The sequence below is a fragment of the Nycticebus coucang genome, chromosome 12, assembly GCF_027406575.1.
Source record: "Nycticebus coucang isolate mNycCou1 chromosome 12, mNycCou1.pri, whole genome shotgun sequence".
In the NCBI taxonomy this organism is placed as follows: Eukaryota; Metazoa; Chordata; class Mammalia; order Primates; family Lorisidae; genus Nycticebus; species Nycticebus coucang.
The window spans coordinates 49,332,440-49,404,528 of NC_069791.1; the positions used below are offsets into that span (position 1 = coordinate 49,332,440).

Here is a 72,089-nt window from a genome sequence, read left to right on the forward strand (position 1 = left end):
GTGAGTCAGAATTATTTATTACATGATGATTATTTATTCATTCACTTCTTTTGAGTTCTATGTTGAAATAGTATTCTTAGGTACATGCATATTTTAAAAGAAATTAACTACTGGTTTGAAAAATAAATCAATTATCATTAAAGTGTATTCCCAATAATTATTTTTGCCTTACATAGTGACACTACATTAACTCCAGAAGTTTTCTACTTTATTTTGTTGCACAGTGTATATCTTCCTTTCTTTATTTTAATTTTTTAAATCAATAAAAATTTAAATTATTAAGGAGAGACAAATGTTTTTGTTACCTGAATACTTCGAATCATGCTTGAGTCAGGCCTGTAACCAGAATAATATTCATTGCACTCCAGAGGCATGTGTTTTTTCTTCAGTTTCCCACTCTTCCCCATTCTTGGTTTTGAATGATTAATGAGAACACACAGTGTTTGGTTTCTATTTCTGAGATAACTTCACTTAGAATAATAATCTGCAGTCCATCTAAGTAAGTGGAAAAGACATTATTTCATTCATTTTTATGACTGAATAGTAATCCATGATATACATAACATATTTTCTTTATGCATGAATGAATTGATGGGCACTTAGGTTGATTTTACATCTGTGCAATTGTGAATTGTGCTGCAATAAACATTTGAGTGCATATGGTTTTTATAAAATGACTTCTCTTTATATTTGTTTTCTTTACATTTATTTATTTGGGGGAATCTCCATAACTTTTCTATAGAGTTTACACTTATTTGCAGTCCCACTAACCATGATTAACATCTTGTTCTCTGCATGCATGCCAGCATCTATCACTTTTTTCACTTTTGAATAAGGGCCATTGTGACATGTGGGAGTTAGGTTTCTAGTGTAGTTCAGGCTAGGCATTTCTGGAGAGCTTATTGATCAGAATCCAGGTTCCTAAAACCCCATAAGTGCTGACACATCCCACTAACGGCTAAGAATAGGCTGGTGGTTTACACAGGATGTCTGGCACCGGGCAACAAGAGAAGAAAGCTGAAGAGGCAGATATTTCAGGTCCTGTGGGCCACAGGGAGGACTTTGATTTTGCTTTGAGTGAGATGGGAGCCACGGAGGGCTCTAATAAGAGGAGCAACTTGCTTTAATGTAGGTGTTCACAGGTGCCCTGTCTGAGGACAAGGGTGGAAGCCAGAAGCAGGTAAAGGGGACTGCAACTGCAGCAACGATGACGATGCTGATGGCTCAAACTAGATGTGTGCCCTGAATAGGCTCTAGAGGCAGCAGACAGAATTGCCAAGGAAATGGGTGTGACAGTGATAGAAAGTTACCAAGGAAAACACTAGTGGGAAGGCACCCCCAAATTTAACTCTTGGAGACTCAGCCAAATCTTATCTGACAATTAAATTTTTTTGAGTACTGTGTCAGAGCCTTCATCAAAATTTAAAATATAATAAAATAACAAGAGCAATAATTAGAAAAAATTCTGTGCCTGCTGAAATGTCCTAGAAAATTAAGTACAGGTGGTCATAAAAGTGTTGGCTTTGAATGCATGCTGGAGTGAGGAAAGAAATTATCAATGGTTGCTGGTAATGAAAATGCATTTCATAGCCTGAGAGAGCTTAGTCAAAATTTTATCAAAACTGTTAAAAGGCTCAACATAAATTTGAAGTGAATGCCTTTGTCTAATATTTCTAGTATTCAGAGGAATATTGGAAGTGGGAAGAAGAGGCTACATGAACTTTACCAATGTGAACTTATTTTTCATAGAGTACGGTGTGCTATTATTCTTATCCAAAAATAGAGTAGAATCTTTACTCTTTAAATTATCCATTCTCAGAGTAATGAGTAAATGACTAATTCACAAGTAGAATCACACTGTTAATGTGATTAAAACAAGCAAGAACTGATATCCAAAGCAAACAAGTATAATATAAAAGTCCAAATAAATAAAATGTACAGAGCATATTTTGTTGCTTTATTTAAAAAAAAATAGGCAGAAGACATTATTATTATTTTTATTATTATTTTGTCACTCTGGGTCGAGTGGTGTGGCCTCATAGCTCCTAGCAACCTCCAACTCTTTGTCTTGAGCAGTCCTCTTGCCTCAGCCTCCTGAGTAGCTGGAACTACAGGTGTGTTCTACTATACCTGGCTAGTTTTTCTACTTGAGTAGAGATGGGATCTTGCTCTTGCTCAGGGAACTTTCTTACTCCTGAGCTCATGCAATCCACCTGCCTTGGGCTCCCAGGGTTACCAGCATGAGCCATCATGACTGGCCATAGAAAAGTTAGGTAATTAGGATTAGAAGGGATGGAATTATACTAAAGTTGAAGTAAGTATTGATACTTTCTGAGATTTACAAGCTTAGTATTAACCAGTTCTTGAAGTCACTCTGTTGTATTTTTATTTTAATATAAACTTTATCAATTACATCTTGATGCTTTGATAAAGATGAATCATACAGAGAACTGTGTATTCTTTAATTCTTCTACTGGCTTAGAAAGAAAATGAATTTTTATTGACATGAAGAGAAGAATGATTATCACCCCAGTAACATCACCTCAGTGATTTCACTGATAATGTCTTTTTTTAATTTCAAATTAATGTGGGGGTCAAAGAACTAGGTTACAATGTTTGCATTTGTTAGGTAAAGTTCCTCTTGTAGTTGTGTTCTGAAACTGAGAGGTGTCCCATATAACCTTACATAGTGCTCATTAAATAGGAGCACACCAATCCTCTTCCATCCTCCCCTTTCTCGCCTCTATCATTCCTCCTCCCCTTGACTTGAATTGTATAGAGTTTTTCTCTTATGTGGACGTGTATCAGATCATCAACTGGTTTCATATTAGTATCACATACCTTGGATAATTGCTTTTCCATTCTTCTAATACTTTGCTAAGAAGAAAATGTTTTAACTCCATCCAGGTTAATACAAAAGATGTAAAGTCTCTATCTTTTTAATGGCTTAATAGTATGACATGGTATACATGTACCACAGTTTTTAACACATTCCTGAGTTTATGGGCATATACGTTTTTTCCACATTTTGGCAGCTGAAAATTGAGCTGTGATAAATAATCTACTCTAAATGTCCTTATCATAAAATTATTATTTTTTTCCTTTCTGGATAGATGCCCAGTAATGGTGCTATTGGAATTTCTTTCTTCAGTAGGTCCTTGGTCTCAGGAATTCAAAGAATGAGCTGATAGACCACAGATCATTGGTAAGATAGGATTTATTACACAGAAAAGAATACTGAAAAAGCACCAGAGCTTTTGGCAGAGGAAAAGACTCTAGTCAGAAAATCTCTGTGTGGCTCCTTTGTCTAGGGGTATATATAGCCAGGAGAGTTACATTTGCCCAGGACTTGGTAGATGGAAAAACACTTTTTCAAAGTGACTGAGCACATTAATGAATGAATGAATATAGTTTCTTCATGAAATTGCTCAGGCCTATCAAATCAGGGAACCCTGTTCAGCCATCAATGGGGGAACCCTGTTCACTGTCATTTTCAGCATTAGAAGTTGTGTGTGCTGCATAGGGCAGCTTCACACTGGTAGGTACTGTACTCTGACAGCAGAGTGAGCTGTCCGAGGCCTCCCTCAACTTCCTTTGGACTTAGGCCATGGTGGCCCAACTCCACAGCACTTGGCTTTTTAGCCCTGGCCTGCCAGGGCCACCTCACCAACACCCCTCTGGGCACAGACACAGAAGGTGTGGCAGGTCCTCCTGGAAGGTCTGGTGCAGCCTGAGCTGGGGCACCACCCACCCTGTATCAATGGGATTGCAGGATCAAATGGAGATTTCTTCCTCCAAATTTATAGTGGTTCTTTATTTCTGAAAAAAACATTGAGGCGAAATGTTTTTTAGTAAGTTAAATGAGCAGTAGTACAGTCATTTGCATTGCTTGTGAACAAAATTATCTCTGGTTAACCACTAATTTTATTCAATTAAGTTATTATCATTGGATAGTCTCTGTTTATCTATATATTAATTGTCATTAATCATTAAAACAATGAATATTATTTCAATTTTGCTACTCCCACCAGAGATAGGCATAGATAGCAGAGAATTTTGCTGAAACTAGGTATTCATTGAAATAAAATCAATACAAAGATAGGTAATGGCAGTTGCCTAAATCTTAATCTCCTAAAATAGTATTAAAACATACACCAATAACACGCAAAAACTAAAAAACACCCAAATTCATATCTTTAGTATGTTTAGGGGTCAGAGGATAGAAAGATAGTAATCCGTTTCTTGGGAGTTAACCCTAAATCTCATTACAAATCTTTCACAGAGCTCTAGGGATTTCACATAAACAGGCAACCCAGAAATAGGAAGGCCATACTAATTGTGGAGAATCCAAAAAGGAGTCCCAGTAGATCCATTTTCTGAGTAGAGGGAAAAGACTTGAAAGTTTGTTCTGGACTCTATGAGTCAGTCTTGGAAACAACATTTCTGGGGAGAAGAGGGTAAAAAGCAAAGATGCTGAAACATTTCAATCCAGAAGAGGATGGTCATCAACCTTCCATCTCTTAAAACAAAACAACTTTCAGCCCAGCATCCTGTATCCAGCTAAATTGAGCTTCATTTATGATGGAGAAGTTAAATATTTTAATGACATACGCACATTGAAGAAATTAGCCATAACCAAACCAACTCTTCAGAATATCCTCAGATCCATCCTCCATAATGACAAGCACAATGTTCTACCACCAAACTAAACTCACTCTGAAATTCTTAACCAAAATCCAATTTCCACAGTGTGAAAAGATTCAAAATTTCCACTGGACTTTTAAAAAACTTGACACCCAAAATGCTACCAGGCTTATCAATACCCTCAATTAATGTGAACAGCTTAAACTGTCCTCTTAAGAGGCACAGTTTGGTTGACTGGATTCAAAAAATTAGGCCAGATATCTTCTGCATACAAGAATCTCATCTTACCTTAAAGGATAAATCACCCTGATGTCCTTCTGGGTGAAGGGATGGACATCTGTAATCCAGGCTAATGGAAATCAGAAAAAAGCGAGGGTGGCAATTTTATTTGCAGATACATCAGGTTTTAAACCAACAAAAGTAAGGAAAGACAAGGATGGTCACTTCATATTTGTGAAGGGCAACACTCAACTTGACGAGATTTCAATTATTAACATGTATGCGCCCAACCAGAATGCTCCTCAATTTATAAGGGAGACCCTAACAGACATAAGCAATTTAATATCTTTCAGCACCATAATTTTTGGAGATTTTAACACCCCTTTGACAGTGTTGGATAGATCCTCCATAAAGAAAATAAGCAAAGAAATTTTGGACTTAACTTCACCATACGACAATTGGATTTAACAGACATCTACAGAACATTTCATCCTAACAAAACTGAATACACATTCTTCTCATCGGCCCATGGAACATCCTCCAAAATTGATCACATCTTAGGTAAGAAGTCTAACCTCAGCAAATTTAAAAGAATAGAAATTATTCCTTCTATTTTCTCAGATCATCACGCAATAAAAGTTGAACTCACCAATAATGGGTATCTGCATAATCATACAAAGACATGAAAATGAAATAACCTTATGCTGAATGACAGCTGGGTAACAGATGAGATTAAGAAGGAAATTGCCAAGTGTTGGGAACAAAACAATAACGAAGACACAAATTATCAGAACCTATGGATATTGCAAGGGCAGTCCTAAAAGGGAAATTTATAGCATTGCAAGCCTTCTTCAAGAGAACAGAAAGAGAGGAAGTCAGTAACTTAATGGGACATCTTAAGCACCTGGAACAGGAAGAACATTCCAACCCCAAACCCAGCAGAAGAAAAGAAATAACTAAAATTTGAGCAGAATTAAATGGAATTGAAAATAAAAGAATTATTCAAAAGATCAATGAATCAAAAAGTTCAACAAAATTGATAAACCTTTGGCCAACCTAACCAAAAATAGAAAATTAAAGTCCATAATATCATCAATCAGAAATGACAAAGGTGAAATACCAACAGACACCTCAGAAATTCAAAAAATCCTTAATGAATGCTGCAAAAAACTGTATTCTAAGAAATATGAAAATCTGAAAAAATTGACCCATACTTGGAAGCATGCCAACTTCCTAGACTTAATCAGAAAGAATTGGAAATGCTGAACAGACCTATATCAAGTACTGAAATAGAATCAACTATACAAAATCTCCCCAAAAGAAGAGTCCAGGACCAGATGGCTTCACATCAGAATTCTGCCAAACCTTTAAAGAGGATATACTACCTATATTACTTAATCTTTTCCAAAATATCGAAAAAGAAGGAATACTTCCCAACACATTCTATGAAGCAAACATCACCCTGATGCCCAAACCAGGAAAATATCCAACAAGAAAAGAAAATTATAGATCAATATCTTAAATGAACATAGATGCAAGAATAGTCAATAAGATCCTAGCAAACAGAATCCAGAAACACATCAAACGAATTATATACCATGACCAAGTGGGTTTTATACCAGGGTCTCAAAGTTGGTTCAATATATGTAAATCTATAAATATAATGCATCACATAAACAGACTATAAAACAAAGCCATATGATTCTCTCAATTGATGCAGAAAAAGCTTTGACAATATTCAGCATCCTTTCATGATCCTAACACTTAAGAAGATAGGTATAAGAGGGACTTTTTAAAAACTGATAGAGGCCATCTATAGCAAACCCACAGCCAATATCATTTGAACGGAGTAAAACTGAAAACATTTCCACTCAGATCAGGAATGAGGCAATTGCCTATTGTCTCCACTGCTTTTTATCATGGTACTGAAAGTTTAGTCATCATAATCAGGCAAGAGAAGATGATCAAGGGTATACAAATAGGGTCAGAGGAGATCGAACTTTCACTCTTTGCAAATGATATGATTTTATACCTGGAAAACCCCAGGAACTCAACTACAAAACTCTTAGACGTGATCAAGGAATATAGTAGCATCTCAGAATACAAAATCAATACTCACAAATCAGTAGCTCTTACATATACCAATAATAGTCAAGCTGAAAAAACAGTCAAGGACTCTATTCCCTTTACAGTAGTGCCAAAGAAGATGAAATATTTTGGAATTTACCTAACAAAGGACATGAAAGATCTCTATAAAGACAATTATGAATCTCTGAGAAAAGAAGTAGCTGAAGATGTTAACAAATGGAAAAACATACCATGCTCATAGCTAGGAAGAATCAACATTGTTAAAATGTTCATATTATCCAAAGCAATAATACAAATTCAATGTAATCCCTATGAAAGCCCCACTGTCATACTTTAAAGATCTGGAAAATATAGTACTGCATTTTATATGGAACCAGAAAAAACCTCAAATCACTAAGACATTACTCAGAAATAAAAACAAATCAGGAGGACTCATACTACCAGACTTCAAACTTTACTATAAATCTATAGTGATCAAAACAGCATGGTATTGGCACAAAAATAGAGAGGTAGATGTATGGAATGAATTGAGAACCAAGAGATGAACCCAGACACTTATTGTCATTTGAACCTTGATAATCCCATCAAAAATATAAATTGGGGGAAAGATTCCCTATTTAACCAATGGTGCTGGGAGAATTGGCTGGTGACATGTAGAAGACTGAAACTGGACCCACACCTTTCACCATTAACAAAAATTGACTCTCACTGGATAAAAGATTGAAACTTAAGACAGGAAACTATAAAGATTCTTGGAGAGAGTGAAGGAGAAACACTTGAAGAAATTGGCCTAGGAGAATACTCTATGAGGATGACCACCCCACCCCACCCCCGGGCAATTGAAGCAACACCAAAAATATATTACTGGGATCTGCACAGCCAAGAGCACAGTAAGTAAAGCAAGCAGACAGCCCTCAGAACGGGAGAGCACATTTACAGGTTATGCTCCTGACAAAGGTTTGATAACCAGAATCCACAGAGAACTCAAACATATTAATAAGAAAAGAACAAGTAATCCCATTTCATTGTGGGCAAGGGACTTGAACAGAAGCTTCTCTGAAGAAGATAGGCTCATTGCCTACAGACACATGAAAAAATGGTCATCTTCTTTAATCATCAGATAAATGCAAATCAAAACCACTTGGAGATATTATCTAATGCCAGTAAGAGTGGCTCACATAACAACATCCCAAAACTACAGATGTTGGCATGGATGTGGAGAAAAGGGAACAACTTCTGCACTGCTGGTGGGAATGCAAGCTAATACGTCCCTTTTGGAAAGAAGTATGGAGAATACTCAGGGGTCTGAAAGTAGACCTGCCACTCAATCATGCAATTCCTCTACTAGGTGTATATCCAAAAGACCAAAAATCACTTTATAACAAAGATATTTGCACCAGATTGTTCATTGCAGCTCAATTCATAATAGCCAAGCCATGGACGAAGCCCACATGCCCACTGACCTATGACTAGATTAACAAACTGTGGTAGATGTATACTGTGGAATGTTACGCAGCCTAAAAAAAGGTGGTGACTTTACCTCTTTTATGTTTACATGGATGGAGCTGGAATATATCCTACTTAGTAAAGTATCTCAAGAATGGAAGAAAAAATACCCCATGTACTCAATTGTGTTATGAAACCAATTTACGATCGCTCACACTTACATATGAAGAATAGATCACAACTATGGACCAAAATGAAGTAGGGAGGAGGGGAAATGGGGGCAATTCAGATCGAGGGAGGGTGAATGGTGGATACCACACCTGTGGCACATAATGCAAGGGTACATGTCAGATCTAGTAGTATAGAATATAAATGTCTTAACACAATAATTAAGTAAATAAAATGAGATATATATTAACTGGTGTGATGTAAGCATTCCTAATTCTATATGAAATCAGCACAATGTACCCAAGAAATGCATTAAGGTATACATAATCTACGTGTTTATGATTTAAGAAAAAAATAAAAAAAAATTTAGGTTGATAAAAATTCCTTTACAAAAACAGTCATAAAACACAAGAAAACTATAATACAACATGTAAAACCTATTTAAATATCCGAAAACAAAATAAAAAATGAACAAAAAATTCACAAGTTAGGGACCAAACTGTAGGAGGTAGAAATAAATGTAATAATTATTTGATTTTTCCTTTTTACTCTATAATTTTTTACCCAAACAATAGATTTTATAGCTAAAAGCTTTTTCTAGAAACATCCTACATTTTAGTTACTTTCAATATACATTTTACTCCTATATATATATATATATATATATATATGTACACACACACATCAGTCTTTGTTAAAGTTCATTTTTCATCATCAAGTCAAGGGTTATGTTCTTATATATTACTTAGAGCATAATGTTATGTATTCCGTTGGAGTAATTATCTAATACAATATATTCAACATGTTAAATAAAACTACATTTCAGGCCTATGACAATGGGAACTGTTTGGAAGAACTTTCTCTTCAGAGTATAAATGGAGTAACTTACAACTCATGCACACTCTTGTATGTGAATCATTAAGTTTTGAGCTACATAAAAGTCAAGAACCTTAAAATTTGCATGGATGGAAACAAATGAAGCCCTCTTAGCACATTGATAAGCCGAGCAAGTTGAAAGTTTCACAAGTAAATCAGGCCAAGAATAAGGAAAGTCAAAGCAGGAATAGTTATTCCCACATAATTTTAGAAACAATTAAATAGCAGAGTTCTGGGGATACCTAGAAACTCATTGAAATAAAATTGATACCAAGAGTGATATAGGCAGTTGCCTCAACTGTGATCTTCTAAAATAGCATTAAAATTGACACCAATAACATGCAAAAAACAACTTCATGCCTTTTTCATAAATGGAAGTCAAAGAATACTAAAACTTCAAAATACTGTGCTTGTAAACAGAAAGATAGTAACCAAGTTGTAGTGGACTAAGTCCTAGATCCCATCACTAACCATTCAAGGAGCTCTACTGTTTCAGAAAAGGAAGACAACGTTAATAGTGAAAATTCCACCAAAAGTTCCAATAGTTCATATTTCTGAGTAGAGACGAAAGACTTAAAAACCTGTTCTGGACTCCCCGAGTCAGTCTTGTAAAACAACACTTCTAGCGAAAAGAGGGTAAAGGACAAGGAAGAAGCACATTTGAAACAGTAAAGGAGAAAAAAGTAGTGTGTGTTTGTGTAAGAGACAGGGTGTTAGATATTCTTAAGCAAAGTGATATTTAAAACACATCCACATACACATAAAAAAAAACAAAACCCTCCTCTTCAAATCCACCCGTTTAGAGGCTGCATTATATTGTCTTGACAGAAGAGGACCCTCTTGACCCAGGAATCCAAAAAAGTGCTTCAGCTGTCACAGTCTGCGGAACCATTTTTTATCTATATGTTGCACAGAAAAGAACACAGAAAATGGGAATCAAAATGTTTTAGCTCATAAAAATCTCCCTTAAAAACAGCCATGAAACACAAGAAAAATCTAATTGAACATATAATATCATAAAACAACAAAAATTGGACCAAGAATACATAAGAACTGAACTGTAAAGTACAAATAAATTCAATAATTCTTTTATTTTCCATTATTACCCACCTATTATTATAAAAAAGTTCTCCTAAAGAATAAATTTTATAGCTACAAGCTTCTCTTCTTACAAAACATCCCCTATTTTAATTACTTTCAGTATCAATTTTACTTTATTAATCTTTAATAATTTCACTTTTATAATCAAGATAAGTGTTAGAATGTCTGTAATATAATTTTTAGAACATAATTTATGTTATCTCTTCTGTTGAAGTAATTAATATATTCAAATTTGTGACAATATTGTTTGGAAGCACTTTCTCTTCAAAGAATAAATGGAGTAATTTACAGCTTAAGCACACTCTTGTAATAAAAACTACACAAATCAATTAAAATACTAAATAAAAACTCATATTAGAAATACTAGTCACACTAAACCTGGAAGATTTTTTATTTTCAGATTGTCTGACAGTTTGCCTTAATACTTAAGAGTTTCAGTGGTAGAAATCTATAAGTTTACTAACTAAGGAGTTAGTGTATCTGAGCTTGAAAGAAAAATATAGAAATTTAGGGAGGCAATTTGGAACAGAAAAATATCATGGAAGGGGTCATCCACCCAAATCCACTCAACCCCTTTGCTAAACACATGACTACACGTGTGCAGAGGAGCCTCAGTGGAAAAGTTTGGGGGGAACCTGTAAGTTCAAAGAACTGAGTGGAATTTCAATGGCTGCCCAGCTGAGTGGAGAATCTGGAGTTTGTGTCCAGCCATGTGAACTGAGTTTAGAAGAAAAATAATTATTTAGATAGGAAAATCACTTAATTCAGAACTTTTAAAACATGTCATACATAATATTATAATACAAATTATTATTATTATTGTTGTTGTTGTTGTTGAGACAGAGTCCAACTCTGTTGCTCTGGGTAGAGTGACATGGCATCATTGTAAAACAGAGCAGCCTCAAATTCTTGGGTCAAGGGATTCTCCTGCCTTAGCTTCCCAAGTACTTGAGAGTACAGGGACCTGCCATGCCTGGATAGTTTTTCTCTTTTTAGTACAGATGGGGTCTTGCTCTTGCTCAGGCTGATTTCAAACTCCTAAGCTCAAGCAGTACCCTGGTCTCAGGCTCCCAGAGTGCTAGGTTTATAGGTATGAGCCATCATACCAGGCCACAGTCAAGGAATTTAAAGCAGCTATTATAAATATAAGAAAAAAGTATTAAGAATAACTATAATGTCAAAAATTAGATAAGAGATGCCAAACCCCCCCCAAAACAAAAACGAAAACAAACAAACAAAGTAATTTCTAAATCAATACAATAAAGTTGGAGAGGGTACTAAAATGGAGAGATTTGTATGAAATGCATGTCTAGATGTTATCAGGTCAATATATACTGTTATTATAATAAGTTTTATTTAGCCTTATTAAAAAGGAAAGGGAAAACCTACAGTAAACACATACAAAAAAAACTAAATATAATCAAAGCATTATCAGTGCCAATCATCAAATCACAAAGAAGACACTTGGACAGAAAGAGAGGAACAAAGAAATACACAAAGAGGAACAAACCCCCCCAACCATTAACAGAATAGCTATAGTAAGTCCTTAACTATCAATAATTACTTTAAATGTAAATGGATTATACTCACTCTTCAAAAGACATTGGATGACTGAAATAATAAAGTAAAACAGAAAGATTCAACTGTATGACATCTATAAGACAGGCACTTTAGATTTAATGACACACATATGTTGAAAGTGAAAGGGTTGAAAAAGATATCCCATGCAAATATCAAACAAAAGACAGCAAGGATGACTACATTTATATCAGACAAAATAGACGTTAAGTCACTAACAGTCACAAAAAAAGGTCATTACATAGTAATAAAATGTCCAATTAAACAGGATGATATAATAACTATAAATACATATGCACCCAACAGTAGAACACTTAAATATATAAAACAAATATTAACAAATATGAAGGAAGAAATAGATCAAATTACAATCATAGCAGGAGTCTTCAAAACCCCACTTTCAAGAGTAGATAGATAATCTAGACAAAAAGTGAATAGGGAAACAACACTATAAACCAAAAGGACCAAGGAGAAATATATAGAACCCTTCTCCCAACAGTAGCAAAATACTCATGCTTCTGAAGTGCACATGTGACATTCTCCAAGACAAATCATATGCTAAGTCACAAAAGAAGTCTTAATAAATTTAAGAAGATTGAAATCATTTCAATATCTTTTGAAAACAATAGGATGAAACTAGAATTCAATAATAAAAGGAAAATGGAAAAATTCACAAACAAATGGAAATTAGACAGCATACTGTAGAATAAACATGGGAAAGAGGAAGCCAAAGGGAAATCAGAAAATATTTCCAAATAATAAAACACAATATACAAAGACTTATGGGATACAGGCAGCTCAGTACTAGGAGGGAATTGTGTAGCCATAAATGCTTCTGATAAGAAAAAGAAAAAAATTCACGTAAACAGGTAAACATTATATAAAAGTAAGTAGAAAAAGCAGAAAAAACCTTAAGCTTAAAGTTAGGTAAAGGAAATAAATAATAAAGATCAAGATAGAAATAAATGAAATAGAGGATGGAAAACAACAGGGGAAAAACACTAACAAAACTGAGCTGGTTCTACAAGTTCAATCTCTCTCAAAATCTCAATGCCGTTTTTACAGAAATAGAAAATATATTTCTAAAATTCATATGAATCTACAAAGTTACTGAATAGCCAAACCAATTTGGAGCAAGAATTACAAAGCTGGAGGCATCATATTTTCTGATATGAAAACATATTACAAAGCTAGAATAATGAAAATATTTTGATACAGCATTAAACAGACATATAGACTAATTGACAGAATAGAAAGTCCAGAAAAAGGTACACATTGCTGGTCAACTGATCTTCAATAAGAGTGCCAAGAATATATAATAAGGAAGAAAAATAAAGCCTCTTTAATAAATGGTGTTGGGAAAACTGGATCGCATGCAAAAGAACAGAATAGCATTGGATAATCATCTGACACTATACAGAAAAATCAGCTCCAAAAGGCAAAATTCTTAAATGTAAGACCTGAACTCCTCAGACTCCAAGAAGAAAACAGCAAAAAAATCTCTGAACATTAGCCTTGGGAATTTCTTGGATGTGACACCAAAAGCACAGAAAACAACAGTAAAAATAGACAGTGAGATTATATAAAATATAAGCTTCTGCACAGCAAGGAAAGAAAAAACAAAACCAACCTACAATATAGGAGAAATGTTTATAAACCATATATTGATAAAGGATTAATATCCAAAATATGTAAGTAACAGTTATAGGTTAATAGCAAACTGATAACACAATTAAAAAAAACTTATTAGATTATTTTTCAGGGAATACATGCAAATGGTAAAAAATATGTGAAAAAGTTGTCACCATCATTAATCATAGGGGAAATGAAAACCAAAACTACTGTGAGCCATCATCTTACGGTTGTTAGATTAAGGTGTGCTCCCAAAGATGCGCTAGGTCTTATTTTCAGGGGACGTCTTATCTTTCCTGTGAGTAAGTCTTATTTTCGGAGGATTCTTATTTATGGGAAACAGGGTATTAAAATATCCCCCCCATTCCAAACAACCTCAACAAACAAAAGACAACAAGTGTGCAAGGAAGTGGTAAAAAGAAAACAATGGTAAACTTTTGGAGCAAATGTAAATTTATGAAGCTTCTATGGAAAACAGTGTGGAGATTCTTGAAAAAAACTAAATATAGAACTAATCACTTCATTGGACTAAAGTCCTCCTTTATTTCTGAAGGAACTAAATCAAGATCTCATAGAGACCTGCACTCCCATGCTCGCTGCAGCATTATTCACAGTAGCTAAGATCTGGAAACAATTGATGGAACAATGGATAAAGAAAACATGGTCTTCACCTGCAATCTAGTATTATTTATTCAGCTATAACAAACACAAATCCTGTCCTTTACAAACAAGTAGGTGAACCTAGAGGACATTACGCTATGTGTAATAAGCTAGAGGCAGAAGGACAAACACTGCAGGATACCATTTCCATGACAAATTTACAACAGTCAAACCTACAGAAGCAGCAAGTGGGAGGGTGGTTGATAGGGACGAGGTGGAGTGAAAACAGGGAGTTTTAGTCAAGTGTACAAAGTTTCTTTTATATAAGATTAACAGATCCTAGAAATCTACTATAAAGCAAGTGCTTATAGTTTACAATACTGTATCAGGTGTTAAAAATTTACTAAGAGGGTAAGCCTTATGTTAAGTGTTTTTAATCAGAAAAAGTAATAATAATAAATAAGAACAAGGCCATTAAGCCACTTTGAGAAGTGGATAGTTTTGTGACAAGTTGTAGTGATCAAGTTGTATGCATTTATTACTTACAGCTTTTGTTTACAAAAATAATAATGATAATCCCTAAAAACCCATTTTTACTATTTAAAAATAAAGTATCTTAGTTGCAAAGGATGATATTCTGACATAGAGCTGTAAACAGGGATGGGGAATGTATCATATTAGATATTTTAGAAAATAGAATTTATTAAACTTATATAAGATGCTACAAGGTTCAGAAATTTCGTATCTGAAATCTCTATTCATAATTTGTTTTTGAAAGCATGTTTGAATCCTTTGCCATTATATTTTGACAACACAGACATAAGTGATTGCACTAGTTAAGGTTCTTCAGAGATACAGAAGCAACAGGATATATACAGAGGTTGTCAAAAAATGTATACATACTTTAAGCAAGGAAAAAACTTCATTACAATCGTAATATATATATATATTATATAATATATACTATATTGATAAAATTTATTATCTTGTATATTGTATCTTGTATCTCTTATAATTGCAGAAGTCAAACACCACTTGAGTATAACAATTTAATACAGATTTTTCCTTGCTTAAAATGTGTATAAACATTTTTGGCACACTCTGTATACTGCATGTAGAATTACTGTATATGAAGGAGGGCTTGTTAGGGGTATTTTTTTTGGCAATCATAAATACTGAAAAGTCCCAAGCCAGGCCCTCTGCAAGATGGAGACCCTGCTCTCATTAGGTTAAAAAAAGATGGTAGGCTGGCAGATTTACAGATACCTGGTTATTTTTCAGGACCTATCAGCAAAACAGTTCAAGATTTTTTTTATCATCCTAACTTGTCCTAGGCAAGTGAGCCAGTATTGCCTCTGAGAGTTACCCCATGGTCCATGACATACCGAGGGCATAACAGGTTATTGTTTCATGATTCTGATGGTTGGAAGTACAAAATAAATATCACTAGACTGAAATGAAGGTGTCGTCATGACCATACTCCTTTCAGAAGGTTTAGGGGAGGATCTTCTCCTTGTTTCTTCCGATGCCTGGTGGCTGTAGCATTCTTTGGCTTGTGGGTGAGTCACTTTAATTTTCAAGTCCAATATCTTTGAATTTCTTTCTTCTCCATTTTCACATTCTTTACTCTGTATATCATGAAAGAGTTATGATTTTTTTGAATGATTTTTTTCTACATTACTTGAGATAATCTTTTAGTTTTATCTTTTATTTTATTAAGGGTATATTGCATTAACTGACTTTCATGTATCTTAATGTCCTAGTATTTCAGAAATAAATCCCACTAGGTATGATGTATTATTGTTTAAATATGCTATTGAATTCTATCCTCTAGCATTTTTTTTTAGGATGTTTACACCAATATTCATGGTAGATATTGGTCAGTTGTTTCCTTGCACGTAGTATCCTTGTCTTGTTTTTGAGATTAGGGTGAAGTTAGTCTATATATGTTAAATGTCCTATTCTTTACATAGGGGAAATGCAAGCCTTCCTGGAAAGTATCCAGCCATTGTTAATACTATCTTTCATAGTATGTGGCTAGATACTGTTGGAACAGCCTTCATATTTAGAAATTACTTCCCTTCCCCCCATTTAGTTTGACATAGGCTTTGATTAACAAATAGTCCTATTAAAATAGAGATAATTAGTCATGCTACAGAATGAATCAATGAACACTATAATGAATATTTATTAATAATTTTAATCCCTGGCCTGTTGGTGTATTTAAAAAATGAGTAAGGTTTTATCTTTTTCTGAAACATTTATTTTTGTTGTATTTTAAAAATAAAATTAAATGAAAAATGGAAGAATTAAGACAGAGAAATGAAGATGATAATGTTGGCAATGATGGATTTTGTGTCATCTACAATAAATTGAAACTATAGTAATTTCTCAGAATAATTAATGGCAAATATCAGTAATTATCTGTTGATAATGTTACGACGAGTTTTAGAGTTTTTTCCATGTTAATGAAAGTGACAGGACAAGAACATGAAAAGAGATATAATGTTCAGATTTAGCAAACTAGTCTAAAAGGGAGTCTTAGCCATCTGAGGCACACTTAAAACTTAAGTTAGGATATTTGTGACTGAGATGAAAAAAAAGTGACCCAGATGGGTGGTGAAGTCGTTTCCCCCATATCTTGTAGAATATGAACACAGCTTCTCAGAGTCACTTACAATGGACAAACTAAAGGACACACTGTAGAATTCTACTTTGTCTTTGTAGTAAGAGCCCAGTGTCTCCTGTTTGGGGAGGTGTCTGATAGATAAACTGATTTCACATTAGCCCGTATGTGAGAATTTCCTGTGCAGACCTTCAGTGACGCAATGATGAGAAATCTACTTTTTCCACTCTTGACACACTCTGAGCCTCTGCAGGGCACTCTGTGAAGATCACATGCATTGTTTGTTCTTGTCCAGAACTGATGCCTTTACATTTCACCTTTTATTTCTCAGCTGCCTCGGGCCTTTCCTGAGAGCAACCTGGGCTCTGCACTAACGGATTCATGACCTTATGGACGCAGAAGGTATGTGCTGCTACCCTCTGTCTCTCAGCTAGCCTTCCTCATTTAGTGGAAGATTCCAAGTACCAGGTGTGATACATCTGAGGCAATTAATATGCAATAAAATCAGAGTAGAAATTATTCCTTATTTGAATAATTCAGGTGAAAAATCTAAAATATGAAACATGTTGGAGGATTTCCCAAGTTTGCAGGTTGCTGCCTTTGGAGACATCGTCAAGATATTTATGTGGATTAGTTAGCAAACATAGTTTATGGGAAGCCCCTAAACATCATCACAGCAAACAGTTAACTTTGGATCAGCCATCATTACATTGTTTGACACTGAATGATAGCATAATTTATATTTATCTTGGCCACTATAAAATATTATTAAAAGGAAATACTTTAATGATGAAAGCCAAACGTAATTCCTCAGATAATTGTATTATAAGAAAGCACTTTTTATTTTTAATTAAAATAGGAATAAGGTAAATTGTATAAAATGATGATCTTAGTTATATACAATCAAAAGACTTTTAAAAATTAATCAAATATTGCAGAAAAATGTACCACACTGATAGAAGTGATTTGTGTAATGATTTATTTTCCATGCACTTACTGACATGAATCAGAAACAATAAAATAGCAATTGTGAATAAAATAACTACATAGCTAATTTTTACAGAGAACTCTAGGTACCAGCTTGAGGGGTAGATGTTTTACATACATTGTATTTTGTATGATCTTTTCCCCATTTTAGATAAGAGACCAGGTTATTAGATACTAAGCAACTTTTTAAAGATCACACCAGTTGAATTGCAAAGCCAAAATTAATTCTAGATCTCAGGGACTCCAGAGCCCATTGACTAAAGTATTACATTTCATTATATGAATTAATGAAAATTCTCAAACTACTAACGTGTCCTTTATTGACACTGACTAACATAATAACTTTCTGGAAGATTGAAATAAAAATGTTCTCCCATAGATTGTATACATTTTTTATTTATAATTTTAAGGTTTTATATTTTAACAATAAAATCAATTGCAAACTCTTCTGTAAATAAGAATTAAAGATTTTTTGTAGTGTTTCTAATACTATTTAAGTTATGCATAAGGTTGTGTATGTATATTTTAAAACATATAAAATATCCTGTATATTTTAATGATTTCTCAGAACCCTTTTGTTATTCAAAGGAAAAAACACTTAATAACTCTGAGTTCATTTTAATAAACAAGTGTAAAGTACAAAATAAAAGTAATTTAATGGCTGAAAGACATGTCAACTTTCCTATTCTTCATTTTAAGATCACTCAGTCTTTAACCATTATTGGCTTTCAAAATTTAATTTTTAATCAGTGCATATATATTTTAATACAATGTTTTAATTTTTGATACAGGTATGGTATTAATGTAAAAATATATCATTCAATCAGAATTTTAAAAATATATACACATTTATGGAGTTCTTTATTACTTGTTACTTTTGCTTTTTACTACTCCAGTGATGTTTTGAAAAACGTAGAAAATCTTATAAAAATATTTTATCTTAGGACTATTGGGTAAGCTTTAAGCAATTAGAGTGAGAACTTTAGATTCTTCAAAGCCAAATGAGAACTAATATCCACTCTCCACCTCATCCTTAGTGGAGACTGACTGCACTAGGGATCTTGTCTTTATATAAACCATTTACTACTTTCTTAAGACCAGGTATCATAGAGCACAGTCCCTGACATTTCACAGCTGCAGAAATGGATAACCAAAGAGATTCAGTTCAGTATTCTGTTCAGTATTCTGAACTGAATCTTCCCCCAAAGCCAAGGAAGCAGCAAAGGAAACCGAAGGGCACTAAAAGCTCCATTTCAGAATGTGAACAAGAAATAACCTATGCGGAACTGAACCTTCAAAGAGAAGCTCAGGATTCTCAAGGGGATGGCAAAGCTTACCACTGCAAAGGTAAACCTCTAAATAGCTCCTCTAAACTGTTCCAGGATGGGCAGTTGTGGTGCAGGGGTGTGGGGAAAGAGCAGGGCATGCTCACATGGTTTCATTCATAAACATCAGAGTTCTATGTTGACATATACTATTTTAATATGAAATATGCAGACAAATTTTACTCACATGTTGTTGAAATCTGTAGTCTTTGTCCAACAACTCATGGGGCCATACATTTACTGAAAATGCAGTGCTATATTTTGAGAGGAAGATTCCTATGGTAGATGTGAGTTTGGTGATTCTCTCTAGATCTGGGGTTTCGTGTGTCTCTTGTACATATTCTAACAAACTGCCTCCATCTCTCCTTTCTCAGTGTTTCCGTTTCTCTCCCCGCAGGTTTACCCTTCCCTCCAGAGAAGCTCATTGCTGGGATCCTGGGAATCATCTCTCTTGTCTTACTGTTCACTGTGGTAACCGGACTTGTCATTCCCTGTAAGTATGTTTAGTTTTGGAAGAATTATTGAAAGTACCTCTAAACATTGCATAAGATCAAGTCATAGAATTCTCATTTTTAAGTATGTTTTGGACTAAATGAGGAATATTATTCAGAATTTTTCAAAGTATAAGTAAAAGAATAATTGTAGAAAGTCTTTGCTTTGTATTATATGTATATATTCAAATTTCATAACAGACATATTATGAGTCTAAAAACCTTACTGAGAAGTATAAATTATTTTTTAAAGTGGTTGAATCAAATAATTGCAGCATTACAATATATGAAGTACATAGAACTGGTAAGTTTGGTTTTGTAGGCTCTGAAAAGATTTTTTTCCTCAAACTTTCTTTATCTTTATTTATTGTTTCTGGCTAAAATCAGTTTTACCACAGATAATACTAAGTAATATACCAAATTTCAAAACTAAAATTATTGTGACTTATTTAGATGCTAATTTTTAATAAGGACTACTTAAATTTTTCTAGATACTAAACCACAGAAGCAGAGCAATTCTTCACAGACTATCGGAACTCAGAAAGGTACTGACATTAGTCATTTTATATTTTGTTTTGATCTTTGGCTGTGCAAAAATGATAATAGACATTTTTCAGGGTAACAAAGTATTGAACAATAAATATCCAGATAAAAGTAATAGGGTGGTATTCTCTTATCTTCAATAATAAGTATAAATACTAATTTGAAATCACTACACCCTCTTTTTGCTATTTGACTCAAATTGCTGCTGCCGTAATTTGGTAACAGTTCAATAATTTTGATTTTCCAAGAAAAGTAGTTTTGTTGGTGATTTTTCGACTTTTGAAAGGTGCATTTTTGTTTGATGTATTTCTTTTTGTGACAATATAATTAGGGAATAAGAGGCTAATGCTTTTATGTGCATATGTATGAGTGCTTTTCTTTAAAATATTTATGCCTATGAGGTTCAAAGACATGTGCACACATTTTTATACCTTTGAAAATGTGTAAACTAATAACCATTTTAAAAATTCATATTGTGGAGATAGTAATTCATAATTTTTCCTCAGAATATCAATGTGGTCATTGTCCAGAGGAGTGGTTCACATATTCCAGCAATTGTTATTACATTGGTAAGGAATTAAAAACTTGGAATGAGAGTTTGATGGCCTGTGCTTCTAAGAACTCCACTCTCGTTCATGTGGATGATGAAGAAGAAATGGTAAGATGTTAAATATTTCAAACATTTTAGTAGAAGCTTATTTCACTCAATAGTGCATTTATAGAATTCATCATATTCTTGTAAATATATTGGATTAATTAATTACAGGTCCGTACATTATTCTATTGTGTGACTTACCAGGCACTGTTTATTTCTATTCATAAGCTAACATACATTTAAGTGTTACCAGTTCTTTTTGCTCATGGAAAACGATGCTTCTATGAATGCTTTTATTCTAAATTAAATTTTGTAATTTAATTCTACTGTATATAAACACACCATGAATGGGCAAATTTATCCTACAGTGAATGGACTCCTACCATACACGTTAGATAACAAAACAGAGGCGTTTCCAGCCCCAGTGGCTCTGCTTATGAGAAAGACCTTATCACTTCTCCTCCCACCTCCTAAAACCATGGTCCTGAACTTTAGTATTACAAACTTTACCAGTTTTTGAATTTTCATAAGTGACCAATGTGCACTTTCATGTCTGTCTCCTTTTATCCTGTGTGACATTGGTGCACTTCACCCATATTAATGCAGTGAGCTGTAGTTTGTTAACTTTCACTACAGTATTATGCACATATAGCATTTGAAAACACATTCTGTCAGGTCTCTCTCATTGGGGGATGTGAGTCTCCTGCTCTCAGGGACACAGAGGCTTCCTGGATGGAGTATTTGTAGTCATGGGATTCATTTGTTGGTCCCCTCAGCCACACCTACCCTGGTGTCTCTTGGTGGCAGAACAGAAGCTCTTCCTCTGACTTCTTATTGTTAGCAGGGCTCCTGTTAGATCTCCCTTGCTGGTGCTGCTGGTAGGACTCCCTCTCAATACAGAGAAGACATGAGCTCACTGAGGCACCTTTCATTGCCGGGTTGAGTGCTGGGAAACAGCAGGTCAAGGTCACGTTCTTCCATTGGATAGGAGACTTAAGATACCTGGACACTAGGTTGATCCTTTATCCTGCAGTCACAAACTATTTCACCTTCTCCTTACTCCTTTCAGAGTCTACTTTGCTTGAGTCTTTCATAAATTTCAGTTTATTATTATTTATATTTGTATTTAGTAGAGGGTAACAACTGTTTGGGGGCCACTGGTGTTCCACCTATACTAAGACAGACAACAGTGGGGGTTAGCTAGTTAAAGAATGGTGTGGTGTGAACAAACCAGAATTTTTGGCTTCCACGTCTCTTATTTCCTTAATGGAAACCTTTTCAATTCCCTTCAAAACACCAAACTCTGAGAAATATAGTAGAAATGTGCATTGAATTAGTATTAGCATCAGGAGAAATGTACGCACAGCGTCTGGAAATTTATTTAAATTCATGCTATATTTGCTTTGCCAACATGGGTTCCTATTAAATTGCGTGAGTCATAATTTTCAAAATTAACATAAAAAGAAGAATGAAATTACTGAGTATAAATGTTTAAGAGTTCATTTTAAGCCAGAATTATACACGTTTGTTAGAGTTTTTAGTTTATTTTAAACAACTTTAGTATTGCGTAAAATGTTAATTTTGTTTTAAGAATGGTAGATCTAATGAAAGAATGCAGTACCTGCACTTTTAAAAATTTGGAAAATCTTCAATAATTATTTAAATATAAAATATTTATGTTTTTATAGAAATTTCTGGGAAGCCTCTCAAAGCATTTCTGGACTGGAGTTTTTCGTCAGAGCAGTGGTCATCCATGGGTGTCGATAAATAGCTCACCTTTCAAACTTAAGTAAGTACTTTTCATGGTTCTATACAGTAGGAAAACTATAGAAAGGCAAATAACAGCAGACTAGTATAAATAAGTTTAGGTTGAATTATAGGCATGAAAAACATGTTGAAAGTTAGTGAAATGTTGACATAAATCTTAATGAATGGACCGCATGGGCTCCCCTTATTGATGGCTTCACTTTCTGTAGTTTGAGGTCAACCATGGTCGGAATAGTTCGAAATGAAAATCCGAGAAAAAAGCACTTTATTGAGTTCGGTGTTCTGACTAAGTAGTGGGATGAAATTTTACATCGTTCCACTCTGTCCTGCCTGGACCTGAACCATCTGTTTGACCAGCAGATCTATACTCTAGAGGTGACCCACCTATCAGTGATCAGTAGCCCTCCAGTGGGCAGATCAATTGTCGTAGCATTGCAGTGCTTGTATTCAGGCACCTCCTATTTTACTTTAATAATGACCCAAAGGCAAAGAGTGGTGATGCTGGAATGTTGTTATACTTACGCTTTTGTACTAATAGTTACTGTTTTTAATCCCTTTTTATACCTAATTTCTAAATAAAACATTATCACAGATGTGGACATGTGTATACTAAACATAGTAGATAGTAGAGTTCAGTAAAATATGTGGTTTCAGGCATTTACTGGTGGCCTGAAGCACATCCCCTATAGATATGGGGGACTACTGTGTTCAGTTTCCATAATAGCAACTCTTACTAACATTGCAATGAAATGTCATTAATTGTATTCATAAAATTATTTTCTTTAATTACATGGGAAATGCTCTTGTTTCATGGATTGTCCCCATAAAAAATGACAGAATATATATTTTTCTCCATTGCAGAATAGTAGAAATAAAAGGTGGTAAACGTAACTGTGCTGTGCTAACCTCACTTAGACTTCAGTCAGATCAATGTGGATCTCCAAAATGTTTTATCTGTAAGCACAAGCTCTGGAAGTAAAGCGCCTGAGTTTGGATTTGACTGTGCAGTTTTATATTTTGTGAAATGGAAGTATTTTTATTAAAGAAGTCACAATGAATTGCTATTTCTTTATAAATAAAAAGATTAAAAAATATTTGCAGTATAATACACACACCACAAAGAACAGGATATCGTTTCGTGTCTGCCTTTTTTTGCTGAACATTGCATTTATGGCATGTCACCTTTTTAAAGTTGCATGTTATGTGCATCTGTTTACATGAAATATCAAGACTGGAAAACCCATAGAGAAAGTGGAATGTTGGTTGCCAAAAGCTAAGGGAAGATTGGAATAAGATGTGACCACAAATGACTACATTTCTTCATTTTGAGGTGCCGAAAATTTTGTAACCGTTGGAGGTGATTTTTGTTGTCAATTTGCAAATATACTAAAAGTTTACTTATTTGTATACTTAAATGGATGAAATGTATACCAGCTGTTTAATATCTCAATAAAAAATTTTTGAAAATAACTCTCCTGGGATGATGTTTGGGACTGTCACATTTACACATTCTGCCTCTTTATAAAGTTGACGTTTCCAAGCAGTGTCGTGCTATGTCTGGAAATCTATTAGGTTTTCTTTAATTTCTCTCTGTCATATTATGTATTTTTGGTATTGAAGTCATCTAGAAATATAGCTATTTCCCATTTATGCTTTTGTAAATAGCATGCTTATTTTAAAATTTTCTGTAATTATTTTGTTGCTGTAAATAGCAATATAATTGAGGATGGCATGTTGATCTTATGTACAGTTAATTCACCAATTTTGTGTATTAAATCCTACAATTCAAGTATAGAGTTTTCTGGATTTTTGATATAAACTACTACTTTATCTATAATAATGATGCTCTTTTCACCAGGTGCCATAATTTTTTTAAAGCCACAGCCCTCTCCCCAGGGTGACAAAGTGAGATTCTGTCTCAAGAAAAAATAAAGAAATAAATAAAAATTATTTTCAATGATGGAGGGAAAGTAAAATGATGGTTCCATGTATATTATACATGTATTATTTCCTGTTTTTGATGAGAAGATCTCAGCATTTCTATCATATTTTAAAAAATGTTTATCATAGCTTTCTCATATTTCAGTAATTTTCTAATATTCCCATTTCTTAATATATTTTGCATTGAATCACTGTTGTACTTTTACTATTTTTGCAGCATTTTAAATTATATTTGTTTTCTCTGTATAATGTGTATAAACTGTCTTACTATTATTTCTTTTAAATGTTAAACCAGTCTTGTGTTTCTGAGATAAATCATCCTAGTCATTCTGTATTATCCCTTAAAAAAGAACAGTGCATATATTATACTGGAAGTAAGACTTATTTCTTCATGCATGTTCACAGGGAGATTGTATTATGCTTTTATTCATTGCTATGCACTTGAAAGTTCTTGCTATTGAGACTATGCTGGGAGGCATTTCTTTTATGATATCCTGGAAGCCTTTGTGTACAAGTTTTATTTTGAAATGTTATTATTCATTAGTGATGTGATCTGAGTTTGCAGAATATATTTATAGGAATGTTTTTAAAACAAGTTCAATTTGTTTAGTACATGTAGTGCTTACTCGGGTATCTTTTATTTCTAATTTTGGTCATTTGTATACTTTGGGAATTTTTATTTCAAATGGATATGAAATTATATTTATAAGGTGAATCATTCCTTGTTTTTTTATCTGTAATATCCAAATGATATTCCCATAATTATTCTAGAAATAAAACATTTGTGTCTTATCAGATACTCTCTTAATAATTAATCTTTTATAAATGAAAATATCACTGGCTTTGTTGACCTCTCTACTGATTGTGTCTTATGATTTTATACTATTTGTTATTTCCTTTCTTCTATTTTACTTCTACTTAATTTAAAAGTAATTTCAAGCTTAAAAGAAAGTTTTCCATGCATGTTCAGATAATTCCATTTCTAAATTTAGATTTTATAGTATATGTATTTAAGGCAATCCATTTTTCACATGAAAGAACTTTGCTCTACTTTACTCATAATTCATATACTGGAAACAGTGACTGCCCATTTTCTTAATTTTTACCTCTTTCTTTAGTAATTTATGACAATTAAAAGTCATGTACATTTTTAAATTTTTGGTTATAGACTTCCACTTAAATAAAATGTAATTAGAGGATTTACTGTAAAGCTTAAAATGTTCTACATGTTTCTTGTAATGTGGTGGTGGGATAGAGGAGCTGGTTTTAAGTGTTAATTATTTTTCATTAATTATTATTGAAAGTGAAAGGCTGTATTACACATGTCCACTGGCCAACCAGCTAATAATACTATATTGGGAGGCTGGGGCGGAGCAAGATGGCAGCCGAGTAACAGCTTCCTTGCATCTGGGCACCGAGAGTCTGGGGAGATAGGACTCCAGGCATCTCTGGCTGGTGGGAACTGCCTATCATCACTCCTATGAGGATACAGGGAGTCAGCGAGAGACTTCTGGACCCCAAGAGGAGGACTAAAACAGTGGAAAACCGGCAAGTGGTCGCGTGTGTTCAACCCGTCTAAACTCGCCCACAGCTGTAAGTTCAGTAGCAGCGAGACTGCAAACCAGAAAGGCCTTACCTGTGAACTCTTTTGATGTCCTTGGACTTGGCACTGAGTTGAACTGCCTTGGGGAAGGCCTGAGTGGGAGTGCGGAGAACTTTGGCCATTGTCTAGGGCCCCAGTCTGAGCCGCTGAGCCAGAAGGAGCTAATAGTGTTTGGCGGTGGGTCACACGGATCCATTGTCAGTGATCTGCCCCGGCAAGCTCCGCCCTCAGGGTAGCAGAGCTAGAAACGGGTGGGAGCTGGTAACCCAGCAACCAAGTAGCCTAAGGGTGGCGTCTGAGCCGCCTTGCAGCCCTAACCCTCAGGGGCAGAGTGAGACCGGTTTTGGCACACTGAGTAAGTGGATAGCCACTTCAGCAGTGATTCCAGCGAGAAAGCTGGGAAAGCTTCTGCTCAGCAAGTTTACAAGTTCAAAGTGCCTTTTAAGTGGGCTGAAGAGAGATTTAGGGTGTCTACCTGCTGGGGTTTGAGAAATCAGCAGCCTCCAGTCGTATCAGAGCTGTGACTAACATCTCATACCCCAAAAGACCACGTGTTGCCCAGACAATATTCAACAACATATACAAACTGCTTTGTTTTTGGTTGTGTATTTTTTTTTTCTTTTTTTTTTTTTTGTTTGGTTGGGTTTTTTTGTTTGTTTATTTTGACGTTGTTGATGTTCTTTTGTTTCTTAATTTCAATCTTTTCCATACAGATCCCTTTTTCTTTCTCAATTTTACTGGTTTAATTATAATTTCCCATTGCTGCCTTTTTTAATAACTACAACTTCATTTTTGCTAGTGTTTCTACCGCTATCACTTGGTTTTTCACCCAATTTTATCGCCATAAAGTTTTCTGTTTGCTTGTTTTGGTTTGATTTATAGCATTTTTGTCTTTCCTCTCTACTTGGTGGAGGTGGGGTACTGTGTCTGACCAGGTTAGCAAAGAGCTGCTGACCTCAAGGGAACCACCCAACTGGGCACCCAACCCCCAGAAGGTGGGGTTTTTTAAGGTTGTGTCAAAGTACCCTACTGTACACCTATATTGCCCTGTCTCCCTCTTTCTGTGCCTCTCTTCTTTTTGTCAATATTCCTTATCCCTACCCCCTCTCCTTTCTCTATCTTTCTTTTTTTTCTTATCACTCGGTCATCCTTTCTTTCATCCCTTTTTTGCTCTTCAACCTTCTCACCTTTCTGGTCCTGTAACCCTTAGTCCACAGGCACAAGAACTTAAAAAGCAAGAGGAAGTGAAACGAAAATTAGGGCAAGGAAACAGATAAAAGAAATCACTCATGAGGAAGAATCAGCAGAAAACTCCAGGCAACATGAAGAACCAGTCCAGAACAACCCCGCCAAGGGACCATGAGGTAGCTACTGCAGAGGATTCCACCTATACAGAAATGTTAGGAATGACAGAAAGGGAATTTAGAATACACATGTTGAAAACAATGAAAGAAATGATGGAAACAATGAAGGAAACTGCTAATAAAGTGGAAAATAACCAAAAGGAAATCCAAAAACAGAATCAAATCAGAGATGAACGATATGAAGAATATAAAAAGGATATAGCAGAGCTGAAGGAAATGAAACAGTCAATCAGGGAACTTAAAGATGCAATGGAAAGTATCAGCAACAGGTTAGACCATGCAGAAGAAAGAATTTCAGAGGTAGAAGACAAAGTTTTTGAGATAACTCAGATAGTAAAAGAGGCAGAAAAGAAGAGAGAGAAAGCAGAACGTTCACTGTCAGAATTATGGGACTTTATGAAACATTCCAACATACGAGTTATAGGAATTCCACAAGGGGAAGAAGAATGCCCCAGAGGAATGGAAGCCATACTAGAGAATATTATAAAAGAAAATTTCCCAAACATCACCAAAGATTCTGACACACTGCTTTCAGAGGGCTATCGGACCCCAGGTCGCCTCAACTCTAACCGAGCTTCTCCAAGACACATTGTGATGAACCTGTCCAAAGTCAAGACAAAAGAAAAGATTCTGCAAGCTGCCAGGAGTAAGCGCCAGTTGACCTACAGGGGCAAATAAATCAGAGTGACCTCAGACTTCTCTAATGAAACTTTCCAAGCAAGAAGACAATGGTCATCTACCTTTAATCTACTTAAACAGAACAATTTTCAGCCCAGAATTCTGTACCCTGCTAAGCTAAGCTTCAAAATTGATGGAGAAATCAAATCATTTACGGATATACAAACATTGAGGAAATTCGCCACAACAAGACCAGCTCTACAGGAAATACTTCAACCTGTTCTGCACACTGACCACCACAATGGATCAGCAGCAAAGTAAGAACTCAGAAATCAAAGGACAGAACCTAACCTCCACACTGATGCAAAAGATAAAACTAAGCAATGGACTCTCACCAAATAAGACGAATAGAATACTACCACACTTATCAATTATCTCCATAAATGTTAATGGCTTGAATTCCCCACTGAAGAGACATAGATTGGCTGACTGGATTAAAAAACACAAGCCATCCATTTGCTGTCTGCAAGAAACACACCTGGCTTCAAAAGACAAATTAAAGCTCCGAGTCAAGGGTTGGAAGACAATTTTTCAGGCAAATGGAATTCAGAAGAAAAGAGGAGTTGCAATCTTATTTTCAGATACATGTGGATTTAAAGCAACTAAAGTCAAAAAAGACAAAGATGGTCACTTTATATTGGTCAAGGGAAAACTACAACAAGAAGACATTTCAATTCTAAATATCTATGCACCAAATTTAAATGCTCCCAGATTCTTGAAACAGACCTTACTCAGTCTGAGCAATATGATATCTGATAATACCATCATAACAGGGGACTTTAACACACCTCTTACAGACCTGGACAGATCCTCTAATCAGAAATTAAACAAAGATATAAGAGATTTAAATGAGACCCTAGAACAATTATGCTTGATAGACGCATATAGAACACTCCACCCCAAAGATAAAGAATATACATTCTTCTCATCACCCCATGGAACATTCTCCAAAATTGATCATATCCTGGGACACAAAACAAATATCAACAGAATCAAAAGAATTGAAATTTTACCTTGTATCTTTTCAGACCATAAGGCACTAAAGGTGGAACTCAACTCTAACAAAAATGCTCGACCCCATCCAAAGGCATGGAAATTAAACAATCTTCTGTTGAATAACAGATGGGTGAAGGAAGAAATCAAACAGGAAATCACTAACTTCCTTAAGCATAACAACAATGAAGACACAAGCTACCAAAACCTGTGGGATACTGCAAAAGCAGTTTTGAGAGGAAAATTCATCGCTTTAGATGCCTACATTCGAAAAACAGACAGAGAGCACATCAACAATCTCACAAGAGACCTTATGGAATTGGAAAAAGAAGAACAATCTAAGCCTAAACTCAGTAGAAGAAAAGAAATCTCCAAAATCAAATCAGAGATCAATGAAATTGAAAACAAAAGAATCATTCAGAAAATTAATGAAACAAGGAGTTGGTTTTTTGAAAAAATAAATAAAATAGATAAACCATTGGCCAGACTAACTAGAAATAGAAAAGTAAAATCTCTAGTAACCTCAATCAGAAATGATAAAGGGGAAATAACAACTGATCCCACAGAGATACAAGAGATCATCTCTGAATACTACCAGAAACTGTATGCCCAGAAATTTGACAATGTGAAGGAAATGGATAAATATTTGGAATCACACCCTCTCCCTAGACTTGGCCAGGAAGAAATAGACCTCCTGAACAGACCAATTTCAAGCACTGAGATCAAAGAAACAATAAAAAAGCTTCCAACTAAAAAATGCCCTGGTCCAGATGGCTTCACTCCAGAATTCTATCAAACCTTCAAGGAAGAGCTTATTCCTGTACTGCAGAAATTATTCCAAAAAATTGAGGAAGAAGGAATCTTCCCCAACACATTCTATGAAGCAAACATCACCCTGATACCAAAACCAGGAAAAGACCCAAACAAAAAGGAGAATTTCAGACCAATCTCACTCATGAATATAGATGGAAAAATTCTCAACAAAATCCTAGCCAATAGATTACAGCTTATCATCAAAAAAGTCATTCATCATGATCAAGCAGGCTTCATCCCAGGGATGCAAGGCTGGTTCAACATACGCAAGTCCATAAACGTTATCCACCATATTAACAGAGGCAAAAATAAAGATCACATGATCCTCTCAATAGATGCAGAAAAAGCATTTGATAAAATCCAGCATCCTTTTCTAATTAGAACACTGAAGAGTATAGGCATAGGTGGCACATTTCTAAAACTGATTGAAGCTATCTATGACAAACCCACAGCCAATATTTTACTGAATGGAGTAAAACTGAAAGCTTTTCCTCTTAGAACTGGAACCAGACAAGGTTGTCCTCTGTCACCTTTACTATTCAACATAGTGCTGGAAGTTCTAGCCAATACAATTAGGCAAGACAAGGAAATAAAGGGAATCCAAATGGGAGCAGAGGAGGTCAAACTCTCCCTCTTTGCTGACGACATGATCTTATACTTAGAGAACCCCAAAGACTCAACCACAAGACTCCTAGAAGTCATCAAAAAATACAGTAATGTTTCAGGATATAAAATCAATGTCCACAAGTCAGTAGCCTTTGTGTACACCAATAACAGTCAAGATGAGAAGCTAATTAAGGACACAACTCCCTTCACCATAGTCTCAAAGAAAATCAAATACCTAGGAATATACCTAACGAAGGAGGTGAAGGACCTCTATAAAGAAAACTATGAACTCCTCAGAAAGGAAATAGCAGAGGATATTAACAAATGGAAGAACATACCATGCTCATGGATGGGAAGAATCAACATTGTTAAAATGTCTATACTTCCCAAAGCAATCTACCTATTCAATGCCATTCCTATCAAAGTACCTACATCGTATTTTCAAGATTTGGAAAAAATGATTCTGCGTTTTGTATGGAACCGGAAAAAACCCCGTATAGCTAAGGCAGTTCTTAGTAACAAAAATAAAGCTGGGGGCATCAGCATACCAGATTTTAGTCTGTACTACAAAGCCATAGTGCTCAAGACAGCTTGGTACTGGCACAAAAACAGAGACATAGACACTTGGAATCGAATTGAACACCAAGAAATGAAACTAACATCTTACAACCACCTAATCTTCGATAAACCAAACAAGAACTTACCTTGGGGGAAAGACTCCCTATTCAATAAATGGTGTTGGGAGAATTGGATGTCTGCGTGTAAAAGACTGAAACTGGACCCACACCTTTCCCCACTCACAAAAATTGATTCAAGATGGATAAAGGACTTAAATTTAAGGCACGAAACAATAAAAATCCTCAAAGAAAGCATAGGAAAAACACTGGAAGATATTGGCCTGGGGGAAGACTTCATGAAGAAGACTGCCATGGCAATTGCAACAACAACAAAAATAAACAAATGGGACTTCATTAAACTGAAAAGCTTCTGTACAGCTAAGGTGACAATAACCAAAGCAAAGAGACAACCCACACAATGGGAAAGGATATTTGCATATTTTCAATCAGACAAAAGCTTGATAACCAGGATCTATAGAGAACTCAAATTAATCCACATGAAAAAAGCCAACAATCCCTTATATCAATGGGCAAGAGACATGAATAGAACTTTCTCTAAAGACGACAGACGAATGGCTAACAAACACATGAAAAAATGTTCATCATCTCTGTATATTAGAGAAATGCAAATCAAAACATCCCTGAGATATCATCTAACCCCAGAGAGAATGGCCCACATCACAAAATCTCAAAACTGCAGATGCTGGCGTGGATGTGGAGAGAAGGGAACACTTTTACACTGCTGGTGGGACTGCAAACTAGTACAACCTTTCTGGAAGGAAGTATGGAGAAACCTCAAAGCACTCAACCTAGACCTCCCATTCGATCCTGCAATCCCATTACTGGGCATCTACCCAGAAGGAAAAAAATCCTTTTATCATAAGGACACTTGTACTAGACTGTTTATTGCAGCTCAATTTACAATCGCCAAAATGTGGAAACAGCCTAAATGCCCACCAACCCAGGAATGGATTAACAAGCTGTGGTATATGTATACCATGGAATACTATTCAGCCATTAAAAAAAATGGAGACTTTACATCCTTCGTATTAACCTGGATGGACGTGGAAGACATTATTCTTAGTAAAGCATCACAAGAATGGAGAAGCATGAATCCTATGTACTCAATCTTGATATGAGGACAATTAATGACAATTAAGGTTATGGGGGGGGAAGCAGAAAGAGAGAGGGAGGGAGTGGGGTGGGGCCTTAGTGTGTGTCACACTTTATGGGGGCAGGACATGATTGCAAGAGGGACTTTACCTAGCAATTGCAATCAGTGTAACTGGCTTATTGTACCCTCAATGAATCCCCAACAATAAAAAAAAAAAGAAAAAAAAATACTATATTGGGAGCACAGTACTGTATTTCATATTAACTTGCTTGGAATTATGAGTTATAGAATATTCTTGGAAAATTTTCCATGAGAACTTAAAAATGTGACTATTCTGTATTAGTGTAGAGTGTGTGTGTGAGTGTGCATGTTCGTAATGGTTAATTATCTAGTTTAAATCTTTCTATAAGCTCTCTCTTGCACCTGTGTAATAAACAGAGTCAGATTGTTTATTACATGGTGATTATTTATTCATTCACTTCTTTTGAGTTCTATGTTGAAATAGTATTATAGGTACATACATATTTTCAAAGAATATAACGAACGTTTGAAAAATAAATCTATTATTATTAAACTGCATTTCCAATAATTATTTTTGCCTTACATAATGACACTACATTAACCATTGCACTTTTCTATTTTATTTTGTTGCCCAGAGCATATATATTTTTTCTTTTAGTTTTTGAAATTAAAAACATTCAAACTATGAAGGAGGTACAAATGTTTTTGTTACCTGGATACCTTGCATCATGCTTGAGTCAGGCTTTGGTGTGACTGTAACAAAAGTAATACTCATTGTACTCTGTGGGTGTGTGTTTATTCTTCAGTCTCCTACTCTTCCCCATCCCTCGTTTCCAATGACTAATGAGAACACACAGGGTTTGGTTTTTCAGTTTTGAGATACTTCACTTAGAATAACAGTCTCCAGTCCATCTAAGTGGGTGCAAAAGACATTTCATTTCTTTTTATATATCCATGGTATGTATTCAATATACCATATTTTCTTTAGGCACGAATGAATTGATAGGCACTTAGGTTGATTCCACACCTTTGCAATTGTGAATTGTGCTACAATAAACATTTAAGTGCATGTGCCATTGCATAAAATGACTTCTCTTTACCTTTATTGATTTGGGGAATCTCCATCCTGTTTTCTATAGTGTTTATATTTATTTGCAGTCACACTAGCAATGCATAAGCATCCTGTTTTCTGTATACATGCCAGCATCTATCACTAATCTTGTTTAAGATCTATCTGTTCTCTATAGATCCTAGTTATCAAGCTTTTGTCTGATTGATAATAGGAAAATATCCTTTCCCATTGTGTAGGTTGTCTCTTTGCTTTGGTTATTGTCTCCTTAGCTGTACAGAAGCTTTTCAGTTTAATGAAATCCCATTTGTTTATTTATGTTGTTGTTGCAATTGCCATGGCAGTCTTCTTCATGAAGTCTTTCCCTAGGCCAATATCTTCCATTGTTTTTCCTATGCTTTCTTTGAGGATTTTTATTGTTTCATGCCTTACATTTAAGTCCTTTATCCATCTTGAATCAATTTTTGTGAGTGGGCAAAGGTGTGGGTCCAGTTTCAGTCTTTTATATGTAGACATCCAGTTCTCCCAACACCATTTATTGAATAGGGAGTCTTTCCCCCAAGGTATGTTCTTGTTTGGTTTATCGAAGATTAGGTGGTTGTAAGATGTTAGTTTCATTTCTTGGTTTCAATTCGATTCCAAGTGTCTATGTCTCTATTTTTGTGCCAGTACCATGCTGTCTTGACCACTATGGCTTTGTAGTACAGACTAAAATCTGGTATGCTGATGCCCCCAGCTTTATTTTTATTACTAAGAACTGCCTTAGCTATATGGGGTTTTTTCCGGTTCCATACAAAACGCAGAATCATTTTTTCCAAATCTTGAAAGTACGATGTTGGTATTTTGATAGGAATGACATTGAATAGGTAGATTGCTTTGGGAAGTATAGACATTTTAACAATGTTGAATCTTCCCGTCCTTGAGCATGGTGTATTCTTCCATTTGTTAACATCCTCTGCTATTTCCTCTCTGAGGATTTCATAGTTTTCTTTATAGAGGTCCTTCACCTCCTTCGTTAGGTATATTCCTAGGTATTTCATTTCTTTGAAACTATGGTGAAGGGAGTTGTGTCCTTAATTAGCTTCTCATCTTGACTGTTATTGGTGTATACAAAGGCTACTGACTTGTGGACATTGATTTTATATCCCGAAACATTACTGTATTTTTTGATGACTTCTAGGAGTCTTGTGGTTGAGTCTTTGGGGTTCTCTAAGTATAAGATCATGTCATCAGCAAAGAGGGAGAGTTTGACCTCCTCTGCTCCCATCTGGATTCCCTTTATTTCCTTGTCTTGCCTAATTGTATTGGCTAGAACTTCCAGCACTACGTTGAATAGTAAAGGTGACAGAGGACAACCTTGTCTGGTTCCAGTTCTAAGAGGAAAAGCTTTCAGTTTTACTCCATTCAGTAAAATATTGGCTGTGGGTTTGTCATAGATAGCTTCAATCAGTTTTAGAAACGTGCTACCTATGCCTATACTCTTCAGTGTTCTAATTAGAAAAGGATGCTGGATTTTATCAAATGCTTTTTCTGCATCTATTGAGAGGATCATGTGATCTTTATTTTTGCCTCTGTTAGTATGGTGGATAACATTTATGGACTTGCATATGTTAAACCAGCCTTGAATCCGTGGGATGAAGACTTAATCCACATGAAAAAAGACGACAATCCCATATATCAATGGGCAAGACACATGAATAGAACCTTCTCTAAAGATGACAGACCAATGGCTAACAAACACATGAAAAAATGTTCATCATCTCTATATATTAGAGAAATGCAAATCAAAACAACCCTGAGATATCATCTAACCCCAGTGAGAATGACCCACATCACAAAATCTCAAAACTGCAGATGCTGGCATGGATGTGGAGAGAAGGGAACACTTTTACACTGCTGGTGGGACTGCAAACTAGTACAACCTTTCTGGAAGTAGGTATGGAGAAACCTCAAAACACTCAAGCCAGACCTCCCATTTGATCCTGCAATCCCATTACTGGGCATCTACCCAGAAGGAAAAAAATCCTTTTATCATAAGGACACTTGTACTAGACTGTTTATTGCAGCTCAATTTACAATCGCCAAAATGTGGAAACAGCCTAAATGCCCACCAACCCAGGAATGGATTAACAAGCTGTGGTATATGTATACCATGGAATACTATTCAGCCATTAAAAAAAATGGAGACTTTATATGCTTCGTATTAACCTGGATGGAAGTGGAAGACATTCTTCTTAGTAAAGCATCACAAGAATGGAGAAGCATGAATCCTATGTACTCAATTTTGATATGAGGACAATTAATGACAATTAAGTTTATGGGGGGGAAGCAGAAAGAGGGATGGAGGGAGGGGGGTGGCGCCTTGGTGTGTGTCACACTTTATGGGGGCAAGACATGATTGCAAGAGGGACTTTACCTAACAAATGCAATCAGTGTAACCTGGTTTATTGTACCCTCAATGAGTCCCCAACAATAAAAAAAAAAAGATCTATCTGTTCCCCACGAGATATGAGGCCTCCTTTTTTCCAGTGTATCCACCCTGTCTATGCTGCCTGTTTAGTCACTTAGTAGCCATTTGGATGACCAGATAGACTGTCATGGTAAGCATGGTGTGTTCAAGTGACCCTTATTTTATTTAATAGTAGTGCCAAAGAGCAAAAGTAGTGATATTCACGTATTGCTACAACTATATCGGTTATTATTGATAATCTGTCACTGTACCTAATGTAGCAATTGAAGTTTAGCATAGGTATGAATTTAGAGAAAAATCAGTTTATATAGAACTTGGTACTAGTCATGGTTTCAAGTATCCATTTGAATGTATTAGACTATTTTCTATAAAGCTGGAAATGTTCTACATGTCTGTTCAAATGTAGCTATGAGAATGAGAAACTGATTTTGAATATTATGTATTTTTATTAATTAATACAAAGAGTGAATGCCTGAATTTCAAGTGTCCACTGACTAAGCTTAGCTAGTAGTACTGCCTGGAGAGCACACTTTTATATTTATGTAAATATGAAATTATAGTGTAGTCTTGGAAAATATCCATGTAACTTAATATATGAGCATTCTGTGTTAGTAAAGAGGGTATATGTGTGTGTATATATGCATGTATTATATAACTGCCTCTTTTAAATCTTTCTATAGGCTTACTGCTGTAACTGTGTGACAGGCAGTGAGAGAGAAATGTTTAATTACCCATATTTGATGATTTACTTGTTACTTCTTTCAAGTCTATGTTGAAGTTGTATTACAGGTACATACAAATTATTAGAAATAATTACTAGTGGTTTGGTAAATAAGTCTATTATTATGGAAAAGATTCTTTGTTTTCAATAATGTTTCTCCCTTAAAATAAAACAGCATATTAAGTATAGCAGTCTTCTACCAGTTTCTGTTGTATAGTATATGTTTTTCGTCTTGTTATTCAAAGTCTTCTTTGTTCTTTCATCGGAGGAAATTCTTAAGAGAGTGAATCCTTATTTTGAATATAAACTTCTTTGTGTTTAAATAAAAATTATTCTATTTATATTCAATAGATTATCAAAATTTAAGTATAATTATTTGTATACATTTCTTTTGTGTATGAATACCTAATTTGTTATAATTAATTATAATTCTTATTTAATTTTAATTGGATATTACCAATTTTAAATTCTACTTTTTACTTTTGTTATATTTTCACAAGAAATATTTTTATTGTTTACTATCATCTTTATGGATATGTTGATTTAATATCCTTAGAACAGTCTTTCATTTGCTACTCTGTATTTTATAGTATACATAATTCACTCATTAAAGTCTAACAAGGTAGAACTTTCAGCCCTTTTGAAACAACAAGAAGATCTAACTATACTTGCTAGTGTTTGAATATTTATGTCTCCACCAGAATTTATGTGGAAACTTAATCCCTATGGTGGTGGTAATAAAAGGCAGGGGATACATAAGCAATGATTAAGTTATAAATGGATTAGTGCCTTAGAAAATGTCCAAAGGTAACTTGGCACTCAGCCCATTTGTGCTTCTGCCTTCCACCAGTGAGGACACAGCAATAAGGTAGTAACCCACACCATGTATCAAATTCCAGACTCTTGATGTGAGTAATTTCTATTGTTCATAAATTGTCCGGTGTGTGGTGTGGTGTCATAGCAGCAGAAAGTGTGAGATTACCCTGGACTATCACTTACAGATTAAGCTGTATTTACTTTCTGAATTCTAATACAAATATACATTTTAAAGTTTCCAACTTTGTGATTAGTATTTTATCCATTAAATATCCATTTCAAATACCTACGTAATTTCTTTTCTTCAACTTTTCTTTCTGAGATCCAATTTTCTATTGGATAAAAGTGCATTGTCTTTGATAGACACTTAAATTTTACATTTTTAGTTAGAGTGAGTAGTAACTAATTTTCTCCGTTAGAAAGAATTTTGAGGCCCACACGGATCTCCGGAAGAGCTGTGCCGCAACCCACAATCAGTGCCCAGCAGGACCTCTGGAAGATCTGTGCCACAACCCAAGATCAGCACCCACCCAGACCTGTGAAAGAGCTGCAAAGCAACCCTCAACGGGTGCCCGCCAGAACCTTCATAAGAGCTGCACCTCAACCAGTGATGGGCGCCCGCCATGGACCTCCAGAAGAGATGCGGCATGACCCACAACCCGAGACCGGTAAGCCACACCCACCAAGCCTCCACACCTCCTGACTAGGAACTCTGGGAGCCCTGAAACCCCACGTCCTTCCTCCTGTACCCTCCCTTCCTCCACACTGCTTGCTCATCTGGCCAGGGACTCTAGTAGCCGCAAGCCCTCCAGAGACCTCACTGCTTTTGCATGGAGGCCTTCTCCTGGCCAGAGACTGTTGGAGCCTTGGGATATCTGTGCCAAAGTCACTAGGTGCCAGGCACTCCCAGAACTGTGTGCAACACCCCCTGCCCTCTTGCTGGATCGAGGTGTGTAACACTCCGGAGCTGCTCCCACAACCAGAACTCCCTGGCTGGGGAAGCCCCAGAGGAACTACATAGAGTCACTCCCTACAAAGATCCAGAAACAAAAGAGTGATCCCGCTGGGGTCTAAACTTGGAGAGACACCTCCCCAACTCTGAGGACAGCCAGAGGCAATGGTGAAAAACCATTATGAGGTGAAATCAACAGAAAAACTCTGGCAATATGACTAATCAGAGTAGATCAACTCCACCAAGGACCAATGGGGCAGACACAGCACAAGATCCCATGCAGAAACAAATAGCTGAGATATCAGAAGTCGAATTCAGAATCTGGATAACAAATAAGATCAATTAGAATTCCAAGCAGTAACCCAAAAGATATCTCGAATGACCAAAATAACAAAAATTTTGACACATTGAGACAAGAAGTTGGAGCCCTCAAAGATCTGAGAAACACAGTAGAATCCCTCAGTAACAGAATGGAGCAAGGATTTCTGAAGAAGAAAGGATTTCTGACATTGAAGACAAAGCTTTTGAACGTTCCCAAACTCTCAAACAGGAAGAGAAATGAGGGCAAAAACAGATCACTCTCTCAGAGAGCTCTGGGATAATTGGAAGAAAACCAATATTTGTCTTATAGGGATCCCCAAAAGCGATGAAGTGGCTTCACAACGCACAGAGACTCTTTTCCATGAGATTATGAAAGAGAACGTTCCAGACATGCCAAGAGATTCTGAAATTCAGATAGCAGACAGTTTCAGAACTCCAGCATGACTCAACCCAAATTAGACATCCCCCAGACACATCATAATCAACTTCACTAAAGTTCATATGAAGGAGAAAATTCTGAAAGCAGCCAGACGAAAGAAAACCATCACCTACAAGGAGAAGAATATTAAAATATCTGCATGTCTCTCTGCTGAAACCTCCCAAGCTAGAAGAGGATGGTCATTGACTTTTGATCTCCTAAAACAAAATAACTTTCAATCCAGGATCCTGTATCTAGCTAAACTGAATTTCATTTATCATGGAGAAATTAAATACTTCAATGACATTCACATGTTGAAAAAATTTGCCATAACTAAACCAGCTCTCCACGATATTCTCAGACCTATCCTCCATAAAGACCAGCATAATCCTCTACCACAAAAGTAAACACACCCAGAAAATTTTGATCAAATTCCAACTTCCACAGTCACAAAAGGATTAAAAATGTCCACCGGACTATCGAAAGTCTTATCAATATTCTCAATTGATGTGAATGGTTTAAATTGTCCTCTAAAAAGGCACAGGTTGGCTGACTAGATACAAAAACTCAAGCCAGATATCTGCTGCATACAAGAATTGCATCTTACATTAAAAGACAAATATAGACTCAAGGTGAAGGAATGGTCATCTATACTCCAGGCAAACGGAAAGCACAAAAAAGGAGGCATTTCAATCCTCTTCACAGATGCAGTAGGCTTTAAACCAACCAAAATAAGGAAGGATAAGGATGGAAACTTCGTAGTTGTTAAAGGTAATACTCAATATGATGAGATTTCAATTATTAATATTTATGCACCCAACCTGAATGCACCGCAATTTATAAGAGAAACTCTAACAGACTTAGCAACTTGATTTCCTCCAGTTTGACAGTAGGTGGAGATTTTAACACCCCTTTAGCATTGCTGGATAGATCCTCCAAAAAGAAGCTAAGCAAAGAAATTTTAGATTTAAACTCAAACATTCAACGTCTGGACTTAACAGACATCTACAGAACATTTAGTCCCAACAAAAGTGAATACATATTCTTCTTATCAGCCCATGGAACATACTCCAAAATCAACCACATCCTAGGCCACAAATACAACCTCAGCAAATTTAAAAAAATAGACATTATTTCTTGCATCTTCTCAGACAATCATGAAATAAAAGTTGAACTCAATAACAATAGGAATCTGCATACCCACATAAAATCATGGAAGCTAAATAACCTTATGCTGAAGGACAGATGGGTTATAGACAAGATTAAGAAGGAAATCACCAAATTTTTGGAACAAAACAACAAGACATGAATTATCAGAACCTCTGGGATACTGCAAAGGCAGTCAATCAGAGGGAAATTTAGACCACTGCAAGCCTTCCTCAAGAAAATGGAAAGAGAGGAAGTTAATAACTTAATGGGACATCTTAAGCAACTGGAGAAGGAAGAACACTCCAACTCCAAACCCAGCAGAAGAAAAATAACCAAAGTCGGAGCACAATTAAATGAAATTGAAAACAAAACAATTATACAAAAGATCAATAAATCCAAAAGTTGGTTTTTTGAAAAGATCAATAAAATAGATAAAACTTTGGCCAACCTGACCAGTAAAAAAAAAGTTAACTCTCTAATTTCATCAATCAGAAATGGTAACGATGAAATAACATCAGACCCCTCAGAAATTCAAAAAATCCTTAACGAATATTACAAGAAACTCTACCCTCAGAAATAAGAAAATCTGAAAGAAATCGACCAATACCTGGAAGTAGGCCACCTACCAAGACTTAGCCAGAATGAAGTGGAAATGTTGAACAGGCCTATATCAAGTTCTGAAATAGCATCAACTATACAAAATTTCCCTAAAAAGAAAAGCCCAGGACCAGATGGCTTTACATCAGAATTCTCCCAGACCTTTGAAGAAGAACTAGTACTTATATTACTAAACCTCTTCCAAAACATAGAAAAAGAAGGAATGCTAATCCAACACATTCTATGAAGCAAACATTACCTCGATCCCTAAACCAGGGAAAGACCCAACAAGAAAAGAAAACTATGGACCAATATCACTAATAAATATAGATGCAAAAATACTCAATAATATCCTAACAAACAGAATCCAACAATACATCAAAAAAATTATACACTGTGACCAAGTGGGATCTAACTCCGGGTCTCAAGGCTGGTTCAATATACATAAATCTATAAATGTAATTCAGCACATGAACAAACTAAAAAATAAAGACCATATAATTCTCTCAATTGATGCAGAAAAAGCTGTTGATAATATCCAGTATCCCTTCATGATCAGAACACTTAAAAAAAATCAGTATACAAGGGACATTTCTTAAACTAATAGAGGCCATCTACAGCAAACCCACAGCCAATATCGTATTGAATGGAGTTAAATTGAAATCATTTCCGCTTAGATCAGGAACCAGGCAAGGTTGCCCATTGTCTCCATTGCTCTTTAACATTGTAATGGAAGTTTTAGCCATTGCAATTAGGGAAGAAAAGGCTCAAGGGTATCCACATAGTGTCAGGAGAGATCAAACTTTCACTCTTCGCAGATGATATGATCGCATACCTGGAAAACACTAGGGATTCTACTACAAAACTTTTAGAAGTGATCAAGGAATACAGCAATGTCTCAGGCTACAAAATCAACACCCATAAATCTGTAGCCTTTACATATACCAACAATAACCAAGCTGAAAAAACAGTCAAGGACTCTATTCCATTCACAGTAGTGCCAAAGAAGATGACATATTTGGGAGTATACCTAACAAAGGACTTGAAAGATCTCTATAAAGAGAACTATGAAACGTTAAGAAAAGAAATAGCTGAAGATGTTAAAAAATGGAAAAACATACCATGCTCATGGCTGGGAAGAATCAACATTGCTAAAATGTCTATAGTACCAAAAGCTATATATAATTTTAATGCAATTCCTATCAAAGATCCATTGTCATATTTTAAAGATCTTGGAACAATAATACTTCGTTTTATATGGAATCAGAAAAAATCTTCAATAGCCAAAACATTACTTAGCAATAAAAACACAGCAGGAGAAATCACGCTACCAGATCTGAGACTGTAGTATAAATCGATAGTGATCAAAACAGCATGGTACTGGCACAAAAACAGAGAAGTAGATGTCTGGAAAAGAATAGAAACCAAGAGATGAGTCCATCTACTTACCGTTATTTGATCTTTGACAAGCCAATTAAAACCATTCAGTTGGGAAAAGATTTCCTATTTAACAAATGGTGCTGTGTGAACTGGCTGGCGATCTGTAAAAGACTGAAACTGGACCCACAACTTTCACCATTAACTAAGATAGACTCTCACTGGATAAAAGATTTAAACTTAAGACTTGAAACTATAAAAATACTTGACGAAAGTTCAGGGAAAACTCTTGAAGGCATCGGCCTGGGTGAATATTTTATGAGGCAGACTCGCCAGGCAATTGAAGCAGTATCAAAAATACATTACTGGGACCTGATCAAACTAAAAAGCTTCTGCACAGCCAAGAATATAGTAATAAAGCAAGCAGACAGCCCTCGGAATGGGAGAAAATATTTTCGGGTTATACCTCTGATAAAGGTCTAATAACCAGAATCCACAGAGAACTCAAAAGTATTAGCAAGAATAGAAAAAGTGACCCCATCTCAGGGTGGGCAAGGGACTTGAAGAGAAACTTCTCTAAAGAGGACAGATGCACAATCTACAGACACATGAAAAAGCTCATCATCCTTACTCATCAGAGAAATGCAAATCAAAAGTACTTTGTGATATCACCTAACCCCAGTAAGAGTAGCCCCCATAACAAAACCCAAAGATTAGAGATGTTGGCGTGGATGTGGAGAAAAGGGCACACTTCTACACTGCTGGTAGGAACGCACACTAATACGTTCCTTTTGGAAGGATGTTTGGAAAACACTAAAAAAGTGATCTAAAAATAGACCTGCCATATAATCCTATAATTCCTTTACTAGGTATATACCCAGAAGAACAAAAATCACAATATAACAAAGACATCTGTACCAGAATGTTTATTGCAGCCCAATTCATAATTGCTAAATCATGGAAGAAGCCCAAGTGCCCATTGACCCACGAAAGGACTAGCAAATTGTGGTACATGTATACTATGGAATATTATGCAGCCTTAAAGAAGATGGAGACTTTACCTCTTTCATGTTTACATGGATGGAGCTGGAACATATTCTTCTTAGCAAAGTATCTCAGGAATGTAAGAAAAAGTATCCAATGTTCTCAGCCCTACTATGAAGCTAATTTATAGCTTTCACATGAATGCTATAACCCAACTATAGTACAAGAATATGGGGAAAGGTTCAAGGGAGGGGAAGGGACAGGAGAGGTTAGGATGGAGGGAGGGTACTGGTTGGGATTATACCTACCGTGCATCTTAGAATGGATACCGTGCATCTTAGAAACCTACTAAATGCAGAATACAAATGTCTACATACAATAACTAAGAAAATGCCATGAAGGCTACGTTGAACAGTTTGATGAGAATATTTCAGATTGTATATGAAACCAGCACATTGTAGCCCTTGATTGCACTAATGTATACAGGTATGATTTAACAATTAAAAAAAAATAAATAAATAAAAACTAAAAAAAAAAAGAAAGAATTATTGAAATTGAATTCATTTTGTCATCATATTAAAAGAATTATTTCACTTAATATTGACTTCTGGTTTACCAGAGCTCTTAGGATACTAGTTTTTATAATTATGAGAAATAGTCACAGGAATACATATTTAGGTTTTATACATATGTATGTGCATATGTGTTTATATCAGATAAGTCAATTCTAGCTACTTCTAATATTTTGAGTAATTTTTGTTATCTTTATATTTTTATTATGCCTTTGTATAAGCCTAGACTCTCTACTGAGGTTAAATGTTAGAAAAGTAAAACACCATATTATTATACGTAAGAGAAGTCTCAACATATTCATTCACTTGTATGCCATAATGGTGTGTGAGAGTATATAATATGTAATTATATATATTATAATGGAGTTGAAAACTTCCTATCTCATTGTGTCACAATGCAATATTCAGGTATCTGTGGTGATGTTGCTATATACAAAGGTACCGTACTGACGATCGCATAAAAGTATACATACACTACGTACAGTGCACAGTACGGGATAATGATAAAAACAACTATGTTCCTTCAGACTGGTATACGTGTTTATGACACTACATTTATTATCGTTAATTAATAGGGCACTCCATCTACTTATAAAAACAGAGTAAACTGTCAAAAAACCACAGGGAGATATTTCAGGAGATGTCCCAGAAGAAGGCATTGTTGTCATGGGAGATGGCAGTTCCATACATGGTGTTGGCCTGAGGACGTTCCATGGAACTAGACGGGTAGGTGGAAGGCAGTGAGACCCATCATTCTGACTCTGTGTAACCTAGGCTAATGTGCTTTTCTTTGTCTAGTTTTTAACAAAATAATTTAAAAGTAGAAAAATGTTTATAGAATAGGGATATAAAGAACATATATTTCTACAGTTGTACATTATGTTTGTGTTTTAAGCTAATTATTATTACAAAGCATCAAAAACTTCGAACAATCAAAACCTTTTTTTTTTCCTTTTCTATTATTAAATCATAGCTGTGTACATTAATGCAATTGTGGGGTACAATGTTCTGGTTTTGTATATAATTTGAAATATTTTCATCTAACTGGTTAACATAGTCTTCACGATATTTTCTTAGTTATTGTGCTAAGACATTTATAGTCTACGTTTAGTAAATTTCACATGTACCCTTGTAAGATGCACCGTAGGTGTGGTCCCACCAGTTACCCTCCCTTCACCAGCCGCCCTCTCCCCTCCCCTCCCTCTCCCCTGTCCCCATATTCTTGGGCTATAAATCAAAAAGCTTTTGAAATAAAAAGTTGTGTTAAACTAAGATTAACTTATTACTGCAGAAAGAACAATCTTTTTATAAATTTAGTGTAGCCGATGTTTGCAGTGTCTATAAAGACTGTAACAGTACATGGTAATCTTCCAGACCTTCACAGCACTCACTATTCACTCACTGACTCACCCAGTGAGACTTCTGTTCATGCAAGCTCCATTCATTATAAATGCCCTGTACAAGTATACCAGTTTTTATCTGTTATGCCATATTTTTGCTGGCCTTTTTATGTTTAAATATGTATAACACATAAATACATGTATTAATTAAACATTGTGTTACAATTGGTGATGCTATTCAGAATCGTGGCAGGTATCCCTGCCCCCCAGTGACTCATGTATATATAAAGTTATGTGCTTGAAAGTATCAAGTGGATGTTGGTAGAAATAATAGACTTCAGTACCTCAAATTTAAAAAGAAGGCATTAGTTCATATCATATTATTTGGAGTTTTAATGAGGCTATTGCTTTAGTTCTATAATGTGACTGATACAAAGAATTATTAATTCAGTTATTGAAAATTTAAAAAGTAAAAATCATTTCCAGAGGCACTTGAAAATGGTCAAACTATATTACACCAGGACAAACTAAATGTCGCCCGCAGTTGGAGGTGTGTGATGAGATAAAGTGATTTGAGAATAGCCCAAGGCTGAGGATTTCCTGTTCAAACTTGGAGTGACACATTGATTAGAAACCCTCCTTCTCTACTCTTGCATCACTCTGAGGCTTCACAGGGCACTCTGTGAAGATCACAGCTATTTCTTCTTTCTTACTAAGAGTAACCAGGTCTCTCCACTGAAGGATGCAGGGCGTTCTGGTTACAGAAGGTATGTGTTGCTGGTTTTTGTCTTGCAGCCCTTTTCACTTAGTGGGGAATTATAAACGCTAGATGTGTTTCACTTGAGATAAAATTAATATAGAATGATATCAGAGTAGAACACTGGTGTTTATACTGAAATAATTCAGGGTACCAAAGAAGCCTAAAGTATAAAATATGCCAGAGGATTTCCTAAAGTATTCAAATTATTGCCTGTAGAGAATTAGTCAAGATCTCGCACACATGATGTTAGCATTGCTAATCAGTATTACTTACAGTGATATCCACAACAATTGGAACAATTAATTTTGGATTTTTTTTATCACAATGGGTACAATAGTATTTTCTCTTTAGCTCTGCCTTTAAAAGCAAATGTTTAAAATAAATATTTCAAATTATGGATGTCAAATATAGTTTCTCATTTATGATTTTCAATTGAATGCAGGCAGTTTTACTTTTAGCGGAAATAAACGTGAGATAACTAGTATAATCAAACCATAAACTGTTATTAAACCATAAATTGCTGTTATTAACAATTGAAAGACTTAAAAAGAAGCAAAACATTGCAACAAAAATATGTCCCTCAGTGATAGAGAAGACTCCTACTTAATGAATTCTTTTAAATGCACTAATGTGAATCAGATAGGATAATAAAGCCATGGTATCATAGTTGAAATATGTAATATTTTTGAGAGGTTAACCTGCCACATGCATGTAAAATGTTTTACACACGTTATACCTTATAAATTATTTTTTCCATTAGAGACTAGTAAACTAGGTTTCTAGACACTAAGTAACTTTTTGAAGGTCACACATTACATTTTTCAATGCCAGTAATTCTATATCTCAGACTGCAGAGCTCATTCACTATAGACCAGATTATGTTATCTGAATTATTATTACTCATGTTTACACATTGAAAGTGACCCTTATGATATTGATACCATACGATCTTTCTGAACTTTTGAACGTGTAAGTCACTAACTAGAAGTATTTTAGTGTAGAAAATTACTGTATCTTCTAATATTATTTCTCCTCCATCCAAAGGCACTCATTCATTACTGATGAATGCATTTTAAAATTAACTTAAAATTAGTGCCCTATTATTTCCAATACAAATTTTTAATTTTTAACACATATATTCTAATGGTGTTAAAATATATCTGTACAATCTAACGTTATTTTAATAAAGACTTTTTTACTTATGGACTTCTGTTCCACACTAATTTATTGTTTTTATGGTTCTAACTAATAATATATGTCCAGTGTAAAATATGTTTTGTAAAATTACCTGTTCAATTATAAGAATTTTGTTTATAGTTTAAGGAAATTAGCATCAGACTTTTACATTGTAATACAGTTACTTTGACTACACCATAGAACATCGGATTAAATAAATCAGTTATTAAATGCGGTGAATGCTATGTTAACCAGTTTGATGAACATATTTCAAATTGTAGGTGAATGCTATGTTAACCAGTTTGATGAAAATATTTCAAATTGTATATAAAACCAGTACATTGTACCCTATGATTGCATTAATGTACACAGCTATGGTTTAATTTTAAAAAAGTTAATTTCAATATAGAAAAAATAAATAAATAAATCAGTTATTAACTTCTTAATTGTGCTTCTCATGGAGCACAGTCTCTGATACCACACAGCTGCAGGGATGAAAGACCAAAGAGTCACCTTCTCAAGACTGAATCTGGCCAAGGACACTAAGAGGCATCAAAGAAAACCTAAGGGTGGGAAAAACTCCATTTCAGTGACTGAACAGGAAATAACCCACGAGGAATTAAACCTTCAAAATGCTACTCTGAATCTCCAGGGTGAAGACAAGCCATGCTCCCACACATGTAAGCATTTAATAGATTTTCAGTATAGCTGTTCTGGGCTGTACAGATGGGGGAAGAGGTGTGAGAAAGATGAGGGTTTGTTTTTTGAGACAGAGTGTTCCTCTCTGCCCTGAGTAGAGTTCCTGGCATCTTACCTAGCAACCTCAAACTCTTGGGCTCAAGCAATCCCCTTGTTTCGGCCTCCCAAGTAGCTGGGACTACACGGGGTGTGCTACCATGCCCTAGTTTTTCTGTTTCTGATAGAGATGGGGACTCACTTTGCTCAGACAGGACTCAACCTCCTGAGCTTAGGCAATCTGCCTGCCTCAGCCCCCCCAGAGTGCTGGGAGTTAAGCATGAGCCATCATTTCTAGCCCAGTGAGGGATGTTTTTCATTGTGAGGATCAGAGGTCAAAGTTTGGAAATAGTTTCTAATATGAAACCTGAAGACTAACTTTATTCATGCATTGTTAAATTTGTAGGCCTTGATTAACAAATCATGGAGTATTATACTTATGATAATGCCACAGTATATTTTAAGAGAAAGATTCCTATGGTAGAAGTGGGTTTAGCAACAAGAGCTTATTCTTTTGATTCCCTGTACATGTAATGTAGGTTGTCTTCTCTGTAAACCCTCTAAACCACTGTTTCCACCTTCCCTCCTCAGTGTCTCTGTCTCTCTCCCTGCAGTCTTACCATTACCTCCAGACAGGCACCAGCTCACGGCTGAGATCCTGGGAGTCATCTGCATTGTCCTGCTGGCCTCTGTGTTAAAAATGATAGCTTTTAGTCCCTGTAAGTGTATTTTTGTAAGATTATAATAGAATTTTTCACTTTAATGACTAAAAGTGCCTCTAACCATTTCATAGGAGGTGAAATATTATATTTAGATATTAATTAGTTAAAACTTTATATTTTCCAGTTATAGTAACACAGGAGCAGAATAGTTCCTTCACGGATGTCAGAACTGAGAAAGGTACTGATATTAGTCATGTTTTATTTTGTCTCAATCTTTGGGTTTGCACAACTTATAATCAATATTTTTGGCAGAAAAAAATTAAAACATTGGGCAATAAACATTCATAAATAAAGATTACAGGAGAGTATTCCCTTTTCTTTGAAAGAAAGTAGAAATACTCGTTGAAAGTCACTGTACCTCCTTCCTGTTTTACTCAAATTACTAATGTCATCATATGATAACAGTTAAATAATTTTGCTTTCTTAGAAAAGATGCAATGATTTTGTCCAGTGATTTTTTATCCATGTACTGGGTGCATTTCTGTTTGATGTTTTCCTTTATGTGGCAGTATAATTATGGGATGAGAGGAGGAGCCTCAGGTGCATGTGTGTGTGGTTTTTCTTTTATAATTACCAATCTCTGAGAATGCGAAGAAACATTCATATGTTGTATACATTGAAAATATGTAAATTAATATTCATTTAAAAAATTTATATTGTTTCCAGAAAGTAATTCATAGTTTTTCTTCAGGATATCCTTGTGGTCAATGTCCAGAGGAGTGGGTCACATATTCCAACCATTGTTATTACACTAGTAAGGAACATAAAACTTGGAATGAGAGTTTGGTGGCCTGTGCTTCTAAGAACTCCACTCTGCTTTACATAGATAGTGAAGAAGAAATGGTAAGATGTTAAATATTTCAAACATTTTAGTAGAAGCTTATTTCAGTCAATAGTGTATTTATAGAATTCATGATATTCATGTACATTTTTAGATTAATTATTTACAGGTCTGTACATTATTCTATTGTGTGACTTCACCAGGCACTGTTTATTTCTATTCATAAGCTAATGTATAAGTATTACCAATTTTTGCTACTCGTGGAAAATGATGCTTCTATAAATGCTTTTATTCTAAATTAAATTTTGCAATTTATTTGTACTGTATATAAACACACCATGAATGGGCAAATTTATTATACAGTGAATGGACTCCTATCATACACATCAAATAACAAAATAGAGGAGTTTCCAGCTCCAGTGGCTCTGCTTATGGGAAAGACCTTATCACTTCTCCTCCCACCTCCTAAAACCACGGCCCTGAACTTTAGTACTACAAACTTTACCAGTTTTTGAATTTTCATAAGTGACCAATGTGCACTTTCATGTCTGTCTCCTTTTACCCTGTGTAACATTGGTGCACTTCACCCATATTAATGCAGTGAGCTGTAGTTTGTTAACTTTCACTACAGTCTTATGCACATATAGCATTTGAAAACACATTCTGTCTGGTGTCTCTCATTGGGGGATGTGAGTCTCCTGCTCTCAGGGACACAGAAGCATCCAGGATGGAGTATTTGTAGTCATGGGATTCATTTGTTGTTCCCCTCAGCCACACCTACCCTGGTGTCTCTTGGTGGCAGAACAGAAGCTCTTCCTCTGACTTCTTATTGTTAGCAGGGCTCCTGTTAGACCTCCCTTGCTGGTGCTGCTGGTAGGACACCCTCTCAATACAGAGAAGACGTGAGCTCACTGAGGCACCTTTCATTGCCAGGTTGAGTGCTGGGAAACAGCAGGTCAAGGTCACGTTCTTCCATTGGATAAGAGACTTAAGATGCCCGGACACTAGGTTGATCCTTTATCCTGCATTCACAAACTATTTCACCTTCTCCTTACTCCTTTCAGAGTCCCCTTTGCTTCAGTCTTTCACAAATTTCAGTTTATTGTTATTTATATTTGTATTTAGTAGAGGGTAGCAACTGTTTGGGGGCCACTGGTGTTCCACCTATACTAAGACAGACAACAGTGGGGGTTAGCTAGTTAAAGAATGGTGTGGTGTGAACAAACCAGAATTTTTGGCTTCCACATCTCTTATTTCCTTAATGGAAACCTTTTCAATTCCCTTCAAAACACCAAACTCTGAGAAACATAGTAGAAATGTGCATTGAATTAGTATTAGCATCAGGAGAAATGTACGCACAGCGTCTGGAAATTTATTTAAATTCATGCTATATTTGCTTTGTCAACATGGGTTCCTACTAAATTGCATGAGTCATAATTTTCAAAATTAACATAAAAAGAAGAATGAAATTACTGAGTATAAATGTTTCAGAGTTCATTTTAAGCCAGAATTATACACGTTTGTTAGAGTTTTTAGTTTATTTTAAACAACTTTAATATTGCTTAAAATGTTAATTTTGTTTTAACAATTGTAGATCTAATGAAAGAATGCAGGACTTGCACTTTTAAAAATTTGGAAAATCTTCAATAATTATTTAAATATAAAATATTTATGTTTTTATAGAAATTTCTGGGAATCCTGTCAGTGCATTTCTGGACTGGAGTCTTTCGTCAGAGCAGTGATCATCCATGGGTGTCAATAAATGGCTCAAGTTTCAAACTTAAGTAAGTACTTTTCATGGTTCTATATAGTAGGAAAACTATAGGAAGGAGAATAACAGCAGACTAGTATGAATTATAGGCATGAAAAACATGTTGAAAGTTAGTGAAATGTTGACATAAATCTTAATGAATGGACCGCATGGGCTCCCCTTATTGATGGCTTCACTTTCTGTAGTTTGAGGTCAACCACGGTCGGAATAGTTCGAAATGAAAATCCGAGAAAAAAGCACTTTATTGAGTTCGGTGTTCTGACTAAGTAGTGGGATGAAATTGTACATCGTTCCGCTCTGTCCTGCCTGGACCTGAACCATCTGTTTGACCAGCAGATCTATACTCTAGAGGTGACCCACCTATCAGTGACTCAGTAGCCCTCCAGTGGGCAGATCAATTGTCGTAGCACTGCAGTGCTGGTATTCAGGCACCTCCTATTTTACTTTAATAATGACCCAAAGGCAAAGAGTGGTGATACTGGAATGTTGTTATACTTACGCTTTTGTACTAATAGTTACTATTTTTAATCCCTTTTTATACCTAATTTCTAAATAAAACATTATCACAGATGTGGACATGTGTATACTAAACATAGTAGATAGTAGACTTCAGTAAAATATGTGGTTTCAGGCATCTACTGGTGGCCTGAAGCACATCCCCTAGAGATATGGGGGACTACTGTGTTCAGTTTCCATAATAGCAACTCTTACTAAGATTGCAATGAAATATCATTAACTGTATTCTAAAATTATTTTCTTTAATTACATGGAAAATGCTCTTGTTTCATGGATTGTCCCCATAAAAAATGACAGAATATGTATTTTTCTCCATTGCAGAATAGTAGAAATAAAAGGTGGTAAACGTAACTGTGCTGTGCTAACCTCACTTAGACTTCAGTCAGATCAATGTGGATCTCCAAAATGTTTTATCTGTAAGCACAAGCTCTGGAAGTAAAGCGCCTGAGTTTGGATTTGACTGTGCAGTTTTATATTTTGTGAAATGGAAGTATTTTTATTGAAGAAGTCACAATGAATTGCTATTTCTTTATAAATAAAAGGATTAAAAAATATTTGCAGTATAATACACACACCACAAAGAACAGGATATCGTTTCGTGTCTGCCTTTTTTTGCTGAACATTGCATTTATGGCATGTCACCTTTTTAAAGTTGCATGTTATGTGCATCTGTTTACATGAAATATCAAGACTGGAAAACCCATAGAGAAAGTGGAATGTTGGTTGCCAAAAGCTAAGGGAAGATTGGAATAAGATGTGACCACAAATGACTACATTTCTTCATTTTGAGGTGCCGAAAATTTTGTAACCGTTGGAGGTGATTTTTGTTGTCAATTTGCAAATATACTAAAAGTTTACTTATTTGTATACTTAAATGGATGAAATATATACCAGCTATGTAATATCTCAATAAAAAAATTTGAAAATAACTCTCCTGGGATGATGTTTGGGACTGTCACATTTACATATTCTGCCTCTTTATAAAGTTGACGTCTCCAAGCAGTGTCGTGCTATGTCTGGAAATCTATTAGGTTTTCTTTAATTTCTCTCTGTCATATTGTGTATTTTTGGTATTGAAGTCATCTAGAAATATAGTTATTTCCCATTTATGCTTTTGTAAATAGCATGCTTATTTTAAAATTTTCTGTAATTATTTTGTTGCTGTAAATAGCAATATAATTGAGGATGGCATGTTGATCTTATGTCCAGTTAATTCACCAATTTTGTGTATTAAATCCTACAATTCAAGTATAGAGTTTTCTGGATTTTTTATATAAACTACTACTTTATCTATAATAATGATGCTTTTTTCACCAGGTGCCATAATTTTTTAAAGCCACAGCCCTCTCCCCAGGGTGACAAAGTGAGATTCTGTCTCAAGAAAAAATAAAGAAATAAATAAAAATTATTTTCAATGATGGAGGGAAAGTAAAATGATGGTTCTATGTATATTATACATGTATTATTTCCTTTTTTTGATGAGAAGATTTCAGCATTTCAATCATATTTTAAAAAATGTTTATCATAGCTTTCTCATATTTCAGTAATTTTCTAATATTCCCATTTCCTAATATATTTTGCATTGAATCACTGTTGTATTTTTACTATTTTTGCAGCATTTTAAATTATATTTGTTTTCTCTGTATAATGTGTATAAACTATCTTACTATTATTTCTTTTAAATGTTAAACCAGTCTTGTGTTTCTGAGATAAATCATCCTAGTCATTCTGTATTATCCCTTAAAAAAGAACAGTGCATATATTATACTGGAAGTAAGATTTGTTTCCTCATGCATGTTCACAGGGAGATTGTATTATGCTTTTACTCATTGCTATGCACTTGAAAGTTCTTGCTATTGAGACTATGCTGGGAAGCATTTCTTTTATGATACCCTGGAAGCCTTTGTGTACAAGTTTTATTTTAAAATGTTATTATTCATTAGTGATGTGATCTGAGTTTGCAGAATATATTTATAGGAATGTTTGTAAAACAAGTTCAATTTGTTTAGTACATGTAGTGCTTACTCGGGTATCTTTTATTTCTAATTTTGGTCATTTGTATACTTTGGGAATTTTTATTCCAAATGGATATTAAATTGTATTTATAAGGTGAATCATTCCTTGTTTTTTTATCTGTAATATCCAAATGATATTCCCATAATTATTCTAGAAATAAAACATTTGTGTCTTATCAGATACTCTCTTAATAATTAATCTTTTATAAATGAAAATATCACTGGCTTTGTTGACCTCTCTACTGATTGTGTCTTATGATTTTATACTATTTGTTATTTCCTTTCTTCTATTTTACTTCTACTTAATTTAAAAGTAATTTCAAGCTTAAAAGAAATTTTTCCATGCATGTTCAGATAATTCCATTTCTAAATTTAGATTTTATAGTATATGTATTTAAGGCAATCCATTTTTCACAAGAAAGAACTTTGCTCTACGTTACTCATAATTCATATACTAGAAACAGTAACTGCCCATTTTCTTAATTTTTACCTCTTTCTTTAGTAATTTATGACAATTAAAAATCATGTACATTTTTAAATTTTTGGTTATAGACTTCCATTTAAATAAAATGTAATTAGAGGATTTACTGTAAAGCTTAAAATGTTCTACATGTTTCTTGTAATGTGGTGGTGGGATAGAGGAGCTGGTTTTAAGTGTTACTTATTTTTCATTAATTATTATTGAAAGTGAAAGGCTGTATTACACACGACCACTGGCCAACCAGCTAGTAATACTATATTGGGTACTGTATTCATATTAACTTGCATGGAATTATGTATTGTACTGTATTTCATATTAACTTGCATGGAATTATGAGTTATAGAATATTCTTGGAAAATTTTCCATGAGAACTTAAAAATGTGACTATTCTGTATTAGTGTAGAGTGCGTGTGTGTGTGTGTGAGAGTGTGCATGTTCGATAATAATGGTTAATTATCTAGTTTAAATCTTTCTATAAGCTCTCTCTTGCACCTGTGTAAACAGAGTCAGATTGTTTATTACATGGTGATTATTTATTCATTCACTTCTTTTGAGTTCTATGTTGAAATAGTATTATAAGTACATACATATTTTCAAAGAATATAACGAAGGTTTGAAAAATAAATCTGTTATTATTAAACTGCACTTCCAATAATTATTTTTGCCTTACATAATGACACTACATTAACCATTGCAGTTTTCTATTTTATTTTGTTGCCCAGAGCATTTATACTTTTTCTTTTAGTTTTTGAAATTAAAAAAATTCAAACTATGAAGGAAGTACAAATGTTTTTGTTACCTGGATACCTTGCATCATGCTTGAGTCAGGCTTTGGTGTGACTGTAACAAAAGTAATACTCATTGTACTCTGTGGGTGTGTGTTTATTCTTCAGTCTCCTACTCTTCCCCATCCCTCTTTTCCAATGACTAATGAGAACACAACAGTGTTTGGTTTTTCAGTTTTGAGATACTTCACTTAGAATAATAGTCTCCAGTCCATCTAAGTGGATGCAAAAGACATTTCATTTCTTTTTATATATCCATGGTATATATTCAATATACCATATTTTCTTTATGCATGAATGAATTGATAGGTACTTAGGTTGATTCCACACCTTTGCAATTGTGAATTGTGCTGCAATAAACATTTAAGTGCATGTGCCTTTGTATAAAATGACTTCTATGTGCCTTTGTATAAAATGATGGGGAATCTCCATCCTGTTTTCTATAGGGTTTATATTTATTTGCAGTCACACTAGCGATGCATAAGCATCCTGTTTTCTGTATACATGCCAGCATCTATCACTAATCTTGTTTAAGATCTATCTGTACTCTATAGATCCTAGTTATCAAGCTTTTGTCTGATTGAAAATATGCAAATATCCTTTCCCATTGTGTAGGGTTCTCCTTGCTTTGGTTATTGTCTCCTTAGCTGTACAGAAGCTTTTCAGTTTAATGAAATCCCATTTGTTTATTTTTGTTGTTGTTGCAATTGCCATGGCAGTCTTCTTCATGAAGTCTTTCCCCAGGCCAATATCTTCCAGTGTTTTTCCTATGCTTTCTCTGAGGATTTTTATTGTTTCATGCCTTAAATATAAGTCCTTTATACATCTTGAATCAATTTTTGTGAGTGGGGAAAGGTGTGGGTCCAGTTTCAGTCTTTTACATGTAGACATCCAATTCTCCCAATACCATTTATTGAATAGGGAGTTTTTCCCCCAAGGTATGTTCTTGTTTGGTTTATCGAAGATTAGGTGGTTGTAAGATGTTAGTTTCATTTCTTGGTTTTCAATTTGATTCCAAGTGTCTATGTCTCTGTTTTAGTGCCAGTCCCATGCTGTCTTGACCACTATGGCTTTGTAGTACAGACTAAAATCTGGTATGCTGATGCCCCCAGCTTTGTTTTTGTTACTAAGAACTGCTTTAGCTATACAGGTTTTTTTCCGGTTCCATACAAAATGCAGAATCATTTTTTCCAAATCTTGAAAGTACGATGTTGGTATTTTGATAGGAATGGCATTGAATAGGTAGATTGTTTTGGGAAGTATAGACATTTTAACAATGTTGATTCTTCCCGTCCATGAGCATGGTATGTTCTTCCATTTGTTAATATCCTCTGTTATTTCCTCTGTGAGGATTTCATAGTTTTCTTCATAGAGGTCCTTCACCTCCTTCGTTAGGTATATTCCTAGGTATTTCATTTTCTTTGAAACTATGGTGAAGGGAGTTGTGTCCTTAATTAGCTTCTCATCTTGACTGTTATTGGTGTATACAAAGGCTACCGACCGGTGGACATTGATTTTATATCCTGAAACATTACTGTATTTTTGATACTTCTAGGAGTCTGTGGTTGAGTCTTTGGGGTTCTCTAAGTATAAGATCATGTCGTCAGCAAAGAGGGAGAGTTTGACCTCCTCTGCTCCCATCTGGATTCCCTTTATTTCCTTGTCTTGCCTAATTGTATTGGCTAGAACTTCCAGCACTATGTTGAATAGTAAAGGTGACAGAGGACAACCTTGTCTGGTTCCAGTTTTAAGAGGAAAAGCTTTCAGTTTTACTCCATTCAGTAAAATATTGGCTGTGGGTTTGTCATAGATAGCTTCAATCAGTTTTAGAAACGTGCTACCTATGTCTATACTCTTCAGTGTTCTAATTAGAAAGGGATGCTGGATTTTATCAAATGCTTTTTCTGCATCTATTGAGAGGATCATGTGATCTTTATTTTTGCCTCTGTTAATATGGTGGATGACGTTTATGGACTTGCGTATGTTAAACCAGCCTTGCATCCCTGGGATGAAGACTTAATCCACATGAAAAAAGCCAACAATCCCATGTATCAATGGGCAAGAGACATGAATAGAACCTTCTCTAAAGATGACAGACGAATGGCTAATAAACATATGAAAAAGTGTTCATCATCTCTATATATTAGAGAAATGCAAATCAAAACAACCCTGAGATATCATCTAACCCCAGTGAGAATGGCCCACATCACAAAATCTCAAAACTGCAGATGCTGGCATGGATGTGGAGAGAAAGGAACACTTTTATACTGCTGGTGGGACTGCAAACTAGTACAACCTTTCTGGAAGGAAGTATGGACAAACCTCAAAGCACTCAAGCTAGACCTCCCATTTGATCCTGCAATCCCATTACTGGGCATCTACCCAGAAGGAAAGAAATCCTTTTATCATAAGGACACTTGTACTAGACTGTTTATTGCAGCTCAATTTACAATTGCCAAAATGTGGAAACAGCCTAAATGCCCACCAACCCAGGAATGGATTAACAAGCTGTGGTATATGTATACCATGGAATACTATTCAGCCATTAAAGAAAATGGAGACTTTACATCCTTCGTATTAACCTGGATGGAAGTGAAAGACATTATTCTTAGAAAAGCATCACAAGAATGGAGAAGCATGAATCCTATGTACTCAATTTTGATATGAGGACAATTAATGACAATTAAGGTTATGGGGGGGGGAAGCAGAAAGAGGGATGGAGGGAGGGGGGTGGGGCCTTGGTGTGTGTCACTCTTTATTGGGGCAAGACATGATTGCAAGAGGGACTTTACCTAACAAATGCAATCAGTGTAACCTGGCTTATTGTACCCTCAATGAATCCCCAACAATAAAAAAAAAAAAAGATCTATCTGTTCCCCACGAGATATGAGGCCTCCTTTTTTCCAGTGTATCCACCCTGTCTATGCTGCCTGTTTAGTCACTTAGTAGCCATTTGGATGACCAGATAGACTGTCATGGTAAGCATGGTGTGTTTGAGTGACCCTTATTTTATTTAATAGTAGTGCCAAAGAGCAAAAGTAGTGATATTCACATATTGTTACAACTGTATCTGTTATTATTGGTAATCTGTTACTGTACCTAATGTAGCAATTGAACTTTAGCATAGGTATGAATTTAGAGAAAAATCAGTTTATATAGAACTTGGTACTAGTCATGGTTTCAAGTATCCATTTGAATGTATTAGACTATTTTCTGTAAAGCTGGAAATGTTCTACATGTCTGTTCAAATGTAGCTATGAGAATGAGAAACTGATTTTGAATATTATGTATTTTTATTAATTAATACAAAGAGTGAATGCCTGAATTTCAAGTGTCCACTGACTAAGCTTAGCTAGTAGTACTGCCTGGAGAGCACACTTTTATATTTATGTAAATATGAAATTATAGTGTAGTCTTGGAAAATATCCATGTAACTTAATATATGAGCATTCTGTGTTAGTAAAGAGTGTATATGTGTGTGTATATATACATGTATTATATAATTGCCTCTTTTAAATCTTTCTATAGGCTTACTGCTGTAACTGTGTGACAGGCAGTGAGAGAGAAATGTTTAAATACCCATATTTGATGATTTACTTGTTACTTCTTTCAAGTCTATGTTGAACTTGTATTACAGGTACATACAAATTATTAGAAATAATTACTAGTGGTTTATTAAATAAGTCTATTATTATGGAAAAGATTCTTTGTTTTCAATAATGTTTCTCCCTTAAAATAAAACAGCATATTAAATATAGCAGTCTTCTACCAGTTTCTGTTGTTTAGTATATGTTTTTCATCTTGTTACTCAAATATTTCTTTGTTCTTTCATGAGAAGAAATTCTTAAGAGAGTGAATCGTTATTTTGAATATAAACTTTCTTTGTGTTTAAATAAAAATTATTCTATTTATATTCAATAGAATTAAGTATAATTATTTGTATACACTTGTGTATGAATATCTAATTTGTGATAATTAATTATAATTCTTATTTAATTTTAATTGGATATTAACCATTTTAAATTCACTTTTTACGTTTGTTACATTTTCACAAGAAATATTTTTATTGTTTACTATCATCTTTATGGATATGTTGATTTAATATCCTTAGAGCAGTCTTTCATTTGCTACTCTGTATTTTATAGTATACCTATTCACTCATTAAAGTCTAACAAGGTAGAACTTTCAGCCCTTTTGAAACAACAAGAAGATCTAACTATACTTGCTAGTGTTTGAATATTTGTGTCTCCACCAGAATTTATGTGGAAACTTAATCCCTATGTTGGTGGTAATAAAAGGCAGGGGATACATAAGCAATGATTAAGTTACAAATGGATTAGTGCCTTAGAAAATGTCCAAAGGGAACTTGGCACTCACCCCATTTGTGCTTCTGCCTTCCACCAGTGAGGACCCAGCAATAAGGTAGTAGCCCACACCATGTATCAAACTCCAGAACCTTGATGTGAGTAACTTTTATTGTTCATAAATTGTCCGGTGTGTGGTGTGGTGTCATAGCAGCAGAAAGTGTATGAGATTACCCTGGACTATCACTTACAGATTAAGCTGTATTTACTTTCTGAATTCTAATACAAATATACATTTTAAAGTTTCCAACTTTGTTATTAGTATTTTATCCATTAAATATCCATTTCAAATACCTACATAATTTCTTTCCTTCAACTCATCTTTCTGAGATCCAATTTTTTATTGGAAAAAAGTGCATTGTCTTTGACAGACACTTAAATTTTACATTTTTAGTTAGAGTGAGTAGTAACTAACTTTCTCCATTAGAAAGAATTTTGAGGCCCACCTGGACCTCCGGAATTGCTGTGCCGCGACCCACAAGCAGTGCCCAGCAGGACCTCTGGAAGATCTGTGCCACAACCCAAGATCAGCACCCACCCAGACCTGTGAAAGAGCTGCAAAGCAACCCGCAACTGGTGCCCGCCGGAACCTTCATAAGAGCTGCACCACAACCAGTGATGGGCACCCACCATGGACCTCCAGAAGAGCTGCGGCATGACCCACGACCCGAGACCCGCAAGCCACACCCACCAGGTCTCCGCACCTCCTGACTAGGAACTCTGAGAGCCCTGAAACCGCACGTCCTCCCTCCCGTACCCTCCCTTCCTCCACACTGCTTGCTCATCTGGCCAGGGACTCGAGTAGCCGCAAGCCCTCCAGAGACCTCCCTGCTTCTGCATGGAAGCCTTCTCCTGGCCAGAGACTGTTGGAGCCTTGGGATATCTGTGCCAAAGTCACTAGGTGCCAGGCAGTCCTAGAACTGTGTGCAGCACCCCCTGCCCTGTTGCTGGATCCAGGTGTGTAACACTCCATAGCTGCTCCCACAACCAGAACTCCCTGGCTGGAGCAGCCCCAGAGGAACTACATAGAGTCACTCCCTAAAAAGATCCAGAAACAAAACCCTGGGGTCTAATCTTGGAGAGACACCTCCCCAACTCTGAGGACAGCCAGAGGTAACGGTGAAAAACAATCATGAGGTGAAATCAACAGAAAAACTCTGGCAATATGACTAATCAGAGTAGATCAACTCCAGCAAAGATCAATGGGGCAGACACAGCACAAGATCCCATGCACAAACAAATAGCTGAGATATCAAAATTCAAATTCAGAATCTGGATAACAAATAAGATCAATTAGAATTCCAAGCAGTACCCCAAAAGATATCTCGAATGACCAAAATGACCAAAAATTTTGACACATTGAGACAAGAAGTTGGAGCCCTCAAAGATCTGAGAAACACAGTAGAATCCCTCAGTAACAGAATGGAGGAAGGATCTCTGAGGAAGAAAGGATTTCTGACATTGAAGACAAAGCTTTTGAAAGCTCCCAAACTCTCAAAGAGGAAGAGAAATGGAGGGCAAAAACAGATCACTCTCTCAGAGAGCTCTGGGATAATTGGAAGAAAAGCAATATTTGTCTTATAGGGATCCCCAAAAGCGATGAAGTGGCTTCACAAAGCACAGAGACTCTTTTCCATGAGATTATGAAAGAGAACTTTCCAGACATGCCAAGAGATCGTGAAATTCAGATAGCAGACAGTTTCAGAACTCCAGCACGACTCAACCCAAATAAGATATCCCCCAGACACATCATAATCAATTTCACTAAAGTTAATATGAAGGAGAAAATTCTGAAAGCAGCCAGACGAAAGAAAACCATCACCTACAAGGAGAAGAAAATTAAAATAACTGCACATCTCTCTGCTGAAAACTTCCAAGCTAGAAGAGGATGGTCATCGACTTTTAATCTCCTAAAACAAACTAACTTTCAACCCAGGATCCTGTATCTAGCTAAACTGAATTTCATTTATCATGGAGAAATTAAATACTTCAATGACATTCACATGTTGAAAAAATTTGCCATAACTAAACCAGCTCTCCAGGATATTCTCAGACCTATCCTCCATAAAGACCAGCATAATCCTCTACCACAAAAGTAAACCCACCCAGAAAATTTTGATCAAATTCCAACTTCCACAGTCGCAGAAGGATTAAAAATATCCACCGGACTATCGAAAGTCTTATCAATATTCTCAATTAATGTGAATGGTTTAAATTGTCTTCTAAAAAGGCACAGGTTGGCTGACTAGATACAAAAACTCAAGCCAGATATCTGCTGTATAAAAGAATTGCATCTTACATTAAAAGACAAATATAGACTCAAGGTGAAGGGATGGTCATCTATACTCCAGGCAAATGGAAAGCACAAAAAAGGAGGCATTTCAATCCTCTTCGCAGATGCAGTAGGCTTTAAACCAACCAAAATAAGGAAGGATAAGGATGGAAACTTCATATTTGTTAAAGCTAATACTCAATATGATGAGATTTCAGTTATTAATATTTATGCACCCAACCTGAATGCACCTCAATTTATAAGAGAAACTCTAACAGACATGAGCAACTTGATTTCCTCCAGTTTGACAGTAGTTGGAGATTTTAACACCCCTTTAGCATTGCTGGATAGATCCTCCAAAAAGAAGCTAAGCAAAGAAATTTTAGATTTAAACTCAACCATTCAACATCTGGACATAACAGACATCGACAGAACATTTAGTCCCAACAAAACTGAATACACATTCTTCTTATCAGCCCATAGAACTTACTCCAAAATCAACCACATCCTAGGCCACAAATACAACCTCAGCAAATTTAAAAAAACAGACATTATTTCTTGCAACTTCTCAGACAATCATGAAATAAAAGTTGAACTCAATAACAACAGGAATCTGCATACCCACATAAAAACATGGAAGCTAAATAACCTTATGCTGAAAGACAGATGGGTTATAGACAAGATTAAGAAGGAAATCACCAAATTTTTGGAACAAAACAACAATCAAGACACGAATTATCAGAACCTCTGGGATACTGCAAAGGCAGTCATCAGAGAAAAATTTATACCACTACAAGCCTTCCTCAAGAAAACGGAAATAGAGGGAGTTAATAACTTAATGGGACATCTCAAGCAACTGGAGAAGGAAGAACATTCCAACCCCAAACCCAGCAGAAGAAAAATAACCAAAATCAGAGCACAATTAAATGAAATTGAAAACAAAAGAATTATACAAAAGATCAATAAATCCAAAAGTTGGTTTTTCGAAAAGATCAATAAAATAGATAAACCTTTGGCCAACCTAACCAGGAAAAAAAGAGTAAACTCTCTAATTTCATCAATCAGAAATGGTAACGATGAAATAAGATCAGACCCCTCAGAAATTCAAAAAATCCTTAACAAATATTACAAGAAACTCTACCCTCAGAAAAAGAAAATCTGAAAGAAGTTGACCAATACCTGGAAGTAGGCCACCTACCAAGACTTAGCCAGAATGAAGTGGAAATGTTGAACAGGCCTATATCAAGTTCTGAAATAGCATCAACTATACAAAATTTCCCCACAAAGAAAAGCCCAGGACCAAATGGCTTTACATCAGAATTCTCCCAAACCTTTGAAAAAGAAGTAGTACTTACATTACTAAACCTCTTCCAAAACATAGAAAAAGAAGGAATGCTATCCAACACATTCTATGAAGCAAACATTACCTTGATCCCTAAACCAGGGAAAGACCCAACAAGAAAAGAAAATTATAGACCAATATCACTAATAAAAATTGATGCAAAAATACTCAATAATATCCTAACAAACAGAATCCAACAGCACATCAAAGAAATTATACACTATCACTAAGTGGGATTCATCCCGGGTCTCAAGGCTGGTTCAATATACATAAATCTATAAATGTAATTCTGGACATATACAAACTAAAACATAAAGACAATATGATTCTCTCAATTGATGCAGAAAAAGCTGTTGATAATATCCAGTATCTCTTCATGATCAGAACACTTAAGAAAAAATCGGTATACAAGGGACATTTCTTAAACTAATAGAGGCCATCTACAGCAAACCCACAGCCAATATCGTATTGAATGGAGTTAAATTGAAATCATTTTCACTTAGATCAGGAACCGGGCAAGGTTGCCCATTGTCTCCATTGCTCTTTAACATTGTAATGGAAGTTTTAGCCATTGCAATTAGGGAAGAAAAGGCTCAAGGGTATCCACATAGGGTCAGGAGAGATCAAACTTTCACTCTTCGCAGATTATATGATCATATATCTGGAAAACACTAGGGATTCTACTACAAAACTTTTAGAAGTGATCAAGGAATACAGCAATGTCTCAGGCTACAAAATCAACACCCATAAATCTGTAGCCTTTACATATACCAACAATAACCAAGCTGAACAAACAGTCAAGGACTCTATTCCTTTCACAGTAGTGCCAAAGAAGATGAAATATTTGGGAGTATACCTAACAAAGGACTTGAAAGATCTCTATAAAGAGAACTATGAAACATAAGAAAAGAAATAGCTGAAGATGTTAAAAAATGGAAAAACATACCATGCTCATGGCTGGGAAGAATCAACATTGTTAAAATGTCTATAGTACCCAAAGCTAAATATAATTTTAGTGCAATTCCTATCAAAGCTCCATTGTCATATTTTAAAGATCTTAGAACAATAATACTTCGTTTTATATGGAATCAGAAAAAATCTTGAATAGCCAAAACATTACTTAGCAATAAAAACACGGCAGGAGGAATCATGCTACCAGATCTGAGACTGTACTATAAATCCATAGTGATCAAAAAGCATGGTACTGGCACAAAAACAGAGAAGTAGATGTCTGGAACAGAATAGAGAACCAAGAGATGAGTCCATCTACTTACCGTTATTTGATCTTTGACAAGCCAATTAAAAACATTCAGTGGTGAAAAGATTCCATATTTAACAAATGGTGCTGTGTGAACTGGCTGGCGATCTGTAAAAGACTGAAACTGGACCCACACTTTTCACCATTAACTAAGATAGACTCTCACTGGATAAAAGATTTAAACTTAAGATATGAAACTATAAAAATACTTGAAGAAAGTTCAGGGAAAACTCTTGAAGGCATTGGCCTGGGTGAATATTTTATGAGGCGGACTCCCCAGCCAATTGAAGCAGTATCAAAAATACATTACTGGGACCTGATCAAACTAAAAAGCTTCTGCACAGCCAAGAATATAGTAAGTAAAGCAAGCAGACAGCCCTCGGAATGGGAGAAAATATTTTCAGATTATACCTCTGATAAAGGTCTAATAACCAGAATCCACAGAGAACTCAAACGTATTAGTAAGAATAGAACAAGTGACACCATCTCAGGGTGGGCAAAGGACTTGAAGAGAAACTTCTCTAAAGAAGACAGATGCATGATCTACAGACACATGAAAAAAGCTCATCATCCTTACCCATCAGAGAAATGCAAATCAAAAGTACTTTGAGATATCACCTAACCCCAGTAAGAGTAGCCCCCATAACAAAACCCAAAGATTAGAGATGTTGGCATGGATGTGGCGAAAGGGCACGTTTCTACACTGCTGGTAGGAATGCACACTAATACGTTCCTTTTGGAAGGATGTTTGGAAAACATTTAGAGATCTAAAAATAGACCTGCCATATAATCCTATAATTCCTTTATTAGGTATATACACAGAAGACCAAAAATCACAATATAACAAAGACATCTGTACCAGAATGTTTATTGCAGCCCAATTCATAATTGCTAAATCATGGAAGAAGCCCAAGTGCCCATTGACCCACAAATGGACTAGCAAATTGTGGTACATGTATACTATGGAATATTATGCAGCCTTAAAGAAGATGGAGACTTTACCTCTTTCATGTTTACATGGATGGAGCTGGAACATATTCTTCTTAGCAAAGTATCTCAGGAATGTAAGAAAAAGTATCTAATGTTCTCAGCCCTACTGTGAAGCTAATTTATAGCTTTCACATGAATGCTATAACCCAACTATAGCGCAAGAATAGGGGAAAGGGTCAAGGGAGGGGAAGGGACGGGGGAGGTTAGGATGGAGGGAGGGTAATGGGTGGGATCACACATACTGTGCATCTTAGAATGGTTACAGGTGAAACCTACTAAATGCAGAATACAAATGTCTACTTACAATAACTAAGAAAATGCCATGAAGGCTACGTTGAACAGTTTGATGAGAATATTCCAGATTGTATATGAAACCAGCACATTGTAGCCCTTGATTGCACTAATGTATACAGGTATGATTTAACAATTTAAATAAATAAATAAATAAATAAATAAATAAAAAAGAAAGAACTTTTGAAATTGAATTCATTTTGTCATCATATTAAAAGAATTATTTCATCTGGATGGAAGTGGAAGACATTATTCTTAGTAAAGCATCACAAGAATGGAGAAGCATGAATCCTATGTACTCGATTTTGATATGAGGACAATTAATGACAATTAAGGTTATGGGGGGGAAGCAGAAAGAGGGACGGAGGGAGGGGGGTGGGGCCTTAGTGTGTGTCACACTTTATGGGGCAAGACATGATTTCAAGAGGGACTTTACCTAACAATTGCAATCAGTGTAACTGGCTTATTGTACCCTCAATGAATCCCCAACAATAAAAAAAAATAAAAAAGAAAAAAAAATAACAAGGAATATTATATAAGTACAACAATTTGTTAGGGCTACAAACGTATACATAATATATATTCACACATATATGTTAACTTTCCCACCAGTTACAAACTTAATTATTTACCTGAATATAAATTAAACATTTAAGCGTTTAAAAGAAAAAAAAAAGAATTATTTCACTTAATATTGACTTCCGGTTTACCAGAGCTCTTAGGATACTAGTTTTTATAATTATGAGAAATAGCCACAGGAATACATATTTAGGTTTTATACATATGTATGTGCATATGTGTTTATATCAGATAAGTCAATTCTAGCTACTTCTAATATTTTGAGTAATTTTTGTTATCTTTATATTTTTATTATGCCTTTGTATAAGCCTAGACTCTCTACTAAGGTTAAATTTAGAAAAGTAAAACACCATATTATTATATGTAAGAAAAGACTCAACATATTCTTTCACTTGGATACCATAATGGTATGTGAGAGTATATAATATGTAATTATATATATTATAATGGAGTTGAAAACTTCCTATCTCCTTACAACATACTAATTATGTCACAATGCAATATTCAGGTATCTGTGGTGATGTTGCTATATACAAAGCTACCGTGCTGACGGTCACATAAAAGTATACATACACTACGTACAGTGCACACTACGGGATAATGATAAAAACAACCATGTTCCTTCAGACTGGTATATGTGTTTATGACACTATATTTATTAAGGTTAATTAACAGGGCACTCTATCTACTTATAAAAACAGAGTAAACTGTCAAAAAACCACAGGGAGATATTTCCGAAGATGTCTCAGAAGAAGGCATTGTTGTCATGGCAGTTCCATACATGGTGTTGGCCTGAGGACATTCCATGGGACTAGACGTGGAGGTGGAAGGCAGTGAGACCCATAATTCTGACTCTGTGTAACCTAGGCTAATGTGTTTTTCTTTGTCTAGTTTCTAACAAAAAAATTTAAAAGTAGAAAAAAGTTTATAGAGGGTGGCACCTGTGGCTCAAGGAGTAGGGCACCGGTCCCATATGCCGGAGGTGGTGGGTTCAAACCTAGCCCTGGCCAAAAACCACAAAAAAAAAAAAAAAAAAAAGAAAAAAGAAAAAAGTTTATAGAATAGGGATATAAAGAGCATATATTTGTATAGTTGTACAATATGTTTGTGTTTTAAGCTAATTATTATTACAAAGCATCAAAAACTTTGAACAATCAAAACCTTTTTTTTTCCTTTTCTATTATTAAATCATAGCTGTGTACATTAATGCAATTGTGGGGTACAATGTTCTGGTTTTGTATACAATTTGAAATATTTTCATCTAACTGGTTAACATATTCTTCACGATATTTTCTTAGTTATTGTGTTAAGACATTTATAGTCTACATTTAGTAAATTTCACATGTACCCTTGTAAGATGCACCGTAGGTGTGGTCCCACCAGTTACCCTCCCTTCACCAGCCCCCCTCTCCCCTCCCCTCCCTCTCTCCTTTCCTCATATTCTTGGGCTATAAATCAAAAAGCTTTTGAAATAAAAAGTTATGTTAATCTAAGATTAACTTATTACTGCAGAAAGAACAATCTTTTTATAAATTTAGTGTAGTTGATGTTTACAGTGTCTATAAAGACTGTAACAGTACATGGTAATCTTCCAGACCTTCACAGCACTCACTATTCACTCACTGACTCACCCAGTGAGACTTCTGTTCATGCAAGCTCCATTCATTATAAATGCTCTGCACAGGTAAACCAGTTTTTATCTGTTATGCCATATTTTTGCTGGCCTTTTTATGTCTAAATATGTATAACACATAAATACATGTATTAATTAAACATTGTGTTACAATTGGTTATGCTATTCAGAATCGTGGCATGTATCTCTGCCCCCCAGTGACACATGTATATATAAAGTTATGTACTTGAAAGTATCAAGTGGATGTTGGTAGAAATAATAGACATCAGTACCTCAAATTTAAAAAGAAGGCATTAGTTCATATTATATTATTTGGAGTTTTAATGAGGATATTGCTTTAGTTCTATAATGTGACTGATAGAAAGAATTAGTAATTCAGTTATTGAAAATTTAAAAAGTAAAAATAATTTGAAAATGGACTTGAAAATGGACAAACTAAATTACACCAGGACAAACTAAATGTCGCCCGCAGTTGGAGGTGTGTGATGAGATAAAGTGATTTGAGAATAGCCCAAGGCTGAGGATTTCCTGTTCAAACTTGGAGTGACACATTGATTAGAAACCCTCCTTCTCTACTCTTGCATCACTCTGAGGCTTCTCAGGGCACTCTGTGAAGATCACAGCTATTTCTTCTTTCTTACTGAGAGTAACCAGGTCTCTCCACTGAAAGATGCAGGGCGTTCTGGTTACAGAAGGTATGTGTTGATGGTTTTTGTCTTGCAGCCCTTTTCACTTAGAGGGAATTATAAACCCTAGATGTGTTTCAGTTGAGATAAAATTCATATAGAATGATATCAGAGTAGAACACTGGTGTTTGTACTTAAATAATTCAGGGTGCCAAAGAAGCCTAAAGTATAAAATATGCCAGAGGATTTCCTAAAGTATTCAAATTATTGCCTGTAGAGAATTAGTGAAGATCTCACACACATGATGTTAGTTTGCATTGCTAATCAGTATTACCTACAGTGATATCCACAACAATTGGAGCAAGTAATTTTGGATTTTTTTTATCACAATGGGTACAATAATATTTTCTCTTTAGCTCTGCCTTTAAAAGCAAATGTTTAAAATAAATATTTCAAATTATGGATGTCAAATATAGTTTCTCATTTATGATTTTCGATTGAATGCAGGCAGTTTTACTTTTAGCGGAAATAAACGTGAGATAACTAGTATAATCAAACCATAAACTGTTATTAAACCATAAATTGCTGTTATTAGCAATTGAAAGACTTAAAAAGCAGCAAAACATTGCAACAAAAATATGTCCCTCAGTGATAGAGAAGACTCCTACTTAATGAATTCTTTTAAATGCACTAATGTGAATCACATAGGATAATATAGCCATGGTATCACAGTTGAAATATGTAATATTTTTGAGGGGTTAACCTGCCACATGCATGTAAAGTGTTTTACACACATTATACCTTATAAATTATTTTTTCCATTAGAGACTAGTAAACTAGGTTTCTAGACACTAAGTAACTTTTTGAAGGTCACACATTACATTTTTCAACGCCAGTAATTCTATATCTCAGACTGCAGAGCTCATTCACTATATACCAGATTATGTTATCTGAATTATTATTACGCATGTTTACACATTGAAAGTGACCCTTATGATATTGATACCATATAATCTTTCTGAACTTTTGAACGTGTAAGTCACTAACAAGAAGTATTTTAGTGTAGAAAATTACTATATGTTCTAATATTATTTCTCCTCCATCCAAAGGCACTCATTATTTACTGATGAATGCATTTTAAAATTAACTTAAAATTAGTGCCCTATTATTTCTAATACAAATTTTTAATTTTTAACACATATATTCTAATGGTGTTAAAATATATCTGTACAATCCAACGTTATTTTAATAAAGACTTTTTTACTTATGGACTTCTGTTCCACACTAATTTATTGTTTTTATGGTTCTAACTAATAATATATGTCCAGTGTAAAATATGTTTTGTAAAATTACCTGTTCAGTTATAAGAATTTTGTTTACAGCTTTAAGGAAATTAGCATCAGACTTTTACATTGTAATACAGTTACTTTGACTACACCATAGAACATCGGATTATATAAATCAGTTATTAAATGCGGTGAATGCTATGTTAACCAGTTTGATGAAAATATTTCAAATTGTGTATAAAACCAGTACATTGTACCCTATGATTGCATTAATGTACACAGCTATGATTTAATTTTTAAAAAGTTAATTGCAATATAGAAAAAAAAATAAATCAGTTATTAACTTCTTAATTGTGCTTCTCATGGAGCACAGTCTCTGACACCACACAGCTGCAGAGATGAAAGACCAAAGAGTCACCTTCTCAAGACTGAATCTGGCCAAGGACACTAAGAGGCATCAAAGAAAACCTAAGGGTGGGAAAAGCTCCATTTCAGTGACTGAACAGGAAATAACCCACGAGGAATTAAACCTTCAAAATGCTACTCTGAATCTCCAAGGGGAAGACAAGCCAGGCTCCCACACGTGTAAGCATTTAATAGATTTTCAGTATAGCTGTCCTGGGATGTACAGATGGGGGAAGAGGTGTGAGAAAGATGAGGGTTTGTTTTTTAGTTTGTTTGTTTGTTTTTTTGAGACAGAGTGTTCCTCTCTGCCCTGAGTAGAGTTCCTGGCATTCTACCTAGCAACCTCAAACTCTTGGGCTCAAGCAATCCCCTTGTTTCAGCCTCCCAAGTAGCTGGGACTGCACGGGTGTGCTACCATGCCCTAGTTTTTCTGTTTCTGATAGAGATGAGGTCTCACTTTGCTCAGACAGGACTCAACCTCCTGAGCTTAGGCAATCCGCCTGTCTCAGCCTCCCAGAGTGCTGGGAGTTAAGCATGAGCCATCATTTCTAGCCCAGTGAGGAATGTTTTTCATTGTGAGGATCAGAGCTCAAAGTTTGCATATAGTTTCAAATATGAAACCTGAAGACTAATTTTATTCATGCATTGTTAAATTTGTAGGCCTTGATTAACAAATCATGGAGTATTATACTTATGATAATGCCACAGTATATTTTAAGAGAAAGATTCCTATGGTAGAAGTGGGTTTAGCAACAAGAGCTTATTCTTTTGATTCCCTGTACATGTGATGTAGGTTGACTTCTCTGTAAACCCTCTAAACCACTGTCTCCACCTTCCCTCCTCAGTGTCTCTGTCTCTCTCCCTGCAGTCTTACCGTTACCTCCAGACAGGCACCAGCTCACGGCTGAGATCCTGGGAGTCATCTGCATTGTCCTGCTGGCCTCTGTGTTAAAAATGGTAGCTTTTAGTCTCTGTAAGTGTATTTTTGTAAGATTATAATAGAACTTTTCACTTTAATGACTAAAAGTGCCTCTAACCATTTCATAGGAGGTGAAATATTATATTTAGATACTAATTATTTAATACTTTATATTTTCCAGTTATTTTAACACAGGAGCAGAATAGTTCCTTCCTGGATGTCAGAACTGAGAAAGGTACTGATATTAGTCATGTTTTATTTTGTCTCAATCTTTGGGTTTGCACAACTTATAATCAATATTTTTGGCAGAAAAAAATTAAAACATTGGGCAATAAATATTCATAAATAAAGATTATAGGAGGGTATTCCCTTTTCTTTTAAAGAAAGTAGAAATACTCATTGAAAGTCACTATACCTCCTTTGCCTGTTTTACTCAAATTACTAATGTCATCATATGATAACAGTTAAATAATTTTGCTTTCTTAGAAAAGATGCAATGATTTTGTCCAGTGATTTTTTATCCATGTACTGGGTGCATTTCTGTTTGATGTTTTCCTTTATGTGGCAGTATAATTATGGGATGAGAGGAGGAGCCTCAGGTGCATGTGTGTGTGGTTTTTCTTTTATAATTACCAATCCATAAGAATGCAAAGAAACATACATATGTTGTATACATTGAAAATATGTAAATTAATATTCATTTAAAAATTTATATTGTTTCCAGAAAGTAATTCATAGTTTTTCTTCAGGATATCCTTGTGGTCAATGTCCAGAGGAGTGGGTCACATATTCCAACCATTGTTATTACAGTAGTAAGGAACATAAAACTTGGAATGAGAGTTTGGTGGCCTGTGCTTCTGAGAACTCCACTCTGCTTTACATAGATAGTGAAGAAAATGGTAAGATGTTAAATATTTCAAACATTTTAGTAGAAGCTTATTTTAGTCAATAGTGTATTTATAGAATTCATGATATTCATGTACATATTTTAGATTAATTATTTACAGGTCTGTACATTATTCTGTTGTGTGACTTCACGAGGCACTGTTTATTTCTATTCATAAGCTAATGTATGTTTAAATATTACCAATTTTTGCTACTCGTGGAAAATGATGCTTCTATAAATGCTTTTATTCTAAATTAAATTTTGCAATTTAATT

General features: G+C 35.2%; 1 protein-coding gene across 1 annotated transcript; it reads left to right on the top strand.

The window, feature by feature from the left end:
- The first annotated feature begins 19,107 nt into the window (after nt 1-19,107).
- LOC128561767 (NKG2-A/NKG2-B type II integral membrane protein-like) lies at nt 19,108-52,159 on the top strand. The gene is made up of 6 exons (XM_053556341.1): nt 19,108-19,312; nt 19,688-19,783; nt 20,273-20,326; nt 20,831-20,982; nt 51,080-51,180; nt 52,005-52,159. The coding sequence occupies exons 1-6, from the start codon at nt 19,108-19,110 to the stop codon at nt 52,120-52,122; spliced, it is 726 nt and encodes a 241-aa protein (XP_053412316.1). The 3' UTR covers nt 52,123-52,159.
- The last annotated feature ends 19,930 nt before the right edge of the window (nt 52,160-72,089 follow it).

What these genes read in the sequence shown, in the direction of transcription:
- LOC128561767 (XM_053556341.1), top strand. Translation starts at nt 19,108, where the DNA reads ATGGATAACCAAAGAGATTCAGTTCAGTATTCTGTTCAGTATTCTGAA. An exon ending in GACTATCGGAACTCAGAAAG is followed by an intron (nt 20,327 to 20,830) that starts GTACTGACATTA and finishes ATTTTTCCTCAG; the next exon opens with AATATCAATGTGGTCATTGT. An exon ending in TGGATGATGAAGAAGAAATG is followed by an intron (nt 20,983 to 51,079) that starts GTAAGATGTTAA and finishes ATGTTTTTATAG; the next exon opens with AAATTTCTGGGAATCCTGTC.